The sequence below is a fragment of the Sander lucioperca genome, chromosome 13 (genome assembly GCF_008315115.2).
Source record: "Sander lucioperca isolate FBNREF2018 chromosome 13, SLUC_FBN_1.2, whole genome shotgun sequence".
NCBI lineage: Eukaryota > Metazoa > Chordata > Actinopteri > Perciformes > Percidae > Sander > Sander lucioperca.
The window spans coordinates 26328896-26391615 of NC_050185.1; the positions used below are offsets into that span (position 1 = coordinate 26328896).

The 62720-nt window shown below is 42.7% G+C and overlaps 5 protein-coding genes and 1 long non-coding RNA gene across 6 annotated transcripts; all 6 read left to right on the plus strand.

Annotated features, from left to right (window-relative positions):
• The first annotated feature begins 712 nt into the window (after nt 1-712).
• On the plus strand, nt 713-1757 carry LOC118492970 (putative olfactory receptor 52L2). Its single transcript, XM_035990841.1, has one exon. The coding sequence runs from the start codon at nt 713-715 to the stop codon at nt 1655-1657; it is 945 nt and encodes a 314-aa protein (XP_035846734.1). The 3' UTR covers nt 1658-1757.
• A 6709-nt stretch (nt 1758-8466) lies between these two features.
• On the plus strand, nt 8467-9448 carry LOC116060399 (olfactory receptor 4E1-like). Its single transcript, XM_031313932.2, has one exon. It carries the CDS (start codon nt 8470-8472, stop codon nt 9412-9414), a length of 945 nt encoding a protein of 314 aa, XP_031169792.1. The 5' UTR covers nt 8467-8469; the 3' UTR covers nt 9415-9448.
• A 7848-nt stretch (nt 9449-17296) lies between these two features.
• On the plus strand, nt 17297-31243 carry LOC118492981. Its single transcript, XR_004894906.1, has 2 exons — nt 17297-17399; nt 30824-31243. It is a non-coding gene; the product is annotated as an uncharacterized LOC118492981 (long non-coding RNA).
• On the plus strand, nt 19741-20685 carry LOC116060394 (putative olfactory receptor 52L2). The gene has a single exon (XM_031313925.2). It carries the CDS (start codon nt 19741-19743, stop codon nt 20683-20685), a length of 945 nt encoding a protein of 314 aa, XP_031169785.2.
• A 13238-nt stretch (nt 31244-44481) lies between the features above and the next one.
• Nucleotides 44482-45423, plus strand: LOC116060393 (putative olfactory receptor 52L2). The gene has a single exon (XM_031313924.1). The coding sequence runs from the start codon at nt 44485-44487 to the stop codon at nt 45421-45423; it is 939 nt and encodes a 312-aa protein (XP_031169784.1). The 5' UTR covers nt 44482-44484.
• An 8189-nt stretch (nt 45424-53612) lies between these two features.
• LOC116060369 (putative olfactory receptor 52L2) lies at nt 53613-54560 on the plus strand. The gene has a single exon (XM_031313905.2). The coding sequence runs from the start codon at nt 53616-53618 to the stop codon at nt 54558-54560; it is 945 nt and encodes a 314-aa protein (XP_031169765.1). The 5' UTR covers nt 53613-53615.
• The last annotated feature ends 8160 nt before the right edge of the window (nt 54561-62720 follow it).

A 62720-nucleotide genomic window follows, 5' to 3' on the forward strand; every position in this document is an offset into this window, starting at 1 on the left:
AGGCATCTACATGTAAATGAACATTTTGTTTGAGGAGTTCACTTTTAACGGCACACGTGAAATGCTTTGGGTGGTAAACTAATTTAAATAAGAAGGTGGGAGATCAAACAAATGTATGAACGTTATATACATATGTAATCTCTTTTTTCACCTGTTTGGTGTTTCACTGGTGCCAACTGGATTCTAGTGCAGCTAAATGTAAAGTTTACAATGATTGAGAAAAGTAATTTCTGTATCAGTACGGGGCTAAAGTGTTGTGGAACTTGATATTGCTGTTGTGTTTTCCTTTTACCATTATTTCTGCATCAGTAATTTACAATTTTACAAGAGTTTGATCTTCACTACTTTTGCTTTGCTTTTGAGTACACTTTTAGTGCTACTACCTGTTTTGTTTGCATGTTTTTCTATTGTGGGATTACTATTTCCACTCATGTAAAGCCTTTGAGTCCTTTTTTACATCTACTGTTGTGACTGAAAGGGTAAAAAGCGGCTTCATATTGCTCAAGAGTATTGTCTTCATAGCGGTGTGTGTTTTACTTTTGTTGTAGAATTTACATTTTTACCAGTTTGTTTTATTGCAGTATGTAAAGTATATCATTATTTCCCCCTCACTCTCTCTCTCTCTCTCTCTCTCTCTCCCTCTGTCTCCCTCTCTCTCTCTCCCTCTCTCTCTCACTCTCTCTCTCTCTCATTTTATTTCTGTATAGCTCAGATGGAAAACTATACATACAACAGCCTCATTCTTCAGCTCGAGGGGTTAATAGTCACCAACACTAACAAGTACCCTGTCTTCTTATTTCTGCTCTTGGCCTATGTGTTCATCTTAATTGCCAACGTGGGCATCGTGATCTTGATATGGACGGATAGAAGCCTCCATCAGCCGATGTATCTCCTCTTCTGTAACCTGTCAATAAATGACGTCATGGGAAACTCTCTCCTGGTTCCACGGGTGCTCGCAGACATCCTGGTGCCCCCCTCTGAGCGCGTTATTCACTACTATGAGTGTCTGATGCAAGCTTTTACCACACATATGTTCGGCACCAACGCACACACAGTGCTCATGATTATGGCCTTTGACAGATATGTGGCTATCTGTAATCCCCTGCGATATGCTACGATAATGAACGGCAAAATGGTGATCAAGCTGACAGTTTCTGCCTGGGGAGTGTCCTTTGTTTTGGTGGCCATTCTGCTCGGTCTGACCATACGGCTGAACCGATGCAGGACTCTGATCACAAATCCTTACTGTGATAATCCCTCGCTCTTTAAACTCTCCTGTGAGGATGTGTTCATCAACAACGTCTATGGCCTCGCTTTCACTGTCGTCCTGCTCTCATCCTCTATTTGCAGTATAATTCTCACATATTCTAAAATCACAGCAGCCTGTCTGACTAGTAACAGCAAATCTTTGAACAGTAAAGCCTTGAAGACCTGCAGCACTCATCTGTGCCTGTATCTGATCATGCTTGTCAGTGGGCTGATCCTCATTGCCCTTCATCGCTTCCCCCAGCTCCCAGAGTACAGGAAGATTTCAGCCATTCTCTTTAACATTGTTCCCGGCAGCCTCAACCCTGTTATCTATGGGCTGCAATCCCAAGAAATACTCAAGTGTTTGTCAAAACTATTCCACCTGAAAAGAGTTATACCATCATTTTAAATCTAGAGGTTTTTTTTTTCAAACATGAAAACTGTAAAATTATGTTCTTTTCTTTATTTTCAGCTGTGTGAAGTAACATGTGAAGTCAACAATTGATGAATTTAACAGTGAACAATGATAACCTGAGTCACAAATATTGACCCAAACCATTAACCCTACAAAAAGTAAGAATGATACATGTGGCATTTGATTCAAAAGAGAAGCTGTTCATTCAAAGAATGAAATGTAAAAGGAGGGAAAGGCGGAATGTGCACCTACAGTAGTTGTGTGACTTTGTGATGGATGTGAGCTTTTATGCACTCCTATCCTCTAGATTTGTGTTTATGCAATTAAAGACCTTGGAAGAACTTATGTTGAGCTGGTTTCACATATGTTTCCATTTTACACAGGTAACACACAACAGGAGATCCGTCTGTTCATCCATCTCAGCTGTGTTCTCACTTGGTTTGGTTTGAAAGTTTTTTCAAAATGTGACTTATTTCCGGTTATTTACTTTCATAAAGAAGGCTTGTTTGGTAAAACTGTAACTACAATAATCAAAATCATTAAGTTGAGATTCATTTGAGAGTTTGATCTTTGTTCTAGCATTCATACATATATGTAACATAACTTTAACCAAATGTTAAACACGTTATCCCTTTATGATATTTTTAACAAAGCAAACAATTCACTGACTATACAATATTGAAATTGTATTATAAGATCTGATTCAGGAAATGTAAACAGCATATTCCAGCTGGATATTCAGAATAAGGCCTTTTTTTCGAATATAGCTGCTGTGCTTGCGGTTTTGACCCAGAACACAGAGACAACCACACGAAACTCAGATTTCAGTTCAGAGGTGTTTTTAATGAACAGTCTGTACTTAGCGGAACAATGAAGGCAGAGCCAGGGCAGGATAGATACAGGTCAGGACCAAAGCTCGATGCGGGCAGGCCGTGGCGAATCCAGAGCAGGACTGAGATCCGAGGTTGGCAGGCAGAGGAAAGTCCACTCTGACTCACGGACGAATCCAATAGTGGAAGACGGGGACAGAGCAGTGTGGAGCTGGCAACACAGCAGGGAAATCAGCACAGCAGGTCACAGGAGAGAAAGCAGCAGGTCCAGAGTGGAATCTGGACACAGGAACAAAATGTTAACAGTACCACTAGGAACACAGATTACTAGTAACAAGCTAAGGACACTGAGTCAAGTTACCACATGGTTAGTTGTAACGATCTAGCTCCGATGAGGTGATCAGCCTGGGTATATGTACTGCTGAGGTGAATCATGGAATGCACTGCAGCTGTGCAGGTAACTGTGCAGGAATGAACGGCCACGCCCCTTGACCTACTTCCTCGTAGTCACATCTCTTGCAACTTCTAGGTGGAGACAAAACAAAACAGACAGAAACACAGGGAAAAGGGGAGAGAACAAAAACAGGATGGGAAAGAACAGCTGACCCATATGTAACCAAGGTTAAAAATCTATATTAAAAGAGCTACATTTATATTAAAAAGTAAATTCATGAAGTACGTTATTAATGTTAAAGATTAAAAACTGATATTTGTCATATCATTCAACTCAGATAAAGAGAAAATAAATAGGAAGTTTATTTTGAAGGAGATGGGTTGGAGACGTGCTGTCAGCCAATCAGGAAGAATCTCGGACTGTTGACCTGCACGGAGCAGAGTTCACTTCCCCTTGAGCTGCTGGAAGAACAGAGAGCAAACCCCGCGTCGAGAACGATACCTACCTCGTGAAGATATTGCAATAAAAGCTGTTAAAACTGATTAGATTACTCTTTGAAATGATCCAGTGTGGAGCCCTGGACCTGTGAGAGTGCAGTCGGAGAGATCTGACGTCTCCCTCATGAAGAAAACGCATCGGTCAGGTTTGTTTTTTTTGGACCCTTTGAACCTTTGATCTACCTGGATGTTGGAGCCTGAATCGAGACGTTGATGGCGAGCCACAGCCCAGAGGAGAACTAGAGATACGGCGCCCGCAGATTTCGACACTTCATTACATACACACACCCACCACCAACTTGGCGGTAGGACAAACTCTCTCCACTTCCACAGTGGACCGAACTGAACTGAAACTGAAACTGAATTCAAGTGACTGAAAACGGGGGGAGGGGGATTCTGAACTTTAAATCACAGCTATGAGTTTTGTTTAAATTTTTTTATTTTTCTACTTACCGTGTCATTTGAAGAGTGCAATTTTTGTTTTTTGGCTTATCCTTCCAATCCATGTATTAAAAAGGGAAGCATTTTTGTTTCTCAAAGAAAGTACAACTGTGTTTGAGTCATCCCTGGTGTATTGTTTGGTTAATCCTGGGCTCCGTAGTTGAACATAGAACCTCTGATCCCACTGGCCATAAATAATTATTATACATTTCTGTTCCCCACCTCTAAAGGGTTACATAAAATTTGGCGAGCCAGCCAGGAGCCTAGTTCATTGCCTAACAATTACCCGGAACAAACTGCTTTTGTTTACTGCATTATAATTTGACACACCACTAGAAAATGGATATTATTGATAAATTGAGCATCAAATTTCCAAATGCAGTCCTAGTGAGTGGGTTGATAGGATCAGAGAAAGATGAAAACATTTTTGACTTTTTGAAAAAGAATGGTTCAATCAGTAGGACTGTAAAGATACATGACCCAACTACAGAGTTTCATACAAACCTGATAGTAGAGTATAACCACGGTTCTGCTGTACAAGCATTAGAACCTCTTTTGCCTTACACTAACCCATTTCCAGACAGTCCTGATATCACCTACTATGTTCGAGCCCTTGCAAGTGTCTACACACAACAAGTAGGCAGCAATGTCACACAAACTTACTTTGACAAGCTCAAAGAAATAGCCAAGCTCAGTGGAAAGGACTTTGAGGAGGTGTTAAAGGAGGTAATGTCCCAAATAGATGAGTCTATTGAGGGTGCTGGATCCAGTCAGGATCCTACTTCCCTCCAACACCTACAGGAAGTTGAGCAGGCTGCAGAGCCCAGCCAGCATGACGTTCCATCACAACGGCTGGTTGATGTTTCCTCTCTCATCGAGCTTGATCTCTTGGATGTTAATCAGAGGACAACTGCTCCTTCCTTTAACTCAAAGACACCCATGACTCTGAGCCCCAGTGAACTCTACCCACCTGAGGTGCAAAAGATAGTGGTGGAGCACATTGTGAGGAGCGAAGACAAACCATCACACTCTCATCCCACTCTGAGGTTGAGAGCTTTCTCTGGGAAAATCCCTAGACCATACAGTGAGGTTGATTAAGACACTTGGCGGTCTCATGTTTATTTGATGATGAAAGATGTTTCTGTTTCTGATCTTGAGAAAATAAGGAAAATTCTTGAGAGTCTTCTTGTCCCAGCTTCTGATGTTGTTAGACATCTTGGTCCTGAAGCATCCCCTACAGCTTATCGGCAAATGTTAGACTCTGCAGTTGCCACCGTTGAAGATGGGAAGGGAACTGTTTGTACGGTTCATGAACACATTCCAGGACTCTGGAGAAAAATGCCACAAAGATAGCAGCAAAGAACAAGGCAAGATTCGACAAGCACGTCAATGCCTCTAAGTTAGAGGCTGGCGACAGAGTGTTGGTGAGAGCTCTCCACCTGCGCGGCAAACATAATCTTGCCGACAAGTGGGAGTCAGATGTTTATGTGGTGGTGAAGCAAGCTGGGGATCTTCCAGTCTACATCCTCAGACCAGAGAGCACAGAAGGCTCTTTGCGGACTCTTCACAGAGACCTCCTACTTCCCTGTGGTTTTCTCCCACTGAGTGTTGAAAAGCCAGATTTGCCAAAATTACGCAGACCACGAACATGTAAGTCAGTTGAACAGTCTTATGATGTCAATGATCAGTGTAACTCAGAGGATGACATTCCATACGAGTAGTTCAGAGAACAGCCAGACAAAGAAACTTGAAGATTTACACAGATCAAACATCAATCCTAAATCCACTTTCTCAGAGAACGAGGGGAGAAACATATCCAAACCGGTTGATGCTCCAGTGGGTGAAGATCACTTAGCTGTTAATCTATCTGGCGACTCATGCAGCACGAAAGCAGGAGACCTACATGATGCTCTGCCAGCTTCTGCCGGGAGTGGATGTTCGCCTGCTACTTCTCGTACAACACCTGAAAAAGAAACAAGGGCTAAAGAATCAACGAGTGTATACTTACCTTTCAGTGTCCCTGGATCTGCTGGAGATGACCTTTGAAATATGTTTAATATCCTGTGTGTCTGTTGCTGATGCTATGCACCTGTAACCCAGCAGTAGTAGTAGTATGTTCCCTGTGTATAGCAGTAGTAGTAGTAGTAGTATGTTCCCTGTGTACAGCAGTAGTAGTAGTAGTAGTAGTAGTATGTTCCCTGTGTTCAGCACTAGTAGTAGTATGTTCCTTGTGTACAGCAGTTGTAGTAGTAGCATGTTCCCTGCGTAGCAGTAGCAGTAGCAGTAGTATTTTACCTGTGTACAGCAGTAGAATGTTCCAGATGTAAAGCAGTAGTAGTAGTATGTTCCTTGTGTATAGCAGTAGTAGCAGTAGTATGTTCCCTGTGTACAGCAGTAGTAGTAGTATGTTCCCTGTGTATAGCAGTAGTAGTAGTAATATGTTTCTTGTGTATAGCAGTAGTAGTAGGAATATGTTCCCTGTGTATAGCGGTAGTAGTAGTATGTTCCCTGTGTATAGCAGTAGTAGTAGTAATATGTTTCTTGTGTATAGCAGTAGTAGTAGGAATATGTTCCCTATGTAAAGCTGTAGCAGTAGTATGTTCCCTTTGTACAGCAGTAGTATGTTCCCTGTGTACAGCAGTAGTAGTAGTATATTGTCTGTGTACAGCAGTAGTAGTAGTATGTTCCCTGTGTACAATAGTACTAGTAGTATGTTGCCTGTGTACAGCAGTAGTAGTAGTATGTTGCCTGTGTACAGCAGTAGTAGTAGTATGTTCCCTGTGTACAGCTGTCGTAGTAGTATGTTCCCTGTGTACAGCAGTAGTAACCCTGTCAAGGAAAGGGTTAACAGAAACGTGCCAGACTCTTTGGCTGAGTCCCTATCTAATCTGTCAGAGGAAGAGCAGGAGTGTGGTTGTGAAGTTTAACATTGGTAGTCCCCAAAGAAGAAGTTGGTAATTTCATGGCACAGATTAGCCTACAGCTGTCTGCGGATACGGAGTGCGGAAAATGTGTCAGAGCCTCCCGGACAGGTGAACTGAGACTCTGTTTCCTGCTTGTCGGTCAATGGTTAATGATCGGTCACCATTTCATTGTTCTATCTTTTGGAAGGCTGGCTGCCAAAAATCACCACTTACAAGCTAATGAATTAGCCTGAGTTAAAAGCTAGCTATCAGTAAACAGAAGTGACGTGGTGGCTGGCGTCTGGTGTGTGCGCCAGTGTTTGTGTGTGTGTGTGTGTCGGCTCGCCCCCTGCGAAGCTCCAACATGCATGCATGTTAATACTTTTGCAAGGCACTGTATCTGTGTCACATTCTCATCAGGGGTTGACCCCCCCTAAAGGTCTCATCCTAGAATCGCCCCTGCTCCAAAGCATGTTGCCTACAAACGCAGCCCAGGCTGATCATGAGCCTCCTCTACAAATGAGACGGTTTAGCCTTCAGATAGATGTTCAATTCAAGTGCTTATAGTTAACTAAAATGTCAAATAAAATTGTTGTGTTCTGGGTTTTATTTTTTTGTACCTATGGCTCTGATACATCGTCAGTTATGTGTATGTGGTCTATGTGCTCCAACATCTAAAATTATAAGATACTATTAGATTCTACCTAACAAGCTTGTTGACAGTTTTCATTAATCCCATGACGATTACGTAATGCTTCTTAGGTAATGATCAGGGTTCTCCCAGATGAAATAATGCTTATAAAACTTAACGACTGCCTGTAGAGAAGGCCAGAAGACTGTTGTGCTGGACAGAGAGGTTCGTATTGTTGGTTTTCTGATTTAAATTGTTACAGGGAAGGGGGTTTAAAATGAGGCACTTTTCACATTTCACGTATCGACAGAATTATCAGAGTTGTTTTTCAAGATGTTATGTTTGCAAGGCATCTACATGTAAATGAACATTTTGTTTGAGGAGTTCACTTTTAACGGCACACGTGAAATGCTTTGGGTGGTAAACTAATTTAAATAAGGTGGGAGATCAAACAAATGTATGAACGTTATATACATATGTAATCTCTTTTTTCACCTGTTTGGTGTTTCACTGGTGCCAACTGGATTCTAGTACAGCTAAATGTAAAGGTTACAATGATAGAGAAAAGTAATTTCTGTAGCAGTACGGGGCTGAAGTGTTGTGGAACTTGATATTGCTGTTATGTTTTCCTTTTACCATTATTTCTGCATCAGTAATTTACAATTTTACAAGAGTTTGATCTTCACTACCTTTGCTTTGCTTTTGAGTACACTTTTAGTGCTACTACCTGTTTTATTCTTACTTTGTACATTTTTACATGTAATAGCATGTTTTTCTATTGTGGGATAACTATTTACACTCATGTAAAGCCTTCGAGTCCGTTTTTACATCTACTGTTGTGACTGAAAGGGTAAAAAGCGGCTTCATATTGCTCAAGAATATTGTCTTCATAGCGTTGTGTGTTTTACTTTGTTGTACAATTTACATTTTTACCAGTTTGTTTTATTGCAGTATGTAAAGTATATCATTATTTCCCCCTCACTCTCTCTCTCTCTCTCTCTCTCTCTCTCTCTCTCTCTCTCTCTCTCTCTCTCTCTCTCTGTCTCCCTCTCTCTCTCTCCCTCTCTCTCTCACTCTCTCTCTCTCTCATTTTATTTCTGTATAGCTCAGATGGAAAACTATACATACAACAGCCTAACTCTTCAGCTCGAGGGGTTAATGGTCACCAACACTAACAAGTACCCTGTCTTCTTATTTCTGCTCTTGGCCTATGTGTTCATCTTAATTGCCAACGTGGGCATCGTGATCTTGATATGGACGGATAGAAGCCTCCATCAGCCGATGTATCTCCTCTTCTGTAACCTGTCGATAAATGATGTCATGGGAAACTCTCTCCTGGTTCCACGGTTGCTCGCAGACATCCTGGTGCCCCCCTCTGAGCGCCTTATTCACTACTATGAGTGTCTGATGCAAGCTTTTACCACACATATGTTCGGTACCAACTCACACACAGTGCTCATGATTATGGCCTTTGACAGATATGTGGCCATCTGTAATCCCCTGCGATATGCTACGATAATGAACAGCAAAATGGTGATCAAGCTGACAGTTTCTGCCTGGGGAGTGTCCTTTGTTTTGGTGGCCATTCTGCTCGGTCTGACTATACGGCTGAACCGATGCAGGACTCTGATCACAAACCCTTACTGTGATAATCCCTCGCTCTTTAAACTCTCCTGTGAGGATGTGTTCATCAATAACGTCTATGGCCTTGCTTTCACTGTCGTCCTGCTCTTGTCCTCTATTTGCAGTATAATTCTCACATATTCTAAAATCACAGCAGCCTGTCTGACTAGTAACAGCAAATCTTTGAACAGTAAAGCCTTGAAGACCTGCAGCACTCATCTGTGCCTGTATCTGATCATGCTTGTCAGTGGGCTGATCCTCATTGCCCTTCATCGCTTCCCCCAGCTCCCAGAGTACAGGAAGATTTCAGCCATTCTCTTTAACATTGTTCCCGGCAGCCTCAACCCTGTTATCTATGGGCTGCAATCCCAAGAAATACTCAAGTGTTTGTCAAAACTATTCCACCTGAAAAGAGTTATACCATCATTTTAAATCTAGAGGTTTTTTTTTTCAAACATGAAAACTGTAAAATTATGTTCTTTTCTTTATTTTCAGCTGTGTGAAGTAACATGTGAAGTCAACAATTGATGAATTTAACAGTGAACAATGATGATAACCTGAGTCACAAATATTGACCCAAACCATTAACCCTACAAAAAGTAAGAATGATACATGTGGCATTTGATTCAAAAGAGAAGCTGTTCATTCAAAGAATGAAATGTAAAAGGAGGGAAAGGCGGAATGTGCACCTACAGTAGTTGTGTGACTTTGTGATGGATGTGAGCTTTTATGCACTCCTATCCTCTAGATTTGTGTTTATGCAATTAAAGACCTTGGAAGAACTTATGTTGAGCTGGTTTCACATATGTTTCCATTTTACACAGGTAACACACAACAGGAGATCCGTCTGTTCATCCATCTCAGCTGTGTTCTCACTTGGTTTGGTTTGAAAGTTTTTTCAAAATGTGACTTATTTCCGGTTATTTACTTTCATAAAGAAGGCTTGTTTGGTAAAACTGTAACTACAATAATCAAAATCATTAAGTTGAGATTCATTTGAGAGTTTGATCTTTGTTCTAGCATTCATACATATATGTAACATAACTTTAACCAAATGTTAAACACGTTATCCCTTTATGATATTTTTAACAAAGCAAACAATTCACTGACTATACAATATTGAAATTGTATTATAAGATCTGATTCAGGAAATGTAAACAGCATATTCCAGCTGGATATTCAGAATAAGGCCTTTTTTTCGAATATAGCTGCTGTGCTTGCGGTTTTGACCCAGAACACAGAGACAACCACACGAAACTCAGATTTCAGTTCAGAGGTGTTTTTAATGAACAGTCTGTACTTAGCGGAACAATGAAGGCAGAGCCAGGGCAGGATAGATACAGGTCAGGACCAAAGCTCGATGCGGGCAGGCCGTGGCGAATCCAGAGCAGGACTGAGATCCGAGGTTGGCAGGCAGAGGAAAGTCCACTCTGACTCACGGACGAATCCAATAGTGGAAGACGGGGACAGAGCAGTGTGGAGCTGGCAACACAGCAGGGAAATCAGCACAGCAGGTCACAGGAGAGAAAGCAGCAGGTCCAGAGTGGAATCTGGACACAGGAACAAAATGTTAACAGTACCACTAGGAACACAGATTACTAGTAACAAGCTAAGGACACTGAGTCAAGTTACCACATGGTTAGTTGTAACGACCTAGCTCCGATGAGGTGATCAGCCTGGGTATATGTACTGCTGAGGTGAATCATGGAATGCACTGCAGCTGTGCAGGTAACTGTGCAGGAATGAACGGCCACGCCCCTTGACCTACTTCCTCGTAGTCACATCTCTTGCAACTTCTAGGTGGAGACAAAACAAAACAGACAGAAACACAGGGAAAAGGGGAGAGAACAAATAAACAGGATGGGAAAGAACAGCTGACCCATATGTAACCAAGGTTAAAAATCTATATTAAAAGAGCTACATTTATATTAAAAAGTAAATTCATGAAGTACGTTATTAATGTTAAAGATTAAAAACTGATATTTGTCTAAAAAGCAATTCAACTCAGATAAAGAGAAAATAAATAGGAAGTTTATTTTGAAGGAGATGGGTTGGAGACGTGCTGTCAGCCAATCAGGAAGAAGCTCGGACTGTTGACCTGCACGGAGCAGAGTTCACTTCCCCTTGAGCTGCTGGAAGAACAGAGAGCAAACCCCGCATCGAGAACGATACCTACCTCGTGAAGATATTGCAATAAAAGCTGTTAAAACTGATTAAAAACTCTTTGAAATGACTTCCGGTGGTGACGATGTAGGAGATAGTCGCTTGTTGGAGGGCTCCCGGTTGAACTGTTAATATATCCCTGTAAACATCACAACTGACTCGGAGAAGTGGCGTATAACAATTATAGCTCCAACTAAGTCGCGAAATGAGTGGTTCTAAATCGAGAGCGAGTAACACTCAGAACTTTCCAGTTACTCGCGGAGTGTCGGCTACTGTAGCTAGCAAACTTGCTAAAATGGCGGCCGCGAGCTCGGACGACAGCAGTACACCTGACCCCGTCAAAGACTCACCGGACATTTTATCAACGAGCCAGTTGGTTTCCGAACTGGAGAAGCAACGAGCATCGCTTCTGAAGGACATGTCTACGTTAATTCGGGAGTCCGTTGGGCCGCTGCAGACTTCTGTGGACGCGCTCCGCGAGACGGTGAGTCACTTTAATGGCCGCCTCGCCGCTGCAGAATCCCTGGCGGGGGACAACTTTGAGCGCATAACAATCACCGAAAGAGCTGTGAAGACACTGCAAGCTCAGAATAAGTCTCTTCAAGACCGCCTTGACGATCTGGAAAACAGGTCCCGTAGAGTTAACCTCCGGATAATTAATGTTCCGGAGGGCAGTGAAAAAGGACGGAACCCGACCGAGTTCGTTTCTGAGCTGTTGATGAAGAATCTCGGCCCCGAAGTCCTCCCCAAACCCCCGGAGCTCGAGAGGGCACATCGCTCTCTAGCCCCTAATCCTGGACCGGGAGGTAGACCCAGGCCCTTTGTGATATGCTTTCATCGCTTTCAGGAGAGGGAGAAGGTGCTTCGCTGGGCCAGACAACATGAGCTTAAGCACCGCGACACAACGCTGCGGGTGTATCCAGACGTCAGCGCCAACACTGCAAAGAAACGAGCCGGTTTCAACAAAATCAAGCAAGCCCTATACCAGAAAGGAGTGAAGTTCAGGCTCCTCTTCCCTGCCCGCCTGCAAGTTTCGTATGAGGGTGAAACATTCACCTTTGAGACTCCGGAAGATGCGCAAGCATTTTATAACGAGCGACTGATGAATAAAGAATAGGGCATTGTATAATGCCCACCGATGTCACCCACACCTGGAATCCCCCGCCTCGACGGTTTGGATGAACTCGCTTGCTCCTGCCATTATATGCCGCCTGAAGAATTACTGTTTTGCGGACGTCCTCGGCGGGCATGATGATGACCATGGAAACTGGTAGGCGTGTGGCCATGTTTACTCTTCTTATGCACCAGGAGCGATGTGCATAGACTTGTTATATTCCGCTTTGGGGACCTTGTTTACTTCCGATTGTACAATGTGGGTACCATTTGTGATTTTGTCCTGAGTACGATTGCGAACTTATTAAGTTGGTTTCAGTGAGACCTCGGTTTGGCTGTTGTGCCTCTGATACACTCATATATATCTTATAGTAGGCATTGCCTTATTAGATACTTTATTTAATTATTTATTTATTTATTTTTTTTCAACCTCACTATCTTTGTGTTTTGTTTTTATTGATATGTACTATGCGCTGTCCTGCAGTTGTGTTTATTAAGTGGGATGTTTTTTTTTTCTTTTGTAACGACTTTTTTATTTATTTATTTTTTTTATTTTTTTATATCTTGAGGTATATATTGAGGCAAACTTACCGATGGCCTGTTTACCTTAGTTAAATGTTAAGACCAATGTAATCATATGACGTCCTCTTAAAAATGTGATGTATATATTTGCAAGCTGTTCACCCGGATGACCTCATGAACAAGAGAAGTTTATGGAAGCAGAATGTGTTATCCTGTTGGGATTGAAGATATAGATGTGTTTGGTTTGTATAGGGGAATGGGGGGTGGGAAAGATATGGAGGGATGCCTTGAGGTCCATTTTTTATATGTATATGTTGTTTTTGTTATACGTTTTGTTTTTTGTTGTTTTGTTTTTTCCCCTTTTTCCTTTGCTCAGGAGTCACGTCAGACCTGGCAGGGTTTCTGCTCCTTTTTCTTTATGACATGACAACTCAGGGTAAGAATCTTCATTTTATCTCCTGGAATCTGAAGGGCGCCAACCAGTCTATTAAAGTTAACAAGGTAATGACTCATTTAAAGCAACTCAGGGGTGATATTTTCTTTCTACAGGAAACTCACCTCTGTTCCTCAGAGGTTAACCGTATCAAGCGACCCTGGGTAGGGGATGTATTTCATTCTAAATTTCCAGTAAGGGCAAGGGGAGCGGCTATTCTTATACACAAGGGTGTTCCATTTGAGTTATCAAAGTCCATTGAAGACCCTAATGGTCGATTTGTAATTATTTCTGGTAGATTATGTGGCATGCCTGTGGTTATGGCCTGTGTCTATGCACCTACCTGGGATGATGATAAATTCATTTCAAGCTTTTTCTCTTCCCTCCCTAAAGTTGATGACCACTACTTAATTATTGGTGGAGACTTTAATTTAGTTCAAGACCCCTCCCTTGATAGGTCTTCCTCTAATCCTCAGGTGCTATCCAAATCATCCAAAGTCCTTGATACATATAAGATCAGTTTAGGTTTATTTGACCCGTGGAGAGCTAAATCCCATTCGAGCAAAGCTTTTTCCTTTTTTTCACACGTCCATCACTCATTCTCTCGGATTGATTTTTTTCTCTTGGATAATTATTTTTTATCAGAAGCTCACTCATGTGAATACCATAGCATCGTTATTTCAGATCACGCTCCCGTATCTATTGAGATTGGCTTTTCTAGCCGTGTCCCCCCCTCTAGACAGTGGAGACTCAACTCCTCTTTGTTAGCCCAAGCTTCTTTCAAAGAATTCCTCCTTTTGCAGATCTCCCTGTTCTTTGACACTAATGACTCTCCAGAGATCTCTAGACGCACTCTATGGGAAACGTTTAAAGCGTTTATGCGTGGGCAAATTATATCATATGTCTCAAACTTAAAGAAGGCAGAAAGGGAAGAGTCGGAGGCACTCACCAAGGAGATATCTAGAATCGACAATTTATATGCCTTGGCTCCCACCCCTGCTCTTTATAAAGAACGCCTTCAGTTTCAATCCAAATTTGACTTGTTCTCCTCTAGTAAAACACAGAAGCAGTTATTCCTAGCTAAACAGCGTTTCTTTGAGTCTGGGGATAAAGCGGGAAGTTTATTAGCACATCAGGCACGCACAGCCAAACTATCCAGGTTGATTCCTAAGATCAAATCCGTAACAGGTGTAGTTACCTCAGATCCCGTCGAGATTAATGGGATATTCAGTTCTTTCTACTCAAACCTCTACTCGTCACAATGTTCTTCAGATGTTTGGGATGGTGGTGGCCCTCTAGATAAGATCGTCTTCCCTAAAATAAATGTGGATTTGTGTAGGGAGCTGGGAAACCCAATCTCTATCAAGGAAGTACAGGAGGCGGTTATGTCACTTCAGAGTGGTAAAAGTCCAGGCCCGGATGGGTTCACTGCTGAGTTTTTTAAGCTATTCTCCGACACTATTGCTCCAGCCCTACAGAGAATGTACAATGAATCCTTTGCTAAGGGTCGTCTGCCTCCATTTCTCTCCTGCTTAAAAGTGACAAAGACCCTCTCTTGTGTGGTAGCTTTAGGCCCATCTCCCTTTTAAATGTCGACCTAAAGATCCTGTCAAAGATCCTAGCCCAACGCCTACAACGGGTCTTACCAAGTATAATAACAACTGATCAAACGGGTTTCATGCTGGGAAGGTACTCATTTCATAACACAAGGAGGCTCTTAAATATCATTAGCTCTCCTAGTTCGAACATTCCGGAAGTGATAATCTCATTAGATGCGGAGAAGGCCTTCGACAGGGTGGAATGGAGCTTCCTTTTTTTTGCTCTGCAGAAATTTGGTTTCAATCCAGAATTTATATCCTGGATAAAATTGCTTTACACCAGCCCAGTCGCCTCAGTCCACACAAATGGACTCCAATCTGCCCCATTTCCCCTTCATCGTGGAACTAGACAGGGGTGCCCTCTTTCCCCCCTCTTGTTTGCTATAGCTATCGAACCCCTAGCCATCTGGTTGCGTCAAGAGGGTGGGTTTGAGGGAATCACTAGAGCTGGGAAAATTCATAAGCTATCGTTGTATGCCGACGACCTCCTTTTATACATGTCTAATCCAGCGGCCTCTCTCCCTGTGGTTCTAAGTATCTTTGACAAATTTGGATCTTATTCAGGCTATAAACTTAACCTCCACAAAAGCGAACTTCTTCCCATCAACTCTCTGGCTAGAAATATACCCCCGTCTTTTTTCCCTTTCAAATATGCTACGGATGGATTTAAATACTTGGGGGTGTATGTGACTAATCCAATTAATCGACTCTTCTCCAAAAATTTCTCCCCTCTCCTTGAGAGGTGTAAATTAGACTTTGGTAGATGGTCTGGTCTCCCACTGTCCCTAGTAGTTCGTGTTAATTTAGTAAAAATGGTTGTTTTACCCAAGTTTCTATACTTTTTTTCACATATCCCCATCCTTATTAAAAAGTCATTTTTTAGATCGCTTGATCAATTAATAAGCTCCTTCCTCTGGGGCAATAACAATCCGCGCATCAGAAAATCAGTGCTACAGCTCCCAAGGGTTCTTGGTGGCTTGGCATTGCCCAATTTCTTACATTATTACTGGTCCTGTAATGTCCATAAACTTCTATACTGGATTCACAACTCAGCAGATGAGGAGCGGCCTGCATGGGTGGATATGGAATTTGGATCATCTACGCTCTCTCTTCATTCCCTGGTTTGCTCCCAAATCCCTTTGGCTGCCTCCAACTTTACTATGAACCCGGTGGTGGCTCACTCTGTTAAAATCTGGATTCAAATTAGGAAAAGCCTTGGCCTCCATAGATCTTCGGACCTCTCCCCCATTGTAAACAATCATCTATTCTTGCCCTCTTGCACTGATTTGACCTTTCAGACTTGGTCTGACAAAGGGATAACTAAATTCAAGGACCTTTACAGCCAAGGAACTTTTATGTCTTTTTCCGAACTTTCAAAGAAATTTGACTTGCCTAAATCTCACCTATTTCGTTTTTTTCAGATTAGGCATTTTGTTCGAAGTCAGAACCCCAAATTCCCTAGTCGACCCCCAGAATCTCTGGTTGATTCATTATTGGCTCTTGTTCCGGAACAAAAGCGGCTAATTTCTACTATTTATAGCCTTATCAATTCAACTATTGACACCCCAGCGTCCGGTCCCAAAGATTCTTGGGAGCAAGAACTTAGATTCACTCTACCTGATGATTATTGGAAACGAGTCTTACGGCTAGTTCATTCCTCTTCAATCTGTGCAAGACACGGCCTCTTACAGTGTAAGGTGGTACACAAAGTTCACTATACTAATTTGAGGCTGTCTCGGATTTACCCCAATGTATCGGACTCCTGTAATAGGTGTAAGCATTCCCCAGCTGACCATTCCCATATGTTCTGGCTCTGTCCCAGGCTTGCCACATTCTGGTCAGAAATCTTCAAAACTCTTAGCACAGCATATGACACTGTTATCTCTCCTGAGCCGCTCTTGGCTTTGTTTGGTGCCCCTTTGCAGCCTTTTTCTTCCAAAGTCATGCAGACCGTTCTTGCCTTTGCCACCCTGCTGGCCAGACGTCTCATACTCCTTAGCTGGAAACATCCTCGACCTCCATCTCATAGTAGATGGGTGAAAGAGATGTTCCTGTCCATTAGACTTGAAAAGCTCAGATTTTCCCTAAATGGCTCCTTAAACGCCTTTGAAATAACTTGGAGACCTCTCTTAAACTGTATTGAATCTTTAGCATCTCTGCCTGACAGTGACGACTGAGCTCCCCCCTCCCCCCCCCCTTTTTTTTTTTTTTTTTAATGTATTTATTTATTTTTGTACATCTTTATTTCATCTATTTATTTCCGTATTTTCCTTATTTATTTATGTATCTGTTTTGTTTTGTGTATTATACTATTCACATGTAAATTTGGAATTACCTTGAGAATTGTTCTCTCTCGGGTGGGGTGGGATTGTGGGAGGGATATAAAGATCAGGGGGGGGGGGAAATGATGAAAGTATGGAAGCCCTGTCTGTTGTATGGAACTGTTATGCTGTTGCCTGTGAATTTGCTCCCAATAAAGAAAGTTAATATAAAAACTCTTTGAAATAATCCAGTGTAGATCCCTGGACCTGTGAGAGTGCAGTCGGAGAGATCTGACGTCTCCCTCATGAAGAAAACGCATCGGTCAGGTTATTTTTCTACTTACCCGGGTAAGATTTGTGTCATTTGAAGAGTGCAATTTTTATGTTTTTTGGCTTATCCTTCCAATCCATGTATTAAAAAGGGAAGCATTTTTGTTTCTTAAAGAACCATGTTCCCTGTGTACAGCTGTCGTAGTAGTATGTTCCCTGTGTACAGCAGCAGTAACCCAGTCAAGGAAAGGGTTAACAGAAACGTTGTGCCAGACTCTTTGGCTGAGTCCCTATCTGATCTATCAGAGGAAGAGCAGGAGTGTGGTTGTGAAGTTTAACATTGGTAGTCCCCAAAGAAGAAGTTGGTAATTTCATGGCACAGATTAGAACCCAAATTGAAATGTAAGTAAAATTGCTGAATGTTAGAACATTGTGTCAAATTGGTCGTTATAACAGTGACTTATAAAGTGTCAGGTTAAGTTCCATCAGGGTTTCCCACAGCACTTTGCAGTTAAGGCGGCCGCCTAAGTAACACATGCCTGCCGCCTTTACTACGTCGTCAAAAAAAAAAAAAATGTACATGAGCGATATCCGCCATGTTACTCTGCCCTGTTTTCTCCCTTTAATTCCAAACCACACAGCTGACAACCTGCAGGTGGAGGCGGTGGAGACAGGCTCGGACATAAACGCCACGGGCTGCTGTGGACTAGTCAGTCTCACAAGCCGTTTCAGGAAAGTAGCTGCATGTGTCTGACAATGCACAGAACATTAACCGGTACAAGCCTACAGCTGTCTGCGGATACGGAGTGCGGAAAATGTGTCAGAGCCTCCCGGACAGGTGAACTGAGACTCTGTTTCCTGCTTGTCGGTCAATGGTTAATGATCGGTCACCATTTCATTGTTCTATCTTTTGGAAGGCTGGCTGCCAAAAATCACCACTTACAAGCTAATGAATTAGCCTGAGTTAAAAGCTAGCTATCAGTAAACAGAAGTGACGTGGTGGCTGGCGTCTGGTGTGTGCGCCAGTGTTTGTGTGTGTGCGTGTGTCGGCTCGCCCCCTGCGAAGCTCCAACATGCATGCATGTTAACACTTTTGCAAGGCACTGTATCTGTGTCACATTCTCATCAGGGGTTGACCCCCCCTAAAGGTCTCATCCTAGAATCGCCCCTGCTCCAAAGCATGTTGCCTACAAACGCAGGCCAGGCTGATCATGAGCCTCCTCTACCAATGAGACGGTTTAGCCTTCAGATAGATGTTCAATTCAAGTGCTTATAGTTAACTAAAATGTCAAATAAAATTGTTGTGTGCTGGGTTTTATTTTTTGTACCTATGGCTCTGATACGTCGTCACAGATGTGTATGTGGTCTATGTGCTCCAACATCTAAAATTATAAGATGGCAAAACACAATAACTTTATAATGAACTTCTACCTAACAAGCTTGTTGACAGTTTTCATTAATCCCATGAAGATTACGTATTGCTTCTTAGGTAATGATCAGGGTTTTCCCAGATGAAATAATGCTTATAAAACTTAAAGACTGCCTGTAGAGAAGGCCAGAAGACAGAGAGACAGAAAGGTTCTTATGGTTGGTTTTCTGATTTAAATTGTTACAGGGAAGGGTGTTTAAAATGAGGCACTTTTCACATTTCACGTATCGACAGAATTATCAGAGTTGGCTTTCAAGATGTCATGTTTGCAAGGCATCTACATGTAAATGAACATTTCGTTTGAGGAGTTCACTTTTAATGGCACACATGTGAAATGCTTTGGGTGGTAAACTAATTTAAATAAGAAGGTGGGAGATCAAACAAATGTATGAACGTTATATACATATGTAATCTCTTTTTTCAACTCTTTGGTGTTTCACTGGTGCCAACTGGATTCTAGTGCAGCTAAATGTAAAGGTTACAATGATAGAGAAAAGTAATTTCTGTATCAGTACGGGGCTAAAGTGTTGTGGAACTTGATATTGCTGTTGTATTTTCCTTTTACCATTATTTCTGCATCAGTTATTTACAATTTTACAAGAGTTTGATCTTAACTACTTTTGCTTTGCTTTTGAGTACACTTTTAGTGCTACTACCTGTTTTGTTTACTTTGGTATATTTTTACATGTAATAGCGTGTTTTTTTATTGTGGGATTACTATTTCCACTGATGTAAAGCCTTCGAGTACTTTGTTCATCTACTGTTGTGACTGAAAGGGTAAAGAGCGCCTTCATATTGCTCAAGAATATTGTCTTCATAGCAGTGTGTGATTTTCTTTTGTTGTAGAATTTACATTTTTACCAGTTTGTTTATTGCAGTATGTAAAGTATATCATTAATTATTAACCTCTCTCTCTCCCTCTCTCTCTCTCTCTCTCTCTCTCTCTCATTTTATTTCTGTATAGCTCAGATGGAAAACTATACATACAACAGCCTCATTCTTCAGCTCGAGGGGTTAATGGTCACCAACACTAACAAGTACCCTGTCTTCTTATTTCTGCTCTTGGCCTATGTGTTCATCTTAATTGCCAACGTGGGCATTGTGATCTTGATATGGACGGATAGAAGCCTCCATCAGCCGATGTATCTCCTCTTCTGTAACCTGTCGATAAATGACGTCATGGGAAACTCTCTCCTGGTTCCACGGGTGCTCGCAGACATCCTGGTGCCCCCCTCTGAGCGCCTTATTCACTACTATGAGTGTCTGATGCAAGCTTTTACCACACATATGTTCGGTACCAACTCACACACAGTGCTCATGATTATGGCCTTTGACAGATATGTGGCCATCTGTAATCCCCTGCGATATGCTACGATAATGAACGGGAAAATGGTGATCAAGCTGACAGTTTCTGCCTGGGGAGTGTCCTTTGTTTTGGTGGCCATTCTGCTCGGTCTGACTATACGGCTGAACCGATGCAGGACTCTGATCACAAACCCTTACTGTGATAATGCCTCGCTCTTTAAACTCTCCTGTGAGGATGTGTTCATCAATAACGTCTATGGCCTCGTTTTCACTGTCGTCCTGCTCTCATCCTCTATTTGCAGTATAATTCTCACATATTCTAATATCACAGCAGCCTGTCTGACTAGTAACAGCAAATCTTTGAACAGTAAAGCCTTGAAGACCTGCAGCACTCATCTGTGCCTGTATCTGATCATGCTTGCTAGTGGGCTGAGCCCCATCGCCCTTCATCGCTTCCCCCAGTTCCCAGAGTACAGGAAGATTACAGCCATTCTCTTTCATGTTGTTCCCGGCAGCCTCAACCCTGTTATCTATGGGCTGCAATCCCAAGAAATACTCAAGTGTTTGTCAAAACTATTCCACCTGAAAAGAGTTATACCATCATTTTAAATCTAGAGTTTTTTTTTTTTTCAAACATTAAAACTGTAAAATGATGTTCTTTTCTTTATTTTCAGCTGTGTGAAGTAACATGTGAAGTCAACAATTGATGAATTTAACAGTGAACAATCTATGATGATAACCTGAGTCACAAATATTGACCCAAACCATTAACCCTACAAAAAGTAGGAATGATACATGTGGCATTTGATTCAAAAGAGAAGCTGTTCATTCAAAGAATGAAATGTAAAAGGAGGGAAAGGCGGAATGTGCACCTACAGTAGTTGTGTGACTTTGTGATGGATGTGAGCTTTTACGCACTCCTATCCTCTAGATTTGTGTTTATGCAATTAAAGACCTTGGAAGAACTTATGTTGAGCTGGTTTCACATATGTTTCCATTTTACACAGGTAACACACAACAGGAGATCCGTCTGTTCATCCATCTCAGCTGTGTTCTCACTTGGTTTGGTTTGAAAGTTTTTCCAAAATGATACATATTTCCTGTTATTTACTTTCATAAAGAAGGCTTTTTTGGTAAAACTGTAAACACAGTAATCAAAATCATGAAGTTGAGATTCATTTGAGAGTTTGATCTTTATTCTAGCATTCATACATATATGTAACATAACTTTAACCACATGTTAAACATATGTTATCCCTTCATGATATATTTTACAAATCAAACAATTCACTTACTATACAAAATTGAACAATTTTATTATAACATCTGATTCAGGAAATGTAAACAGCATATTCCGGTTGAATATTCAGAATAAGGCCTTTTTTCCGAATATAGCTGCTGTGCTTGCGGTTTCGACCCAGAACACAGAGACAACCACACGAAACTTCAGAGGTGTTTTTAATGAACAGTCTGTACTTAGCGGAACAATGAAGGCAGAGCCAGGGCAGGATAGATACAGGTCAGGACCAAAGCTCGAGGCGGGCAGGCCATGGCGAATCCAGAGCAGGACTGAGATTTGAGCCGGGCAGGCAGAGGAGAGTCTGCTCTGACTAACGGAGGAATCCAATAGTGGAAGACGGGGACAGAGCAGTGTGGAGCTGGCAACACAGCAGGGAAATCAGCACAGCAGGTCACAGGAGAGAAAGCAGCAGGTCCAGAGTGGAACCTGGACACAGCAACAAAATGTTAACAGTACCACTAGGAACACAGATTACTAGTAACAAGCTAAGGACACTCAAGTCAAGTTACCACATGGGTAGTTGTAACGACCTGGCGCTGATGAGGTGCTCAGCCTGGGTATATGTACTGCTGAGGTGAATCATGGAATGCGCTGCAGCTGTGCAGGTAACTGTGCAGGAATCAACGGCCACGCCCCTTGACCTACTTCCTCGTAGTCACATCTCTTGCAACTTCTAGGTGGAGACAAAAAACACATGGAAAAGGGGAGAGAACAAAAGCAGGATGGGAAAGAACAGCTGACCCATATGTAACCAAGGTTAAAAATCTATATTAAAAGAGCTATATTTATATTAAAAAGTAAATTCATGAAGTACGTGTTGCACACGTGAATAAGGACTCAGTGTGACTTAGTATTTTCTTCCTTTACTGCAAAATACACAGACATTGCGTACACTGTTAACACATTTCTGTCCAGCGTTTGCTCTTAGCACTACCATGCAATGTACATGCTTTGACTCTGTTTACTCCTGACAGAAGCGCTCATTTAAGGGTATACTCCCTCTTGTGGCTGGGGAGCAACAACATGTTTCTACTACAATGCCTGAGTGCAGGGAGGACAGTGACTCTTTTAACAACATAAAGCAATGCACATTTTAATGAACATGAACTGTTATAATGCAATTAAATTAAATGAAATAAATAATATTAAATAATATATATGGGTGGTGGCTTTTCCTATGAACTAAACAGTATAACTTATTTCATGACCTGGTCCTCACATTCTCCCTTCAAAAATTGAATGGCGTCCCGCCATTATGACATTATCAGTCCACATGTTATACTCATGCATTACATACAGAAAGGTAATTGCCACATAGGAGTCAGAAATGATTAAGTCCATGAAGATGCATTACTATTTCCAGTAAACCATATGACATGTATCTCCCGTTAACGGCATATTCTTGCAGCAGGTGTCATTGTGCACGATAACAGCCCACTACCACTTCCATCCCGAGCATGGGTATCTGCATCTTTTCTGAGTAAGTTTCTATAACATGGCATTAACCTCCTCTTAGAATAAACACGTGGTTCAGTAGTTATTGCAGGTTCCCTCAATAATACTTTAACAAGACATTTTTATACCCATTCAGCTGTCAGAGCTGTATTATAACTTAACTAACACCACTCAACCTATGGAACTTTTCAAGGAAAACAAGAACAGAAATCTAACTCTCATTGGTTTTATGTGAACTTCACCCCATTTAGTTTATAAGTCTGCCAGAGATACTCATTCATAAGACATGGTAGGCAGCCCTAATATATGATAAGTAAACATTAACTTTTGTTTTTTCAATCTCAAAGGATACTTTTTCTCTCTGACAGGGGACTGGTCAGCATCCTCTCGGTCACTGCCTGCAGACTGCAGTCTTTCAGTACCTGGTGTGTCAATGTCCTTTTCCTTTTCTTGTGTGTTGGGTACACGTAGGGGTACAGATCAGATTATTGGCATATTATCAAAGATGTTTATCAATATTAATAAAGTTATGAATATGGTTATTAATAACTTTATCAAATCAACAAACAATCAAAACGGGGCACCACCCTGAAACTTCAGGGGCCAATATTGAACTGTGGAATAGTCTCATTTGTCAGTGGAAGGGTGAAATCCGAGCACTGACTTGTGTTTAACCAGCAATTAATACAGTAAGTATACAAATAATCACAAACAACTGCTAATTAAAGTATAGTAGAATTTATTAACTTCAAAATTATCAATGGCCAATCAATAATCCTTTAATCAATTAAAACCAATATATGTTTCTTTTAAGTACAACAAAACAAAGCAAAAACAAAACAGCATGTGGAGAGACCCTCTGTGTGTGTGTGTGTGGGTGCGAGAGAGTGAGTGTGAAAGAGTAGGGGGTGACGAGGTGTAGTCTAGCCAAAGACTACAAAAATGGCTACTCTTGTGAGCTGCACAAAACTGTTTCAACCCAAGAGGGCGGTATTGATAGGCTAGGCCCAAGATTAGCCGTTAGCTCATTCAGGCTAAGCTATGTGCTAACAACAATAGGCTAGCTGCTAAGCTAACGTGTCTGCACACGTGTGGTTGACAAGAGGGAGACAGGAGCGCAGAACTGAGGAGCGGTGTGCGCTCTGCAGTTTATGTGACTCGCTGTTTGGCCAGCTGTTCACCTTAGCGCGTGTGTGTAACTAGCTATGTGTTCATATATGTGTGTGTGAGAGAAAGGTTAGAGAAGTAGGAAAGAAAGATATATATATATATATATATATATATATATATATATATATATATATATATATATATACTTGGATCTAACAGTACCTAAAACTCCTCAGCAGTGGGAGAAGCAGAAAGTAGCATTTACAGCCTGAACAAGCTAGCTACATATTCAACACAACATATCAACAATGCACCGTGATCAGAGTACATTCACAGAATAGATTTGACTCACAATCCTAGATTAATACATTACACACGCAGCAGTAGCACTGTATTAATCAGATCACATTAATGGTAACACAAAGTAGCAGCAATAGCAAATTACTCATTAATAAAACACACTATTTATCTCTGCCCAGACGTAAGCCTTCGTACTGTGTGTTCAGTCCGTTTGTTCCTGTCCATGGATTTCCACAGAAAGAAACGGGGGTCCGTGTCTGCTCGTCAGCAGATCAGAGGAAGCTTCCCTTCCAAAAAGAGCAGACGGAAGGGAGCTAGAGTCGACTTGAGAAGACAAACGTTTCCTTCTCCTGCAGATATGAAAACACTGGCGAGTGGTTTCAGAGGATCCACGGTGCTCCCAGCACCGAAATTAAATCCACTTTGTTTCAAAAATTGAAGTTTTAGCACAAACTTGTCGTGCTGACCTGTCGTCAACTGGAGTTGAGGTGGAAAGCTGAGATTTCTGTGTGTCATGCTGTAGTGACAAAGTCACAGGGCAAAAGACGAGAAGTGGGGGGTGACATGGAGTTTTATAGCTCAGGCCACCAGACCTGGCTCCATGCTGGTTTTATGGTACCTCTGAACCAATGGGAGAGTCAAAGTGAAGCTGAAGGTGTCGAACCTTATCTGCAGGCCCCTCCCTGACGCCATTTTACTCTTCTTAGCTGCTTTCCTTCATTTAGGAGTTTGGAGCAAGGGATGTGGACTCTACCGTAGGCCAAGATCCTTTGTCTGAAAGACAACATGGTCTCTGGGTCTTTGGTCTTTGAGTCACATGTTGGCTGAAAACCCTTTGCTTGAAAAAGATAATGTTTAACCTCCTCGACGGTCCCAACATGTGTCACCAATTCCCCTTCGTTTTGGTCCCCCTGGTACTCAGTATTGTCCTCATTATTCACATCCCCAACGTCTGCTGGTCCATTTCCAGGATCGACCTCTGATGCCTCTGTCCACAGATGAGGTTCCACCTGGTCCTTATCTTGAGCTTGCAGTCCAATGATTCCTCTCCATTCATCCTCATCCTCTGAACTGTCGTCTTGCTTTGGTTGCTTGGTTGTTGTTTTTCTTTTTCTCTTTTCTTCGTTCTGCAGAGGGGTCCACTTCCGCCACCAGCAGGAAGTCACATGGCAACAAAAGGTTCCTATGGAGGACTTGAATCCTTCCCTTTCCAGTTTCTGGCTTGAGCTCATACACTGGGCTATCTTGATGTTTCCTTTTTGTCACCACAAACACTTGATCTTCCCAGAATGATCTCAACTTCCCTGGTCCTCCCTTTTCATTGAGATTTCGGACCAGTACTCTGCATCCAGGGTGCAACTCTGCCCCATAGGTCTTCCTGTCATAGAGAGCTTTGCTTCGTCTGCCCTCCTTACAGGCTGTCTCAGACGCCAGTCTGTAAGCATCACTCATTCGAGCTTTCCACTTATCAGCATAGTCTCCGTGGGATAAGCTTTTATCTTTCACTGTGAGACTGAACATCAGGTCAATGGGAAGCCTTGGGTTTCACCCAAACAAGAGAAAGTAAGGTGCATAGCCAGTGGCCTCGCTGCGTGTACAGTGATAAGCGTGGACTACCTTTGCCAGGGAAACTTTCCAATCTGCCTTAGCTGTCTCTGGGAGGTTTCTGAGCATTGCCAGCAGTGTCCTATTGAATCTTTCCACCTGGCCGTTCCCCTGCGGGTGATATGGTGTAGTCCTGGACCCCTTGACTCCACTATATTCCTCAAGCTTGGCGAACAGTTTGTTTTCAAACTCCCTTCCCTGATCATGATGGAGTTTTGTGGGAAAACCAAATCGCAATACAAAGTCTCCAAATATCTTCTCTGCAGCGGTCTTGGCAGCTTTGTCTTTGCAGGGGTAGGCCTGAGCAAAATGTGTGAAGTGATCCATCACCACAAGGATATATTCATATACTCCCTTACATTTCTCCAAATGTAAGAAATCAATGGCCACCAGCTCGAACGGGTATGTGGTGATGATGTTGGTGAGGGGTGCTCTGTTTGGCTTGTTGGGACATTTGTTTTTTAGACAGCTGCACATCTGTGTGATGTAATGCTCAACATCCCTCTGCATGTGAGGCCAATAAAAGCGGTCACGGATTAGAGTCAGAACCCTCTCCACACCAAGGTGACCCATCTCCTCATGCAGTTCTTTATAGACAAGCTTGTGGAACTTCTTGGGCAGAAGTAGTTGTGACCGACTGACCATCTTCCTGTACAGTAGACCCTCCTTATCAAGGTGAAGTTTCTGTTTTTCTCTAACCAGAGCAGCTATTTCCTTATTGCGAAACTGTTTTCCTCCTTTTGGCCAGTAGTTTGAGACAACATACTTCAGCACTTCCCCAATCACCAGATCCTCTTTTTGTGCCTCTCTCAGAGATATTTTTGGGATCTCCAACACTGACATTCCCCCTTTCGTGTTTTCTCCTGTTAACACTGTTGAGATGGTCAGCGGACATAACCATGGTTCACTCCCTTGTAGTTGGACTGCCAGAGCCTGAGTCACACTGTTTATGACATCAGGTGCCACTGTTTGTGTGCAGGTTTGCATGTACTGTTCCATATCCAAGGGCATGCGCGAGAGACCATCAGCATCCCTATTAGCCCTGCCAGGCCGGTACTTGATCGAGAAGTGGAAGTCAGCGAGTTCAGCTACCCACCTGTGGGTGGTTGCATTCAACTTGGCCGTGGTGAGCACATATGTGAGAGGGTTATTGTCAGTGTCAGTGTAGACTAGGAATGGTGGAGAGTAGTAAAGATAGTCCCTGAACCTCTCATATATGGCCCACTTCATGGCCAGAAACTCCAATTTTCCTAAGTGAAGGTGGTAGTTTTTCTCCTGGACCCATATGCAATCACTACGAGCTTTCCATGTTGCCTCTGGTAAAGCACCGCCCCAAGTCCCTCCTGTGATGCATCACAGTGTAAGATGAATGACTGCTCGAAGTTTGGGTACCCTAAAACTGGTGGTTGAGAGAGGAAGTCAACTAGCTGAGAGAGTACCTGCTGGTGTTCAGCTGACCACACAACTGAATGAGATGACCGCAACTAACCCCCTTTACTTTGTGTTCTTTTGTCCAGCTTCCGTTGCTTGTGCTTTGTTTTAAGTGTCTTTTCTGTGGAGAGGAGGTCATAGATAGGCTTGGCTATGCGTGAAAAGTTTGGGATGTAGTTGCGGTAATTAGAAATTAATCCCAACACTTTCCTCACTTCCCCAACAGTGGTGGGGTTCCTTTGCTTTAAAATCTGGACAGGGGCTATGTCTGCAGGGTCCATGGTATGACCATCCTTGGTGACGAGCCTCCCCAGGAATCTGACCTGATTTTTGAAGAGCTCGCATTTTCTTGCCGTCAATTTAACTCCATGGCTCTGGTAACGCTGCAGGACCTTCTTCAAATGGTTCAAATGGTCCTCAAATGTCGGTGAGTGAACCAGGTTGTCATCCAAATAAGGTAAGCATATTTCATCTTGCAGCCCAAGCAAGCATTCCTCCATGGACCTCTGGAACTCTGCGGGAGCAGATGATAATCCAAAGGGGATTCTCACCCATTCATACAGTCCCCATGGTGTGATAAATGCAGTGAGAGGGCGACTTGACTCTTCCAGGAAACCTGGTGGTAGGCCTTTCCTTGGTCAAGGACAGAAAACCAGGAAATTCCTTAAGTGTTAAGCATGTCTTGTATGCGCGGAATTGGATGACGGTCCAGGATTGACTTCCTATTAAACTCTCGGTAGTCACAGCATAGGCGGAGACTCCCATCTCTTTTCCGTACACACACAATGGGACTGGAATAAGGAGATTTTGACTTAGTTGTCCATCCTCAGTTTAACAGGTCTTCCAGGTACTCTTTTACCTCTTTATGAAGTGATTTGGGTACTGATATATATGTCCGCCTTACGGGTGTGGTGTCATTGAGGCGGATCTTCAGCTGCAGTGAGGGTATGTTTCCCACATCATGTTCATCCTGAGCGAAGACATTACTCTCCTCCCTCAGTAGCTGTTTGACTTTCTGCTGCTGTGCGAGGGAAAGATGATCAAGGGGTACTGGAGGGTCCCAAACGCCATTTTTTCCTTTTTCTTGTTCTGTCTGTTCCCCTGCCGCTGGTGAAGATGGTTTTTCCGTGGTTGGCATTTTTGTCTCTGTCTGATTTATTTCTACGGGTCTTGTGTTAGCTGGGTATATAGTTTTGACCGTCTGAGTTTGTCCAAGAGCAGTTCTTGGGGGTAGTAAGATCTCATAAGGTGTGTTATTGGTGATTGGGATGGTGATGCGGGACCACGTACCTCGCTGAAGACGCACTACACTTTCGCGGACCTCTAACCCCTCTGGTAACTGTGGATGTGGGTTTGGCTCAAATAGGACATCCTGGTGCCCTGGAAGTGGGCCTGCTCTCACACTACACTTAACAGTTTTGGTCTGACCAGCTGGAATACTCAGTAGCTCTCTCCCTGTTTTCACTGTACCTTCACCGAGTCAGTAAACCATTCTTCACTCTTCATCACTTTCAAAAAAAACTCTGCTTTCTTACAGTCAAAGGAGAATGCTGCGCTGACAACCTCTGTTACTACACGTGGTGGCCCTATGCCCTGTTCTAATAGATGTTCAATCACATTGTATCCAATGATTGGCTCCTCCGCAACTCCATTTCCATGAGCTACCAGCACTGGCACTTGCAGCTCAACTTGTGTGGCCTCAACTGTGGGCAACCCAAACTTGATTTCAACCCACCCAGAAAAAGGGATTGGTGTCTGATTCACTGCCCTCCCATCTAGTGTACCCGGTCCCAGGATTTCGGCTATGCTTCTAACTGTGGTATGTGGTATGTTCTGTTGTCTCCACTTCTCATTTATCAGGCAAACCTGTGAACCTGTGTCCCATAATGCTCTTGTTCTCACACCATCCACCAGGCAGGTGATTATATTTTTCTTCCCTATCAGACTGAGGAGCTGAGCCCTTCGTTTTGGGGAGAGGAGACTGACGCTGACGGCTTCACTTATCTTATCAGATGTGTTAGCAGCCATTTTTGCCTCCAGCTGCTGAATACTATCAGTTATGAGCTTATGAACATCTTTTTGCAGCTCATTCTTGTTGCGTTCTGTAACAGATGTAGATGGATGAGATGTTACAATGCTAGTGGACATATCAACCTGCTCTGACCTGTCTGTGGCCTTCCTCCGGGTCCGACATCCCCTGGAAAAATGTCCACACTTGAAGCAATGGTCCCACTGTTCTCCTCTGTTGCTGTCCTGACAATCTCTACAGCCCCGCTTCCTAGTTGGACGGTGCGGGAGAGAAGGTCTGTGTGATTCATGAATAGCCCCCTTTATTTCAGCTATTTCACCTTTTAATTGGTTGATGATATCAAGGAGTTCCAATTCCTTACGAGTCACTGTTGGTTGGGTTCTAACAGTTTTGACTTTTGTAGGTGTGGCGGATGACGGAGCTCTTGGCCACCTACTGCTCCAATTAATGCCTCCTGAACTGGCTGGGCCTCTGCTTTTATTTCTCTCACTTTAGGTTCTCTGCTGTTTTTCCTGAACTTTTGTTGTCGCTCCCACTCAAGGCTTGCCGCTTCATTTGTTTTAGCAATCAGAACATCATCAGTAACTGCTGGATCATCCAAGTAGCTCTTGATCTGATATTTCACATTGTCACTTATCAATCCTGTACCCACAGCTCTCAAGAACTTTCTCTGTATCAATTCAGCACTGTACTGTTCATCTGTACCTGGTTCTCTGGATGCTGTAAGAAGTCTCTCCTTCAGCTCTATCACCCTGAATAGAAAGTTCTGTGGCGACTCGTTACTATCCTGGGTGATATTTATTAGCCGATGGTAGAGATCAGTGGAGCTATCCTCTTTGTAGTGCCTCTTTAAGACAGTACGAAGCTGTGAGAGGGTGAGGTCTGTTTTGATCTCCAGCATATCACAGAGGCTCAGGCCTGGGCTTATGGCCCTGACAAAAGCTTCAATAATTTGTGATTTCTTTTCCGTCCCATTTCAATTTGATGGACCAGGTTAGAGTATGACAACTTATCTCGCTGACCCCTCTCTCCAATCTGGCCATTCATTTTAAATTCCCTACGTATGGTCACTGCAGGTGGCTGGGTTGCTGATGAAGCAGCTAGCTTGGGGAATAAACCCTGACTGGGTCTCTGGTCAGTCATTTTGTTAGTCAACCTTGCCATTTCTTCCTCCAATTTCTTTGTACAAGACTGAAAAATGAGCTGCAATGCTGCATCTTGCTCCTGTAGGCTGGCCAATGCTACAGCATCCTTAGTGACACTATCATCGAGATCCTGTATTTGCTCGTCTTTTCCTTTTACTTCTTCAGCACTTGCTATTAAGCGGACCAGGAACTCATGTGCCACTTCCTCTTCTTCATTTTCAATAGCTGTATCAGCCACTTCACTTATTGACCTGGTCCTCACATACGTTATTAATGTTAAATATTAAAAACTGATATTTGTCTAAAAAGCAATTCAACTGAGATAAAGAGAAAACAAATAGGAAGTAAATAGGAATAGGACACATCAGTCAGGTTTTTTTTTTTGGACCCTTTGAACCTTTGATCTACCTGGATGTTGGAGCCTGAATCGAGACGTTGATGGCGAGCCACAGCCCAGAGGAGAACTAGAGATACGGCGCCTGCAGATTTTGACACTTCATTACATACACACACCCACCACCAACTGCGTGGTAGGACAAACTCTCTCCACTTCCACAGTGGACCGAACTGAACTGAAACTGAAACTGAATTGAAGTGACTGAAAACGAGGGGAGGGGGGGGGGGATTCTGAACTTTAAATCACAGCTATGAGTTTTGTTTACATTTTTTTATTTTTGTACTTGCCCGGGTAAGATTTGTGTCATTTGAAGAGTGTGCAATTTTAGTTTTTTTGGCTTATCCTTCCCATCCATGTATTAAAAAGGGAAGCGTTTTTGTTTCTCAAAGAAAGTACAACTGTGTTTGAGTCATCCCTGGTGTATTGTTTGGTTAATCCTGGGCTGTGTAGTCGAACATAGAACCTCTGATCCCACTGGCCATAAATAATTATTATACATTTTTGTTCCCCACCTCTAAAGGGTTACATAAAATTTGGCGAGCCAGCCAGGAGCCTAGTTCATTGCCAAACAATTACCTGGAACAAACTGCTTTTGTTTACTGCATGATAATTCGACACACCACTAGAAAATGGATAGTATTGATAAATTGAGCATCAAATTTCCAAATGCAGTCCTAGTGAGTGGGTTGACAGGATCAGAGAAAGATGAAAACATTTGACTTTTTGAAAAAGTATGGTTCAATCAGTAGGACTGTAAAGATACATGACCCAACTACAGAGTTTCATACAAACCTGATAGTAGAGTATAACCACAGCACTGCTGTACAAGCATTAGAACCTCTTTTGCCTTACACTAACCCATTTCCAGACAGTCCTGATATCACCTACTATGTTTGAGCCCTTGCAAGTGTCCACACACAAAAAGTAAGCAGCAGTGTCACACAAACTTACCTTGACAAGCTCAAAGAAATAGCCAAGCTCAGTGGAAAGGACTTTGAGGAGGTGTTAAAGGAGGTAATATCCCAAATAGGGGTCTATTGAGGGTGTGGGATCCAGTGAGGATCCTACTTCCCTCCAACACCTTCAGGAAGTTGAGCAGGCTGCAGAGCCCAGCCAGCATGACGTTCCATCACAACGGCTGGTTGATGTTTCCTCTCTCATCGAGCTTGATCTCTTGGATGTTAATCAGAGGACAACTGCTCCTTCCTTTAACTCAAAGACACCCATGACTCTGAACCCCAGTGAACTCTACCCACCTGAGGTGCAAAAGATAGTGGTGGAGCACATTGTGAGGAGCAAAGACAAACCATCACACTCTCATCCCACTCTGAGGTTGAGAGCTTTCTCTGGGAAAATCCCTAGACCATACAGTGAGGTTGATTACGACACTTGGCAGTCTCATGTTGATTTGATGATGAAAGATGTTTCTGTTTCTGATCTTGAGAAAATAAGGACAATCTTCTCCAAGAAGGAGTCTTGTCCCAGCTTCTGATGTTGTTAGACATCTTGGTCCTGAAGCATCCCCTACAGCTTATCTGCAAATGTTAGAAGATGGGAAGGGAACTGTTTGTACGGTTCATGAACACATTCCAGGACTCTGGAGAAAAACCGTCTTCCTACCTGCAGCATCTTCAAGTTGCCCTGTGTAAAGCCGTGTGCAGAGAATGTGTCCCAGCACAGGACGTAGACAGTCACCTACTTCGACAGTTCTGCAGGGGCTGTTGGGACAACGTTCTGCTTAATGACCTCTGCCTAGAACACAAAAAACAGAACCCCCCATCATTTGCTGAACTCGTAATGCTTTTACTTACTGAGGAAGATAGGCAAGAAGCCAAGGCCGTGAGAATGAAACAACACTTGGGCACCAGGAAGCAGAAAGCTGTGTCCCACGTGCAAACTATGTGTAACTGTGGTGAGACCCAAGCTGAGCCTGACACTAGTAGCATAAATGAGCTAAGGAAACAGGTTGCAGACTTGAAAAGTCAGCTAACATCCTTCATGAAAAAGAAAAAGAGTGTCTCCCAAAAGAGAAACTTCAAAAATGGCAAACACACAAAAACCTGACCATGCAACCACAGAAACCAACTTACCTTCTCACAAGGGTACAACTTCCAAGCCAAAGCCTTGGTACTGCTTTCGCTGTGGGGAGGATGGGCATGTCGTTGCCACCTGTGAGTCTGATGCCAATCCTGCCCTGGTAGCAGCAAAACGGAAAGAACTGAGGCAACGACAGCAGTTGTGGGAAGCTCAGAACGCCGCTACTTTTCCTTTAAACTGAGTTCAGTTCCTGTCGAGGGACAGACAAGAACTGATATTAGTCAACCATGTCCCACTGAACCCAAGCAACGTGCCATGCTAAAACAGTCTTATACAAGAGGTCGTCCCTTCAAGCTACCTAAAGGCTTAGTAGGCACAAAGAGCACAGCACGGGTGGAAGTGGAGGGGAGCTCCACAATCTCCTTACTGGACACCGCTCCCAAGTTACCACAGTCCCTCAGTCCTTCTGTCAGCAACACCTTTCTGGACATGAAATCAAACCACTGTTCGACTTACTTGAAGTTCAAGGAGCCCCAAAGAGTTTGTGGGAGTGGAAATCGAGGTTCCAACACTCGCCTTGGTGGTTCCAGATGTTCATGCTGCTTCTGACTCACTCATGCTGATGGGTACCAACACGCTTGATGTACTATATGATATGTACTGTTACACTGCTCCTGAGGCACAGCAGCCAGCAGCACATGGCTACAAGGCAGTGCTCTAAGTCCTTGAGCTCAGGCAGCAACAGAGTAAGGGTGGTAACCTTGGGTTGGTGAAGATGCATGACAAAGACCCCTAGTTGGTCCCAGCTGGCCAAACCGTGGTCTTGGAAGGTTGTGTTGCAGTCAGTGGGTTCACTACGGAGAAATCAGTAGTTCTGGAGCACTCTTCCTCATCTTCGTTGCCAGGTGGTCTGCTGGTGAAAACCTGCCTTCTTGATTTGCCCACTAAAAAGCCATGCAAAGTCCCAGTAGTACTTACCAACGAATCAGACCATGATGTTATTGTCCCCCAAAGATGTATTATTGGTGAGATCAGTGCCTTTCAGAAAGTTCTCTCACAAGAGCATAGTGTACTTACCTCAAAATCAGACTCTCTCCAGAAGTCAGACATCACATTGAACTTCAGTGATTCTCCGGTTCCTGCTGAATGGAAAGAACATATCACATGGAAACTGAACAGCATGCCTGAAGTTTTCGCACAGAATGATCTTGACTTCGGCAGAACTGATCGGGTTAAGCACCAAATCAAGCTCTCAGACGAGATGCCATTCAAGCACAGAGCCCACCCCATACATCCCATGACTTGGAGGCTGTCCGTAAGCATTTACAAGAACTGCTTCAAGCTGGAGTGATCAGAGAATCTGAGTTTCCATTCTCGTCGCCTATAGTGGTAGTGAGGAAGAAGAACGGAGAGGTCCGTCTCTGTATTGATTATAGGAAACTCAATCTCCATGCTGTGAAAGATGCTTACGTACTCCCGAACATGGAAGAGGCGTTCTCCTCACTCACTGGGTCAAAGTTGTTTTCCGTCCTTGACCTAAAGTCCAGCTATTATCAGATCCAGGTTGAGGAAACAGACAAACCCAAAACCGCCCTCGTCTGTCCCATGGGGTTTTGGGAATTTAACCGGATGCCTCAAGGAGTCACAAACGCTCTGAGTACGTTCTAGCGGTTGATGGAGAGATGTGTGGGAGATATGAATTTGAAGGAGTGTGGTTCTCTCCCACTGAGTGTTGAAAAGCCAGATTTGCCAAAAGTACGCAGGCCACGAACACGTAAGTCAGTTGAACAGTCTGATGATGTCAATGATCAGTGTGACTCTGAGGATGACATTCCATACAAGTGGTTCAAAGAACAGCCAGACAAAGAAATTGGAAGATTTACAACTGTCTATGAAATTCCCTGATCAAACATCAATCCTGAGCTCACCTTCTCAGAGAACGAGGGGAGAAACATATCCCATCCTGTTGATGCTCCAGTGGGTGAAGATCACTTACCTGTTAATCCATCTGGCGACTCATGCAGTGCGAAAGCAGGAGACCTACCTGATGCTCTGCCAGCTGCTGCCGGGAGTGGATGTTCGCCTGCTACTTCTCGTACAACACCTGAAAAAGAAACAAGGGCTAAAGAATCGACAAGTGTATACTTACCTTTCAGTGTCCCTGGATCTGCTGGAGATGACCTTCTTACCGAGAAAACTATACAAACTCCTGAAATGGATGTCCCTGTTGAAAGAAAAGAGAGAGAGATGGATGATGGTGCAAAAGTTACCAGTGATACAGTGCCATCTGAAAGTATTGACACTGATGGACAAAGCAGCACTGTACAACGTTCAACCAGAAACAGAGACAAGACCTAAACGACTGCAGTATTCACATCTTAGAAGCCCACTGGTATCCATTGTCCAGTCTCTGTTTCAAGGCCTGAGTATGGCTCTTACTGATGCTTTGTTGGAAGTTGAAGATTCAAAAACAAACCTGAACTCATCCTTCAGACCTGTTACTAAATAGCCACTCCCATGCACAGAGGCGTGCATGAATTCAAGACGGGAGGGCGTAACCAAGGTTAAAAATCTATATTAAAAGAGCTAAATTTATATTAAAAAGTCAATTCATGAAGAATGTTATTAATGTCAAAGATTAAAAACTGATATTTGTCTAAAAAGCAATTAAATTGAGATAAAGAGAAAATAAATAGGAAGTTTATTTTGAAGGAGATGGGTTGGAGACGTGCTGTCAGCCAATCAGGAAGAAGCTCGGACTGTTGACCTGCACGGAGCAGAGTTCACTTCCCCTTGAGCTGCTGGAACAACAGAGAGCAAACCCCGCGTTGAGAACGATACCTAACTCGTGAAGATATTGCAATAAAAGCTGTTAAAACTGATTAAAAACTCTTTGAAATAATCCAGTGTGGAGCCCTGGACCTGTGAGAGTGCAGTCGGAGAGATCTAACGTCTCCCTCATGAAGAAAGCGCATCGGTCAGGTTTGTTTTTTTTGGACCCTCTGAACCTTTGATCTACCTGGATGTTGGAGCCTGAATCAAGACGTTGATGGCGAGCCACATTCCAGAGGAGAACTAGAGATACGGCGCCCGCAGATTTCGACACTTCATTACATACACACACCCACCACCAACTTCGCGGTAGGACAAACTCTCTCCACTTCCACAGTGGACCGAACTGAACTGAAACTGAAACTGAATTCAAGTGACTGAAAACGGGGGGAGAGGGATTCTGAACTTTAAATCACAGCTATGAGTTTTGTTTAAATTTTTTTATTTTTCTACTTACCCGGGTAAGATTTGTGTCATTTGAAGAGTGCAATTTTTATGTTTTTTGGCTTATCCTTCCAATCCATGTATTAAAAAGGGAAGCATTTTTGTTTCTCAAAGAAAGTACAACTGTGTTTGAGTCATCCCTGGTGTATTGTTTGGTTAATCCTGGGCTCCGTAGTCAAACATAGAACCTCTGATCCCACTGGCCATAAATAATTATTATACATTTCTGTTCCCCACCTCTAAAAGGGTTATATAAAATTTGGCGAGCCAGCCAGGAGCCTAGTTCATTGCCAAACAATTACCTGGAACAAACTGCTTTTTTTTTACTGCATTATAATTTGATACACCACTAGAAAATGGATATTATTGATAAATTGAGCATCAAATTTCCAAATGCAGTCCTAGTGATTGGGTTGACAGGATCAGAGAAAGATGAAAACATTTTTGACTTTTTGAAAAAGTATGGTTTAATCAGTAGGACTGTAAAGATACATGACCCAACTACAGAGTTTCATACAAACCTGATAGTAGAGTATAACCACGGCTCTGCTGTACAAGCATTAGAACCTCTTTTGCCTTACACTAACCCATTTCCAGACAGTCCTGATATCACCTACTATGTTTGAGCCCTTGCAAGTGTCTACACACAACAAGTAGGCAGCAATGTCACACAAACTTACCTTGACAAGCTCAAAGAAATAGCCAAGCTCAGTGGAAAGGACTTTGGCAATTTGCGAAGACCTGACGTTTAGTAAGGCTAATGTTAGTGTGTTAAAATAATTATCTGTCTCGTTTTTTGGGACAGGCTGTGGCCGATGAGGAATGGATGCTAAATTTGCTAAGTTGGCAGTTAAGTGCTTCTTTTTCTTACTTAGCGGATTCACCATTCTTTTTCTATTACCTATCACAACATAGATTGACGAAGAATTGAATACACAGGGCCCAGTCTTGTCCTGGAAAGAGTCATGAGTGCCACTAGGCATGCAGCCTGGGCCCAGCACATATCAGTTAAAGCTTGTTTCATTCTGTACACAAGCATACTTATCAGTCTGTTGAGAAGGAGTTAGCTGCCGTCCTTGAGGGGGCAGAGGTGCCTGGCGTTTTACTTTCAGTGGTTGAGTCCAAACAGGGTCAGTTTGATGCTGGGGGCGAGTGATGGGAGAAGGTAGTGGGGTAAACTTGGTTCCAGCATCTACCAGCTGCTCCATCCGGTCAGTGAACCCCAACATGTGGCAGGGGGAAACAGGGGAAAGGGTGAGTGGGGAGAGCGATGGATCCTCAAAGGCGTCGGTGTTGGTAAGGGGGTTTGAGGAGTGTTGGACGGGTGAAAAAGGGGGTTGAGATTTCTCGTCTCCGCTCTGAGGTCCTCCATGGTCAAATCTTTGCTCAGGTGGGGGCTGTGGTGGATCACTGCCGCACTTTGTTGTGTCTTCCTCTTGTTTTGTTTGTGTTGATTTATCTTGTCCTGTGTCCTTGGCCGAGGGAGCAGATGTGTGGTGCAGAAAGTAAAGTAGGCTAGAGGTGAACAGCTTTACTCCTGGCTTGTTAAGGAAAAGTCCATCTGCTTTAAAAAGATGTCTGCAGTCCCAAAAAATGTTAAAATTGTCAATGAACCGCAGAGAGTGGACGGTACATGCAGTTGAAAGCCATTTGTTCAGTGCCAACAGTCTGCTGAATCTCTCAGCTCCTATTCTGACTGGCGGTATAGGGCCACTGATAAACACCTTCGCGTTTAGGGAGCTGACTGTGTTCAGCAGATTCATAAAGTCACGATTCAGCACTTCAGACTGTTGCTTTACAACATCATGTGACCCTATATGCAGTATAATGTTTTTCACAGTTGGGTGTGCTGCCATGATATCCAGGATTCTTTGGGCTAAGTCAGACACCATGTCTTTGGGAAAACAGAGAATTTTGGTGTTTTTACTGCTTTTTAAGTCTTTTACAGCAGAGTCACCCACAATCAGAGTTTGGTGCCCAGTCGTTAGCTTTCCCTGTAGCTTTTTACTTTTTGAATTGCTCTCAGTCCTTACCCTGCTGTGTGACGATGAGACGCAATCCAGGTCATGTCCAGGGTCCTGCAGCAGAGGAGCAAATCTGTTATCCAGTTGCACACTCAGTTGTTGGGGAGGCATTTTGTTGCTAATTCTCCCTTTTGCAGCTGTCCACGGCTGTATCCTACTGAGTACAGGGGTAGAAGAGGCGCTCTGTCTGGATGGTAATGCAGGCCAGCCGTTCATATCACAAATCTCAGGGCGCTGTGCCCTGCCCGTTAGTCGTCCTTCCCAGGAAAAGGATTTACTCTTAGGCTTTGCACCAAAAGAGTTCCAGGAAGGACTACCACTTGTTGATTTGTTACTTATTCCACAGCCCTCCTGTTTGTCCGTAGTCTTGCTGGTGCTAGTTAGCCATGTGTTGGCATGCTTCTGTCCATTGTTTTGGGTCAATGGTAAAGTGGTGTCATTCCCACATGATCCGTTCACTTCCAGGTTTACTTCTAACCGTTGAATTTTGGTTTCCAGAATAACAATCTTCTGAAGGAGCTTGTAGTAGTCCTCCATGGAGAAGGGAGGCATCTTGCTGCTAATTAGCTTTAGCTACAATCACTTTAGGACAGGCTTGAGCTATTGGTAGGCCACGCTCACGCAGAAAAATGTTGAAATATGGCAATAGCCTACTATGTCTACAAAAAATCTATAGTCCACTGATTTATAAGTATCCAAGAGCCGCTGCTCATGTTTCTCTCAGAGGAAAAGTAAGATTATCAGCAGAAATATGCAAGCAAAGGCCGGAGCAAGCAGCAAAGCGTCTACACTGTAAGAAGCAGGAAGCAGTTTTTCCTGCTAGTAGTAGTACTAGTAGTAGTATGTTCCCTGTGTTCAGCACTAGTAGTAGTATGTTCGTTGTGTACAGCAGTTGTACATGTAGCATGTTCCCTGCGTAGCAGTAGTATTTTACCTGTGTACAGCAGTAGTATGTTCCCGATGTAAAGCAGTAGTAGTAGTATGTTCCTTGTGTATAGCAGTAGTAGTAGTAGTATGTTCCCTGTGTACAGCAGTAGTAGTAGTATGTCCCCTGTGTACAGCAGTAGTAGTAGTATGTTCCCTGTGTATAGCAGTAGTAGTAGTAATATGTTTCTTGTGTATAGCAGTAGTAGTAGGAGTATGTTCCCTGTGTACAGCAGTAGTAGTAGTATATTCCCTGTGTATAGCAGTAGTAGTAGTATGTTCCCTGTGTACAGCAGTAGTAGTAGTATGTTCCCTGTGTATAGCAATAGTAGTAGTATGTTGCCTGTGTACAGCAGTAGTAGTAGTATGTTCCCTGTGTACAATAGTACTAGTAGTATGTTCCCTGTGTACAGCAGTAGTAGTATGTTGCCTGTGTACAGCAGTAGTAGTAGTAGTATGTTCCCTGCGTACAGCTGTCGTAGTAGTATGTTCCCTGTGTACAGCAGTAGTAACCCTGTCAAGGACAGGGTTAACAGAAACGTAGTGTTGGCCAATCAGAGGTGGTTGTGCCCATAGATATAGAACAATAGATATGACATGTAATTCTGACTTGCCATTCCAGGATGGAACCACTTGGCGGCCATCTTACCAGGGTTAAGTTTTAGAATTGCTTCAATTGGAATCAATGGGGAAAGAGGCTCATTTGGAATTTTGATTGATATAGCTCCAAGAGAACAAGTAATTCCTTCAATTATAAAGATAATCTCATAATTTTGCATTTATATTGCAGATAATAATTTTATTTTTTCAATTTTGCCTGAACTTAATATGTAAAAACTGTCTTTGGTATTCTGAATGGCTAATATACATTAAACAATATTTTTTAACGTAGAATTCCTAAACAGATTCAGTATTATGGTCTATAGAGCGGTAGTTACGATAAGACACATGAGAGAAACATCCAACTGTAATTTATTAATACATTTATTTATGTGTGTAGATTTTATCTCAACTATAAGACCACATTTCCCATCAACCCCGCTACTTCCTGTTTAGCGTTTGTTTTCTTACTGTCAACCGGCCGGCATGGAGTTAGTTTTGACGATGAGTGGAGTAGTTGAAGAGCCTCGCTAGCTTCAATGAGTTTTTGTTGATAAAGACTATAATGACTTCACCAGAACTGCTGATGGACTTGTCGCAATTTTCATTGCGCTAACGTTATGGAAATTACATTTACGATAGTAATGCGGAGACTTTGCTGCTGAAGTAGGAATCCTTTCTGGATTGAAGTTACTTTACCTCATCATGACATGGATTATTAAGTTTTAATTTGCTTTACTGAAAGGAAAATCGTGTAAAGGCATGAGGTAAGCTGACAACAATAGATGTTAATATATGATGAGTGACAGCAGGATTCAACATGGCTAATGTTTGGGGAGCTAACGTTAGCTGGTGAAAATGTAACATTAAGTGCGGCTGGTCAGTTAGGGTTCCGTGTTGCTGGATGTGGCTAATGTTTTACTCTATGTGTAACGTTACATTTTAACGTACCGTTAGCTTGCCGGATTTGTCTTGAGATATTATAAAATGAGATTTAGGAGTAGAGAAGAGTACTTGTCGTTAACTTTAATTTAACTGAAAACTTAAAACAGATTGAGTGAAATCAGCCGCAGCAGTCAATGTAGGGGTAATATTAACGACGTGTTAAAAAAAACTGTTATAACGTTAACGTTACTAAATGTCTTATTTGAGGTCAAAAATCAATCAACTAAAAAAAAAATCAATCAACTAAAACAATGTTTGCTGTTCATAAATGCTGTTAAGAGCTAGCTAGCAATCAATAATAACTGACATCACAGCCGGTCCGTTAACAGTTGCTAGGTAACGTAACTAGCTAGCTAGCTAGTTCACCAACTTTTCTGTATTTATAGTTAAAAAAGAAGAGAAAAAATACTTTATCTACTCCTACTGACATGTGGAAAGTGATGCCAGCCTCCTGGGTCTCTTCGGTCCTTCTGGTAAAGGAGTTAGGTGCTGCACAGCTGATAACCATACTTGCTGCCATAGGTGACAATTGTAAACAGTACCCTAGTAAGATGGCGGACAGTTATGCCATTTGTTATGACGTCATGTCATATCTATTGTTCTATATCTATGGTTCTGCCAGACTCTTTGGCTGCGTCCCTATCTAATCTGTCAGAGGAAGAGCAGGAGTGTGGTTGTGAAGTTTAACATTGGTAGTCCCCAAAGAAGAAGTTGGTAATTTCATGGCACAGATTAGAACCCAAATTGAAATGTAAGTAAAATTGCTGAATGTTAGAACATTGTGTCAAATTGGTCGTTATAACTGTGACTTATAAAGTGTCAGGTTAAGTTCCATCAGGGTTTCCCGCAGCACTTTGCAGTTAAGGCGGCCGCCTAAGCAACACACGCCTGCCGCCTTTACTACGTCGTCAAAAAAAAAAAAAATGTACATGAGCAATATCTGCCATGTTACTCTGCCCTGTTTTCTCACTTTAATTCCAAACCACACAGCTGACAACCTGCAGGTGGAGGCGGTGGAGAAAGGCTCGGACATAAACGCCACGGGCTGCTGTGGACTAGTCAGTCTCAAATGGTTTCAGGAAAGTGGCTGCATGTGTCTGACGATGCACAGAACATTAACCGGTACAAGCCTACAGCTGTCCGCGGATACGGCGTGCGGAAAATGTGTCAGAGCCTCCCGGACAGGTGAACTGAGACTCCGTTTCCTGCTTGTCGGTCAATGGTTAATGATCGGTTAACATTTCATTGTTCTATCCTTTGGAAGGCTGGCTGCCAAAAATCACCACTTACTAGCTAATTAATTAGCCTGAGTTAAAAGCTAGCTATCAGTGAACAGAAGTGATGTGGTGGCTGGCGTCTGGTGTGTGCGCCAGTGTTTGTGTGTGTTGGCTCGCCCCGTGTGAAGCTTCAACATGCATGCATGTTAACACTTTTGCAAGGCACTGTATCTGTGTCACATTCTCATAAGGGGTTGACCCCCCTAAGTGTCTCATCCTAGAATTGCCCCTGCTCCAAAGCATGTTGCCTACAAACGCAGGCCAGGCTGATCATGAGCATCCTCTACTAATGAGACGGTTTAGCCTTCAGATAGATATTCAATTCAAGTGCTTATAGTTATCTAAAAATAAAAATATAATTGGTATGTGCTGGGTTTTATTTTTTGTACCTATGGCTCTGATACGTCGTCACTTATGTGTATGTGGTCGATGTATTCCAACTAGAGCCCTGCAGGCCCGACGGAGCCCGACAGGCTAAGCCCATTCGGGCCGGCCTCGGGCCGTTTTTTTTTTTACAGATCGGGCTCGGGTCGGACTCGGGCTTATTTTAGCTTCTCTCCTCATTGTGCCCATAATATACGTGCAGCAGAGCACACGTCAGAAAGTGTGTATGAAATATTGTTATATTGATTATATTATAAATATTATACATCGCCTAAGAAAGTAACACAAACGCAACACGCATACACGCACATGCAACGCGCGTCACTCACGTGCATTAAACAGGTGACACTGACAGTTGACCATGCAGGGCATCAATGAGAAGTTGGATCGTGGGGAGTTGATAAAAGTTCAGAATACCTCGGGAAAAGCTGCATTTTGGAAAAATGTCGATGCTGGGTTGGTGGAGTCAAACATCCTTTGTTGTCAAGACTCGCCCGTCATGTGTTGAGCATACCTGCAAGCAGCAGTAGTAGCGAATGCGTTTTCAGCACAGCACGGAGGACGTTGGAGGAGAGGAGGACATCTCTGAAGCCTTCAACAATGGATGCTGTTCTTTTTCTTCACAGCACTTGTGAATAAACTGAATGATGACCACTGTATGTAGCAGCCTACCCTACACACACAGTTCAACGGATTTTTATTTATTTTATTAATTTTATTTAACATTAGCCAGTTGGCGAAGAGTTATTTTTGGACATTGTTTTGAACACTGTTCTTCAGTTCAGTTACTGAAAAGCAAAGGTAGGCCGTTTATTTACTTATTTTTGCGGTTTGATCCCATAGCACTATATTCTCCCTTCATGTTTATGCTTCTGTGTAATAGACAGTTTGTCCAATATTTTTGGGCATGATGTTTCAGGCCTATAATAAAAGTTTACCTCTTAGTAGCGTGTGACGTGTGTTTTTGCGTGTGTAGCAGAGACAGCGTGCATCAGAGAGCGCCCGTCAGAGAGAGCTTAAAAGTGATTGATGTTGGTCTCGGGTCGGGTCGGGTTCGGGCTGAAAAAATTGCAGGTGTTGTCGGGATGGGGTCGGGTAGGGCTTGAACACCACGGGCCAGGGCCGGGTTAGGGCTGGAGTTTTTGGTCCGTGCAGGGCTCTAATTCCAACATCTAAAATTATAAGATAGCAAAACACAATAAGTTTATAATGAACTTCTACCTAACAAGCTTGTTGACAGTTTTCATTAATCCCATGAAGATTACATAATGCTTCTTAGGTAATGATCAGGGTTTTCCCAGATGAAATAATGCTTATAAAACTTAAAGACTGCCTTTAGAGAAGGCCAGAAGACAGAGAGACAGAAAGGTTCTTATGGTTGGTTTTCTTAAATTGTTGCAGGGAAGGGTGTTTAAAATGAGGCACTTTTCACATTTCACGTATGAACAGAATTATCAGAGTTGGTTTTCAAGATGTTATGTTTGCAAGGCATCTACATGTAAATGAACATTTTGTTTGAGGAGTTCACTTTTAATGGCACAAATGTGAAATGCTTTGGGTGGTAAACTAATTTAAATAAGGTGGGAGATCAAACAAATGTATGAACGTTATATACATATGTAATCTCTTTTTTCACCTGTTTGGTGTTTCACTGGTGCCAACTGGATTCTAGTACAGCTAAATGTAAAGGTTACAATGATAGAGAAAAGTAATTTCTGTAGCAGTACGGGGCTAAAGTGTTGTGGAACTTGATATTGCTGTTGTGTTTTCCTTTTACCATTATTTCTGCATCAGTAATTTACAATTTTACAAGAGTTTGATCTTCACTACCTTTGCTTTTGAGTACACTTTTAGTGCTACTACCTGTTTTATGTTTACTTTGGTACATTTTTACATGTAATAGCGTGTTTTTCTATTGTGGGATTACTATTTCCACTCATGTAAAGCCTTTGAGTCCTTTTTTACATCTACTGTTGTGACTGAAAGGGTAAAAAGCGGCTTCATATTGCTCAAGAGTATTGTCTTCATAGCGGTGTGTGTTTTACTTTTGTTGTAGAATTTACATTTTTACCAGTTTACAGTTTTATTGCAGTATGTAAAGTATATCATTAATTATTTCCCCCTCTCTCTCTCTCTCTCTCTCTCTCATTTTATTTCTGTATAGCTCAGATGGAAAACTATACATACAACAGCCTCACTCTTCAGCTCGAGGGGTTAATGGTCACCAACACTAACAAGTACCCTGTCTTCTTATTTCTGCTCTTGGCCTATGTGTTCATCTTAATTGCCAACGTGGGCATCGTGATCTTGATATGGACGGATAGAAGCCTCCATCAGCCGATGTATCTCCTCTTCTGTAACCTGTCGATAAATGACGTCATGGGAAACTCTCTCCTGGTTCCACGGGTGCTCGCAGACATCCTGGTGCCCCCCTCTGAGCGCCTTATTCACTACTATGAGTGTCTGATGCAAGCTTTTACCACACATATGTTCGGCACCAACGCACACACAGTGCTCATGATTATGGCCTTTGACAGATATGTGGCCATCTGTAATCCCCTGCGATATGCTACGATAATGAACGGCAAAATGGTGATCAAGCTGACAGTTTCTGCCTGGGGAGTGTCCTTTGTTTTGGTGGCCATTCTGCTCGGTCTGACCATACGGCTGAACCGATGCAGGACTCTGATCACAAATCCTTACTGTGATAATGCATCGCTCTTTAAACTCTCCTGTGAGGATGTGTTCATCAATAACGTCTATGGCCTCGCTTTCACTGTCGTCCTGCTCTCATCCTCTATTTGCAGTATAATTCTCACATATTCTAAAATCACAGCAGCCTGTCTGACTAGTAACAGCAAATCTTTGAACAGTAAAGCCTTGAAGACCTGCAGCACTCATCTGTGCCTGTATCTGATCATGCTTGTCACTGGCCTGATGCTCATTGCCCTTCATCGCTTCCCCCAGTTCCCAGAGTACAGGAAGATTTCAGCCATTCTCTTTAACATTGTTCCCGGCAGCCTCAACCCTGTTATCTATGGGCTGCAATCCCAAGAAATACTCAAGTGTTTGTCAAAACTATTCCACCTGAAAAGAGTTATACCATAATTTTAAATCTATAGGGTTTTTTTTCAAACATGAAAATTGTAAAATTGTATTATTTTCTTTATTTTCAGCTGTGTGAAGTAACATGTGAAGTCAACAATTGATGAATTTAACAGTGAACAATCTATGGTGATAACCTGAGTCACAAATATTGACCCAAACCATTAACCCTACAAAAAGTAGGAATGATACATGTGGCATTTGATTCAAAAGAGAAGCTGTTCATTCAAAGAATGAAATGTAAAAGAAGGGAAGACGGAATGTGCACCTACAGTACTTGTGTGACTTTGTGATGGATGTGAGCTTTTACGCACTCCTATCCTCTATGTTTGTGTTTATGCAATTAAAGACCTTGGAAGAACTTATGTTGAGCTGGTTTCACATATGTTTCCATTTTACACAGGTAACACACAACAGGAGATCCTTCTGTTCATCCATCTCAGCTGTGTTCTCACTTGGTTTGGTTTGAAAGTTTTTCCAAAATGTGACTTATTTCCTGTTATTTACTTTCATAAAGAAGGCTTGTTTGGTAAAACTGTAAATACAATAATCAAAATTATTAAGTTGAGATTCATTTGAGAGTTTGATCTTTATTCTAGCATTCATACATATGTAACATCTTTAACCACATGTTAAACATATATTATCCCTTTATGATATATTTAACAAATCAAACAATTCACTGACTATACAATATTGAAATTGTATTATAAAATCTGATTCAGGAAATGTAAACAGCATATTCCAGCTGGATATTCAGAATAAGGCCTTTTTTTCGAATATAGCTGCTGTGCTTGCGGTTTTGACCCAGAACACAGAGACAACCACACGAAACTCAGATTTCAGTTCAGAGGTGTTTTTAATGAACAGTCTGTACTTAGCAAAACAATGAAGGCAGAGCCAGGGCAGGATAGATACAGGTCAGGACCAAAGCTCGATGCGGGCAGGCCATGGCGAATCCAGAGCAGGACTGAGATTCGAGGCGGGCAGGCAGAGGAGAGTCCACTCTGACTCACGGACAAATCCAATAGTGGAAGACGGGGACAGAGCAGTGTGGAGCTGGCAACACAGCAGGGAAATCAGCACAGCAGGTCACAGGAGAGAAAGCAGCAGGTCCAGAGTGGAATCTGGACACAGCAACAAAATGTTAACAGTACCACTAGGAACACAGATTACTAGTAACAAGCTAAGGACACTGAGTCAAGTTACCACATGGGTAGTTGTAACGATCTAGCGCCGATGAGGTGATCAGCCTGGGTATATGTACTGCTGAGGTGAATCATGGAATGCACTGCAGCTGTGCAGGTAACTGTGCAGGAATGAACGGCCACGCCCCTTGACCTACTTCCTCGTAGTCACATCTCTTGCAACTTCTAGGTGGAGACAAAACAAAACAGACAGAAACACAGGGAAAAGGGGAGAGAACAAAAACAGGATGGGAAAGAACTGCTGACCCATATGTAACCAATGTTAAAAATCTATATTAAAAGAGCTACATTTATATTAAAAAGTAAATTCATGAAGTACGTTATTAATGTTAAAGATTAAAAACTGACATTTGTCTAAAAAGCAATTCAACTCAGATAAAGAGAAAATAAATAGGAAGTTTATTTTGAAGGAGATGGGTTGGAGACGTGCTGTCAGCCAATCAGGAAGAAGCTCGGACTGTTGACTGTGAACAGAGAGCAAACCCCGCGTCGAGAACGATACCTACCTCGTGAAGATATTGCAATAAAAGCTGTTAAAACTGATTAAAAACTCTTTGAAATAATCCAGTGTAGATCCCTGGACCTGTGAGAGTGCAGTCGGAGAGATCTGACGTCTCCCTCATGAAGAAAACACATCGGTCAGGTTATTTTTCAACTTACCCGGGTAAGATTTGTGTCATTTGAAGAGTGCAATTTTTATGTTTTTTGGCTTATCCTTCCAATCCATGTATTAAAAAGGGAAGCATTTTTGTTTCTCAAAGAAAGTACAACTGTGTGTCATCCCTGGTGTATTGTTTGGTTAATCCTGGGCTCCGTAGTCGAACATAGAACCTCTGATCCCACTGGCCATAAATAATTATTATACATTTCTGTTCCCCACCTCTAAAGGGTTACATAAAATTTGGCAAGCCAGCCAGGAGCCTAGTTCATTGCCAAACAATTACCTGGAACAAACTGCTTTTGTTTACTGCATTATAATTTGACACACCACTAGAAAATGGATATTATTGATAAATTGAGCATCAAATTTCCAAATGCAGTCCTAGTGAGTGGGTTGACAGGATCAGAGAAAGATGAAAACATTTTTGACTTTTTGAAAAAGTATGGTTCAATCAGTAGGACTGTAAAGATACATGACCCAACTACAGAGTTTCATACAAACCTGATAGTAGAGTATAACCACGGCTCTGCTGTACAAGCATTAGAACCTCTTTTGCCTTACACTAACCCATTTCCAGACAGTCCTGATATCACCTACTATGTTCGAGCCCTTGCAAGTGTCTACACACAACAAGTAGGCAGCAATGTCACACAAACTTACCTTGACAAGCTCAAAGAAATAGCCAAGCTCAGTGGAAAGGACTTTGAGTAGGTGTTAAAGGAGGTAATGTCCCAAATAGAGGAGTCTATTGAGGGTGCTGGATCCAGTGAGGATCCTACTTCCCTCCAACACCTACAGGAAGTTGAGCAGGCTGCAGAGCCCAGCCAGCATGACGTTCCATCACAACGGCTGGTTGATGTTTCCTCTCTCATCGAGCTTGATCTCTTGGATGTTAATCAGAGAACAACTGCTCCTTCCTTTAACTCAAAGACACCCATCACTCTGAGCCCCAGTGAACTCTACCCACCTGAGGTGCAAAAGGTAGTGGTGGAGCACATTGTGAGGAGCGAAGACAAACCATCACACTCTCATCCCACTCTGAGGTTGAGAGCTTTCTCTGGGAAAATCCCTGGACCATACAGTGAGGTTGATTACAACACTTGGCGGTCTCATGTTTATTTGATGATGAAAGATGTTTCTGTTTCTGATCTTGAGAAAATAAGGAAAATCCTTGAGAGTCTTCTTGTCCCAGCTTCTGATGTTGTTAGACATCTTGGTCCTGAAGCATCCCCTACAGCTTATCTGCAAATGTTAGACTCTGCATTTGCCACCATTGAAGATGGGAAGGGAACTGTTTGTACGGTTCATGAACACATTCCAGGACTCTGGAGAAAAATGCCACAAAGATAGCAGCAAAGAACAAGGCAAGATTCGACAAGCACGTCAATGCCTCTAAGTTAGAGGCTGGCGACAGAGTGTTGGTGAGAGCTGTCCGCCTGCGCGGCAAACATAATCTTGCCGACAAGTGGGAGTCAGATGTTTATGTGGTGGTGAAGCAAGCTGGGGATCTTCCAGTCTACATCCTCAGACCAGAGAGCACAGAAGGCTCTTTGCGGACTCTTCACAGAGACCTCCTACTTCCCTGTGGTTTTCTCCCACTGAGTGTTGAAAAGCCAGATTTGCCAAAATTACGCAGACCACGAACATGTAAGTCAGTTGAACAGTCTTATGATGTCAATGATCAGTGTAACTCAGAGGATGACATTCCATACGAGTAGTTCAGAGAACAGCCAGACAAAGAAACTTGAAGATTTACACAGATCAAACATCAATCCTAAATCCACTTTCTCAGAGAACGAGGGGAGAAACATATCCATACCGGTTGATGCTCCAGTGGGTGAAGATCACTTAGCTGTTAATCTATCTGGCGACTCATGCAGCACGAAAGCAGGAGACCTACATGATGCTCTGCCAGCTTCTGCCGGGAGTGGATGTTCGCCTGCTACTTCTCGTACAACACCTGAAAAAGAAACAAGGGCTAAAGAATCAACGAGTGTATACTTACCTTTCAGTGTCCCTGGATCTGCTGGAGATGACCTTTGAAATATGTTTAATATCCTGTGTGTCTGTTGCTGATGCTATGCACCTGTAACCCAGCAGTAGTAGTAGTATGTTACCTGTGTATAGCAGTAGTAGTAGTAGTAGTAGTAGTATGTTCCCTGTGTACCGCAGTAGTAGTAGTAGTAGTAGTAGTAGTATTATGTTCCTTGTGTACAGCAGTAGTAGTAGTAGTATGTTCCTTTTGTACAGCAGTAGTAGTAGTAGTATGTTCCCTGTGTACAGCAGTAGTAGTAGTATGTTCCCTGTGTATAGCAGTAGTAGTAATAGTAGTATGTTCCCTGTGTACAGCAGTAGTATTAGTAGTAGTAGTATGTTCCCTGTGTACAGCAGTAGTAGTAGTATGTTCCCTGTGTATAGCAGTAGTAGTAATAGTAGTATGTTCCCTGTGTACAGCAGTAGTATTAGTAGTAGTAGTATGTTCCCTGTGTTCAGCAGTAGTAGTAGTATGTCCCCTGTGTACAGCAATAGTAGTAGTATGTTCCTTGTGTATAGCAGTAGTAGTAGTAGTATGTTCCCTGTGTATAGCAGTAGTAGTAGTAATATGTTTCTTGTGTATAGCAGTAGTAGTAGGAGTATGTTCCCTGTGTACAGCAGTAGTAGTAGTATGTTCCCTATGTAAAGCTGTAGTAGTAGTATGTTCCCTGTGTACAGCAGTAGTAGTAGTATGTTCCCTGTTTACAGCAGTAGTAGTAGTATGTTTCCTGTGTACAGCAGTAGTAGTAGTATGTTCCCTGTGTACAGCAGTAGTAACCCTGTCAAGGAAAGGGTTAACAGAAACGTAGTGTTGGCCAATCAGAGGTGGTTGTGCCAGACTCTTTGGCTGAGTCCCTATCTAATCTGTCAGAGGAAGAGCAGGAGTGTGGTTGTGAAGTTTAACATTGGTAGTCCCCAAAGAAGAAGTTGGTAATTTCATGGCACAGATTAGAACCCAAATTGAAATGTAAGTAAAATTGCTGAATGTTAGAACATTGTGTCAAATTGGTCGTTATAACTGTGACTTATAAAGATAGATAGATAGATAGATTTTTTATTGATCCCAAAAAAATGGGAAATAACATTGTTGCAGCAGCAAAAAGTTCAGACACACAGCACACGTACAGAGTAAACCTTAAATAATAGGAAAAAAAATATACATGAAATAATAATAGAATAATACACTAGCAATATTTAAAAATATATACAATTTGGAAATGAAATGTAAAATGTACAACTGTTTCGATATATAGATAAACTTAATGTGCAAGTTGGGGAGTAAAAATGTACAACTGTTCCACTGGTAATGATTGTGCAAGGCTGTGCAAGGTGCATTCAGTGTAGTTGTGATGTATGAGCCTTATCTAACACTCAGAGATGAAGTGTTAAAATGTTTTATTGCCTGTGGTAGGAATGATTTTCTGTAGCGGTCCGTGCGACATCGAAGCTGTCGGAGCCTCTTAGAGAAGGTGCTCCTCTGTTGGACCAATGTGGGGTGGAGAGGGTGGTCGGGGTTATCCATGATAGATAACAGTTTGTTCAGTGACCTCCTCTCCACCACAGCTTCAAATGTCTCCTGTTTGCAGCCAATAACGGAGCCAGCCTTCCTGATCAGTTTGTTCAGTCTGTTTGTGTCGCTGGCTCCGATGCTGCTGCCCCAGCAGATGGCAGAGGAGAACAGAGCGCTGGCCAGACAGACTGGTAGAACATCTCCAGCATCTTTCTGCACACGTTGAAGGATCTCAGCTTCCTCAGGAAATAGAGTCTGCTCATCCCCTTCTTGTAAACAGCAGTGCTGTTGACTTTCCAGTTCAGCCTGCTGTCGATGTTGACACCGAGGTATCTGTACTCCTCAACCATGTCCACATTTCCACCCAGAATGCAAAGGGGCTGCGGAGCCGTTCCCTTCCTCCTGAAGTCAATCTCCATCTCTCTGGTCTTATCCACATTCAGCAGCAGGTGATTCTTACCAGCCCACTCCACAAAGTTGTCCACCAGCGCTCTGTACTCTCCCTCCTTTCCATCCCTTATACACCCAACAACTGCAGAGTCATCAGAGAACTTCTGTAGGTGACATGACTCTGAGTTGTACTGGAAGTCTGTGGTGTATAAGATGAACAGAAAAGGAGACAGCACAGTCCCCTGTGGAGCCCCCGTACCACTCACCACCACATCAGACAGAACACGGTCCAGGCGGACAAACTTTGGTCTGTCTGTCAGGTAGTCAGTGATCCAGGAGACTGTGGACGCACCAACACCCATCATCTGCAGCTTCACACCTAGTAGCTAGTAGTAGTAGTAGTAGTAGTCGACTTCTTGGGGACCGGGACCAGGCAGGACGTCTTCCACAGCAGCGGCACCCTCTGCATGCTCAGGCTCAGGCTGAAGACATACTGGAGAACACCAGACAGCTAACTGGCACAGGTCTTCAGGACCCTGGGGCTGATGCCATCTGGGCCGGCAGCCTTGCGCTGCTGAAGCGCAAAAAGTGTCAGGTTAAGTTCCATCAGGGTTTCCCACAGCACTTTGCAGTTAAGGCGGCCGCCTAAGTAACACATGCCTGCCGCCTTTACTACGTCGTCAAAAAAAAAAAAATGTACATGAGCGATATCCGCCATGTTGCTCTGCCCTGTTTTCTCACTTTAATTCCAAACCACACAGCTGACAACCTGCAGGTGGAGGCGGTGGAGAAAGGCTCGGATATAAACGCCACGGGCTGCTGTGGACTAGTCAGTCTCAAATGGTTTCAGGAAAGTGGCTGCATGTGTCTGACGATGCACAGAACATTAACCGGTATAAGCCTACAGCTGTCTGCGGATACGGAGTGCGGAAAATGTGTCAGAGCCTCCCGGACAGGTGAACTGAGACTCTGTTTCCTGCTTGTCGGTCAGTGGTTAATGATCGGTTAACATTTCATTGTTCTATCCTTTGGAAGGCTGGCTGCCAAAAATCACCACTTACTAGCTAATTAATTAGCCTGAGTTATAAGCTAGCTAACAGTAAACAGAAGTGACGTGGTGGCTGGCGTCTGGTGTGTGCGCCAGTGTTTGTGTGTGTGCGTGTGTCGGCTCGCCCCCTGCGAAGCTCCAACATGCATGCATGTTAACACTTTTGCAAGGCACTGTATCTGTGTCACATTCTCATCAGGGGTTGACCCCCCCTAAAGGTCTCATCCTAGAATCGCCCCTGCTCCAAAGCATGTTGCCTACAAACGCAGGCCAGGCTGATCATGAGCCTCCTCTACCAATGAGACGGTTTAGCCTTCAGATAGATGTTCAATTCAAGTGCTTATAGTTAACTAAAATGTCAAATAAAATTGTTGTGTGCTGGGTTTTATTTTTTGTACCTATGGCTCTGATACGTCGTCACAGATGTGTATGTGGTCTATGTGCTCCAACATCTAAAATTATAAGATGGCAAAACACAATAACTTTATAATGAACTTCTACCTAACAAGCTTGTTGACAGTTTTCATTAATCCCATGAAGATTACGTAATGCTTCTTAGGTAATGATCAGTGTTTTCCCAGATGAAATAATGCTTATAAAACTTAAAGACTGCCTGTAGAGAAGGCCAGAAGACAGAGAGACAGAAAGGTTCGTATTGTTGGTTTTCTGATTTAAATTGTTACAGGGAAGGGTGTTTAAAATGAGGCACTTTTCACATTTCCATAATTTAAATAAGAAGGTGGGAGTTCAAACAAATGTATGAACGTTATATACATATGTAATCTCTTTTTTCACCTGTTTGGTGTTTCACTGGTGCCAACTGGATTCTAGTGCAGCTAAATGTAAAGGTTGCAATGCTAGAGAAAAGTAATTTCTGTAGCAGTACGGGGCTAAAGTGTTGTGGAACTTGATATTGCTGTTGCGTTTTTTCTTTTACCATTATTTCTGCATCAGTAATTTACAATTTTGCAAGAGTTTGATCTTCCCTACCTTTGCTTTTGACACATTTGCTACTACCTGTTTTGTTTACTTTGGTACATTTTTACATGTAATAGCGTGTTTTTTTATTGTGGGATTACTATTTCCACTGATGTAAAGCCTTCGAGTACTTTGTCCATCTACTCTTGTGACTGAAAGGGTAAAGAGCGCCTTCATATTGCTCAAGAATATTGTCTTCATAGCAGTGTGTGATTTTCTTTTGTTGTAGAATTTACATTTTTACCAGTTTGTTTATTGCAGTATGTAAAGTATATCATTAATTATTATCCTCTCTCTCTCTCACTCTCTCTCTCTCTCTCTCTCTCTCTCTCTCTCTCTCTCTCATTTTATTTCTGTATAGCTCAGATGGAAAACTATACATACAACAGCCTCACTCTTCAGCTCGAGGGGTTAATGGTCACCAACACTAACAAGTACCCTGTCTTCTTATTTCTGCTCTTGGCCTATGTGTTCATCTTAATTGCCAACGTGGGCATCGTGATCTTGATATGGACGGATAGAAGCCTCCATCAGCCGATGTATCTCCTCTTCTGTAACCTGTCAATAAATGACGTCATGGGAAACTCTCTCCTGGTTCCACGGGTGCTCGCAGACATCCTGGTGCCCCCCTCTGAGCGCCTTATTCACTACTATGAGTGTCTGATGCAAGCTTTTACCGCACATATGTTCGGTACCAACTCACACACAGTGCTCATGATTATGGCCTTTGACAGATATGTGGCCATCTGTAATCCCCTGCGATATGCTACGATAATGAACGGGAAAATGGTGATCAAGCTGACAGTTTCTGCCTGGGGAGTGTCCTTTGTTTTGGTGGCCATTCTGCTCGGTCTGACTATACGGCTGAACCGATGCAGGACTCTGATCACAAATCCTTACTGTGATAATCCCTCGCTCTTTAAACTCTCCTGTGAGGATGTGTTCATCAATAACGTCTATGGCCTCGCTTTCACTGTCATCCTGCTCTCATCCTCTATTTGCAGTATAATTCTCACATATTCTAATATCACAGCAGCCTGTCTGACTAGTAACAGCAAATCTTTGAACAGTAAAGCCTTGAAGACCTGCAGCACTCATCTGTGCCTGTATCTGATCATGCTTGCTAGTGGGCTGATCCCCATCGCCCTTCATCGCTTCCCCCAGTTCCCAGAGTACAGGAAGATTTCAGCCATTCTCTTTAACGTTGTTCCCGGCAGCCTCAACCCTGTTATCTATGGGCTGCAATCCCAAGAAATACTCAAGTGTTTGTCAAAACTATTCCACCTGAAAATAGTTATTCCATCACTTTAAATCTAGAGGGTTTTTTTTTTTTTACAAACATGAAAATTGTGTTCTTTTCTTTATTTTCAGCTATTTTTTATTTTCTTTTCTTTATTCACAACATGTGAAGTCAACAATTGATGAATTTAACAGTGAACAATCTATGATGATAACCTGAGTCACAAATATTGACCCAAACCATTAACCCTACAAAAAGTAGGAATGTTACATGTGGCATTTGATTCAAAAGAGAAGCTGTTCATTCAAAGAATGAAATGTAAAAGGAGGGAAAGGTGGACACTACATGTGCACTTACAGTAGTTGTGTCACTTTGTGATGGATGTGAGCTTTTATGCACTCCAATCCTCTATGTTTGTGTTTATGCAATTAAAGACCTTGGAAGAACTTATGTTGAGCTGGTTTCACATATGTTTCCATTTTACACAGGTAACACACAACAGGAGATTGTCCATCTCAGCTGAGTTCTCACTTGGTTTGAATGTTAAAGTTTTTCCAAAATGTGACTTATTTCCTGTTATTTACTTTTATAAAGAAGGCTTGTTTGGTATAACTGTAAATACAATAATCAAAATCATTAAGTTGAGATTCATTTGAGAGTTTGATCTTTATTCTAGCATTCATACATATATGTAACATAACTTTAACCACATGTTAAACACATGTTATCCCTTCATGATATATTTAACAAATCAAACAATTCACTGACTATACAATATTGAAATTGGATTATAACATCTGATTCAGGAAATGTAAACAGCATATTCCGGTTGGATATTTAGAATAAGGCCTTTTTTTCCGAATATAGCTGTTGCGCTTGTGCGCTTGAACACAGAGACAACAGCACGAAACTCAGATTTCAGTTCAAAGGTGTTTTTAATGAACAGTCTGTACTTAACGGAACAATGAAGGCAGAGCCAGGGCAGGATAGATACAGGTCAGGACCAAAGCTCGAGGCGGGCAGGCCGTGTCGAATCCAAAGCAGGACTGAGATTTGAGGTGGGCAGGCAGAGGAAAGTCCACTCTGACTTACGGAGGAATCCAATAGTGGAAGACGGGGACAGAGCAGTGTGGAGCTGGCAACACAGCAGGGAAATCAGCACAGCAGGTCACAGGAGAGAAAGCAGCAGGTCCAGAGCGGAATCTGGACACAGGAACACAATGTTAACAGTACCACTAGGAACAGAGATTACTAGTAACAAGCTAAGGACACTCAAGTCAAGTTACCACATGGGTAGTTGTAACGATCTGGCACCGATGAGGTGATCAGCCTGGGCATACGTACTGCTGAGGTGAATCATGGAATGCGCTGCAGCTGTGCAGGTAACTGTGCAGGAATGAACGGCCACGCCTGTGCAATTCAATTTCAATTCAATTTATTTATATTATTATATATTTATCTCGAGACACTTTACAGATAGAGTAGGTCTAGACCACACTCTATAAATTATAAAGCCCCAACAATTCAAGTAGTTCCCCCAAGAGCAAGCATTCAGTGCGACAGTGGCGAGGAAAAACTCCCTTTTAGGAAGAAACCTCAGTAATGAGAAAAACTTCTTTTAGAAAGAAACCTCGGCCAGACCCAGGCTCTTGGTAGGCAGTGTCTGGCGATGCCGGTTGGGGATGTGCTGAACAGTGGAAATAATAGTCACAATAATGATAATGGAACAGTGACTAAGAAATAGTAGTCATAGTAGTTAATGTCATAGCAGGGCACCGTGGAGCGTAGCAGGGTGAACTGAAGCAGGACCACGGCGACAGCTGAAACCAAGTTCTAGGTGCCATTCAGATCCAACGAAAAACGCTGGGAAAAGGAACATAAGGACTAGGGCTAGACTAGAGCTAGGTTAGTAGCAAGCATTTCTGGATCTCCTCACTCCCTAACTATATGCTTTATCAAAGAGGAGTGTTTTCAGTTTATTCTTAAATGTGGTGACAGTGTCTGCCCCCTAAACCCAGACTGGGAGCTGGTTCCACAGGAGAGGAGCCTGGTAGCTGAAGGCTCTGGCTCCCATCCTACTTTTAGAGACTCTAGGAACCACAAGTAGCTCTGATTTCTGGGAGCGTAGTGCTCTAGTGGGACAATACGGTACTAAGAGCTCTTCTAGATATGATGGTGCTTGACCATTTAGAGCTTTGTAGGTCAGGAGAAGGATTTTAAATTCAATCCTGGATTTTACAGGAAGCCAATGCAGAGAAGCTAATACAGGAGAAATATGATCTCTTTTCTTAGTTCTTGTCAGAACACGTGCTGCAGCATTCTGGATCAGCTAGAGAGTCCTAAGGGACTTATTTGAGCATCCTGATAGTAAGGAATTACAGTAGTCCAGCCTAGAAGTAACAAATGCATGGACTAGTTTCTCTGCATCGTTTTGCGACAGGATATTCCTAATTTTGGCAATGTTACGAAGATGAAAAAAGGCTGTTCATGAGGTTTGTTTTAGATGGGCATTGAAGGATAAATCCTGATCAAAAATAACTCCTAGATTTCTAACAGTAGTGTTGGAGGCCAGGGCAAAACCATCCAGAATAGCTATATCTTTAGATAATGAAGTTCGGAGGTGTTTGGAGCCCAACACAATCACTTCAGTTTTGTTTGAGTTTAACATCAGAAAATTGTAGGTCATCCAAGTTGTTATATCTTTAATGCACACTTGAAGTTTAGCTAACTGATTGGTTTCGTCTGGCTTGATTGACAAGTATAATTGGGTGTGATCTGCATAGCAGTGAAAGTTAATTGAATGTTTCCTAATAATATTGCCTAGAGGAAGCATATATAAGGAGAATAGAATTGGTCTAAGCACTGAGCCTTGAGGAACGCCATGGCTAACTTTAGCGTACTTGGAGGATTTATCATTGATATTAACAAATTGAGATCGATCAGAGAAATAGGACTTAAACCGGCTTAGTGCGATTCCTTTAATGCCAACTAAATGTTCCAGTCTCTGTAACATGATGGTATGGTCAATAGTGTCGAATGCAGCACTAAGATCTAATAAGACAAGTATGGAGACAAGTCCTTTGTCAGCAGCAATTAGAAGGTCGTTAGAAATTTTCACTAGTGCCGTCTGTGTGCAATGATGTTTTCTAAATCCTGACTGAAAGTCCTTGAATAAACTATTCCTATGTAAAAAGTCACGTAACTGATTAGCGACTACTTTCTTAAGGATCTTCGAGAGAAAGGGAAGGTTAGATATAGGTCTATAGTTGGCTAAGACCTCAGGATCGAGAGTGGGTTTTTTAAGAAGAGGTTTTATCACAGCTACTTTAAATGACTGAGGTACATAACCTTTTAACAAAGACATATTGATCATATCTATTAATGAAGTGTTAACCACGGGTAACGCTAAATTTAGCTATCACACTGTCAGATAGGCATCTAGTGTAGAAGCTTTTATCTAATTTTGTATAGTCAGGTAGTAAGAATTTGAAAGTTATTAAGAAATGATCTGATAATACAGGATTCTGCGGATATATTATTAAATCCTCAATATCAATGCCATATGCCAGCACAAGGTCGAGGGTGTGGTTAAAACAGTGTGTGGCCTTATGCACATTCTGACTGAAACCAATTGAATCTAATAATGAGTTGAAAGCAGTACTAAGGCTATTGCTGTCAACGTCCACATGGATATTAAAATCACACAGGTTTCAGTTGAAACACATGGAAGGTAGGGTGGATCTTCATAGCCTGTGGCAGCTTCAACCAGACAGCAGAGGGATCGACGATGGATTCGATCATAAATGGACCCAAATACCGGGGCGACAATTTGCGGGACTCGTCACGCAGAGGGATGTTCCTGGAGGAGAGCCAAACCTCCTGACCTGGTTGGATCGGGGGTGCAGGGATCCTGTGCCTATCCACCACTCTCTAGTTCCGCTCAGTGGTCCGGAGCAGAGCCTCTCGAGCATCGCTCCAAACCTTATGGCAGTGGCGTAGGTTCTCCTGTACTGAGGGGACTAGTGGGGGTTGGAATCCCAGGGAAACCTTAAATGGAGAGAGGCCGGTGGCAGAAGTGGTCAGGGAATTGTGAGCATACTCAATCCATGGGAGATGTTTAGCCCAAGTGGACAGATGCTGAGCAGCCACACAGCGAAGAGACGCTTCCAGGTACTGATTGGCCCTGAAGACAGACTAACAAAAGAGCCAAGAGCAGAAATCTTTCCATACACGTGAAATAAATTGTGGGCCTCTATCACAAACAATGTCCACAGGTATTCCATGGGGATGGAATACATGTTGGACTATGAGGTCCGCTGTCTCAGTGGCAGCTGGTAATTTTGGTAATGCTACATAGTGGGCAGACTTAGAGAATCTGTCCACAATGGTAAGTATTGTATCATTACCTTCAGATTTAGGTAGACCAGTAACAATGTCCCGAGCTCCATGGGACCAGTGGCGACTCGGAACCGGGAGAGGTTGCAGAAGACCTGAGGGAGAATGGTGAGAGGCTTTACTCCGTGCACAGATGAAACACGCCACCACGTAAACCCGAACATCCGCTTCCACTGACGGCCACCAAAAGTGTCTTTTAAGCAAAGTCAGGGTACGGTACGGTACATCCCAGGATGACGGGCGAAGCGGGAGGTGTGGACCCAATGTAGCACCTCAGACCGTACAGATGCTGGAACATAGAGCAGGTTGGGTGGTCCATCTCCTGGTCCAGGGGACATACTTATGCCCACCGGGGGGGAAACAACTCTGTGCTCTCCGTTGACTTGTATTGCGTGAAGGTTTCCTCCTCGTCACTTGTGCTCTGCTAGCAAACAACAGAAAAATGCCCATAAGCTGCTGTGTGGTGATATTCCAGCCCAGTCTCATGGCAGTTCGTGAAATGGTCACGTTATTTAATCTATTGATACGTGTTCACGGGGACATTTTTCTCGTTTTTGTGATGTGAAGTAATGTATTTCAATGGGAAGCATATTTCGTGGTCACAGCACGAAAATGGTAGGGAGTAGTATAAAAAGCCAAAAATCCGCATAGGGAGGCTAGTTGGGGTGGTGGATGGGTCAAACAACACAGGACTGTTACCCGGGTGAGCGGGGATCGCGTCCCGCGAGTGGCATTTTGTTTCCCGTAGTCTTCCTAATCACAACCGTCCCGTTATTGTCGCTCGTCCCCAGCGGCCGTCCCCTGCGGCCGTCCCCTGCGGCCGTCTCCCGGCGTGTGAGGCAGCCTTTCCCTGTAGTGTTTTTCCTAAACCCAACCTCCACCATCTCGTTATTGTGGCGCGTCCAAAGCGGCCGTCTCCCGGCTTGTGAGGCGCCCTTTCCCCGTAGTCGCATCCCACAGCGGCCACCTTGCGGCCACCTCCCGACAAATGAGGCATCCTTTTCGGCCGTCTCCCGGCGTGTGAGGCGTCCTTTTCCCGTAGGGTATTTCGTGCTGGCCACCACGAAAAAAACGTCCCCGTGAACACATATCAATAGATTAAAAATAACGTGACATTTACACGAACTGCCGTGAGATTGAGATTTGTTTCAAATGTAAAGTGCATTATAAATAAAATGTATTATTATTATTATTATTATTACTACAGAGAGAATGGGAATACTTTGGGATCCTGACAGTAAGCTAATGTTATGTCCGTATTAAGTGTAAATGTATATTAAGTGGGTTAGCTTAATTTAAAGGTGTGTAGTTAGCCTAAAACAGATATTTGGATATTTGACTTGGTAACAAAATGCTTGCTGCAAACTTAATGCCGGACATATCGTTAGCTTAGTGTCGGAATCCCACAGTCTTCCCATTCTCCCTGCTGATTCCTCAAGTCTGTACAGTACCGACTTTTGTCTCAGAAAACCTCTGTTTTTTTGGGTCGGCAGCTTATAAAACTTAAGTCATGGGTTATTTACCCTGTTGGTAGTGAATATTACCACATCTGTTTTGGTGGTTTCACTCAGCAAAAAATTATCAGCATACTAAAAACTAAAATGGCTGACTTCCTGTTATGGGTCAAAGTGCATATCAAACTACAAGAAATGTACAGGGCCAGTAGGGGATTAAGAAGTTTGGAGATGATTAAATCTGCGAATCAGGCAGGCAAGATGCTCCCGGTGTTAATCCTGGACCTGGCCTGTAGACCCGTTCGCAATTTGGTGTTGGGGGAATTTCGCCCCCTGCGAAGCTCCAACATGCATGCATGTTAACACTTTTGCAAGGCACTGTATCTGTGTCACATTCTCATAAGGGGTTGACCCCCCCTAAGTGTCTCATCCTAGAATCGCCCCTGCTCCAAAGGCTGTTGCTTACAAAACGCAGGCCAGGCTGATCATGAGCCTCCTCTACTAATGAGACAGTTTAGCTTTCAGATAGATATTCAATTCAAGTGCTTATAGTTATCTTAAAATAAAAATATAATTGGTATGTGCTGGGTTTTATTTTTTGTACCTATGGCTCTGATACGTCATCACTTATGTGTATGTGGTCTATGTATTCCAACTAGAGCCCTGCAAGCACGTCAGGGCCGACAGGCTAAGCCCATTCGGGCCGGCCTCGGGCCGTTTTTTTTTTTTTTACAGATCGTTCTCGGGTCGGGCTCGGGCTTATTTTAGCTTCTCTCCTCATTGTGCCCATAATATACGTGCAGCAGAGCACACATCAGAAAGTGTGTATGAAATATTGTTATATTGATTATATTATAAATATTATACATCGCCTAAGAAAGTAACACAAACGCAACACGCATACACGCACGTGCAACGCGCGTCACTCACGTGCATTAAACAGGTGACACTGACAGTTGACCATGCAGGGCATCAAGGAGAAGTTGGATCGTGGGGAGTTGATAAAAGTTCAGAATACCTCGGGAAAAGCTGCATTTTGGAAAAATGTCGATGCTGGGTTGGTGGAGTCAACACGCGAAGACCATTCCTTTGTTGTCAAGACTCGCCCGTCATGTGTTGAGCATACCTGCAAGCACCAGTAGCAGCGAACGCGTTTTCAGCACAGCAGGGAGGACGTTGGAGGAGAGGTCATCTCTGAAGCCTTCAACAATGGATGCTGTTCTTTTTCTTCACAGCACTCGTGAATAAACTGAGTGATGACCACTGTATGTAGCAGCCTACCCTACACACACAGTTCAACGGATTTTTATTTATTTTATTAATTTTATTTAACATTAGCTAGTTGGCGAAGAGTTATTTTTGGACATTGTTTTGAACACTGTTCTTCAGTTCAGTTACTGAAAAGCAAAGGTAGGCCGTTTATTTACTTATTTTTGCGGTTTGATCCCATAGCACTATATTCTCCCTTCATGTTTATGCTTCTGACAGTTTGTCCAATATTTTTGGGCATGATGTTTCAGGCCTATAATAAAAGTTTACCTCTTAGTAGCCTGTGACATGTGTGTTTTTGCGTGTGTAGCAGAGACAGCGTGCATCAGAGAGCGCGCATCAGAGAGAGAGAGAGCACATCAAAGAGCGCGCGCGTCAGAGAGAGGGTTAGGGCTGGAGTTTTTGGCCCGTGCAGGGCTCTAATTCCAACATCTAAAATTATAATATAGCAAAACACAATAAGTTTATAATGAACTTCTACCTAACAAGCTTGTTGACAGTTTTCATTAATCCCATGAAGATTACGTAATGCTTCTTAGGTAATGATCAGGGTTTTCCCAGATGAAATAATGCTTATAAAACTTAAAGACTGCCTGTAGAGAAGGCCAGAAGACTGTTGTGCTGGACAGAAAGGTTCGTATTGTTGGTTTTCTTAAATTGTTACAGGGAAGGGGGTTTAAAATGAGGCAATTTTCACATTTCATGTATGAACAGAATTATCAGAGTTGGCTTTGAAGATGTTATGTTTGCAAGGCATCTACATGTAAATGAACATTTTGTTTGAGGAGTTCACTTTTAATGGCACAAATGTGAAATGCTTTGGGTGGTAAACTAATTTAAATAAGAAGGTGGGAGATCAAACAAATGTATGAACGTTATATACATATGTAATCTCTTTTTTCACCTGTTTGGTGTTTCACTGGTGCCAACTGGATTCTAGTGCAGCTAAATGTAAAGATTACAATGATAGAGAAAAGTAATTTCTGTATCAGTACGGGGCTAAAGTGTTGTGGAACTTGATATTGCTGTTGCGTTTTTTCTTTTACCATTATTTCTGCATCAGTAATTTACAATTTTACAAGAGTTTGATCTTCACTACCTTTGCTTTGCTTT

Coding starts and splice junctions, on each gene's coding strand:
- LOC116060394 (XM_031313925.2), top strand. CDS start 19,741: ATGGAAAACTATACATACAACAGCCTCATTCTTCAGCTCGAGGGGTTA.
- LOC116060369 (XM_031313905.2), top strand. CDS start 53,616: ATGGAAAACTATACATACAACAGCCTCACTCTTCAGCTCGAGGGGTTA.
- LOC116060399 (XM_031313932.2), top strand. CDS start 8,470: ATGGAAAACTATACATACAACAGCCTAACTCTTCAGCTCGAGGGGTTA.
- LOC118492970 (XM_035990841.1), top strand. CDS start 713: ATGGAAAACTATACATACAACAGCCTCATTCTTCAGCTCGAGGGGTTA.
- LOC116060393 (XM_031313924.1), top strand. CDS start 44,485: ATGGAAAACTATACATACAACAGCCTCACTCTTCAGCTCGAGGGGTTA.